The sequence below is a fragment of the Melanotaenia boesemani genome, chromosome 22, assembly GCF_017639745.1.
Source record: "Melanotaenia boesemani isolate fMelBoe1 chromosome 22, fMelBoe1.pri, whole genome shotgun sequence".
Taxonomy (NCBI): Eukaryota; Metazoa; Chordata; class Actinopteri; order Atheriniformes; family Melanotaeniidae; genus Melanotaenia; species Melanotaenia boesemani.
The window spans coordinates 20,314,823-20,386,104 of record NC_055703.1 but is presented as its reverse complement, the minus strand read 5'-3'; the positions used below and the strand labels follow the sequence as shown (position 1 = coordinate 20,386,104).

At 38.0% G+C, this 71,282-nt stretch overlaps 5 protein-coding genes across 13 annotated transcripts in view; 3 read left to right on the top strand and 2 right to left on the bottom strand.

Moving 5' to 3' along the window:
* The window catches only part of srsf5b (serine and arginine rich splicing factor 5b), a 6,603-nt gene extending 5,374 nt beyond the window's left edge, over window positions 1-1,229 (top strand). Inside the window, exon 8 of the mRNA XM_041976098.1 lies at window positions 1-1,229. This exon is cut by the window's left edge and continues 222 nt beyond it. Within this exon, the coding sequence (XP_041832032.1) occupies window positions 1-118 (118 nt within the window). The 3' untranslated portion in view covers window positions 119-1,229.
* Window positions 706-8,546, bottom strand: slc10a1 (solute carrier family 10 member 1). The gene is made up of 8 exons (XM_041976097.1): window positions 8,206-8,546; window positions 7,770-7,991; window positions 7,562-7,648; window positions 6,422-6,534; window positions 3,653-3,857; window positions 2,762-2,940; window positions 2,447-2,646; window positions 706-1,475 (listed from the first exon to the last, which is right to left on the bottom strand). The coding sequence occupies exons 2-8, from the start codon at window positions 7,956-7,958 to the stop codon at window positions 1,423-1,425; spliced, it is 1,026 nt and encodes a 341-aa protein (XP_041832031.1). The 5' UTR covers window positions 7,959-7,991; window positions 8,206-8,546; the 3' UTR covers window positions 706-1,422.
* Window positions 8,547-13,713: 5,167 nt separating this feature from the next.
* max (myc associated factor X) lies at window positions 13,714-24,181 on the top strand. 8 transcript variants are annotated; one of them, XM_041976103.1, is made up of 5 exons: window positions 13,714-13,885; window positions 14,171-14,197; window positions 19,801-19,908; window positions 21,715-21,853; window positions 22,596-24,181. In XM_041976103.1, the coding sequence occupies exons 1-5, from the start codon at window positions 13,850-13,852 to the stop codon at window positions 22,781-22,783; spliced, it is 498 nt and encodes a 165-aa protein (XP_041832037.1). In that variant the 5' UTR covers window positions 13,714-13,849; the 3' UTR covers window positions 22,784-24,181. The 8 variants fall into 8 exon arrangements, with proteins under 8 accessions (XP_041832037.1, XP_041832035.1, XP_041832042.1 ...); XM_041976101.1 differs by having other exon boundaries at window positions 19,801-19,926; XM_041976105.1 differs by having other exon boundaries at window positions 13,715-13,885; window positions 21,730-21,853.
* Window positions 24,182-24,802: 621 nt separating this feature from the next.
* On the bottom strand, window positions 24,803-42,848 carry fntb (farnesyltransferase, CAAX box, beta). The gene is made up of 12 exons (XM_041976096.1): window positions 42,613-42,848; window positions 39,871-39,935; window positions 36,252-36,324; window positions 35,709-35,800; window positions 34,377-34,523; window positions 31,834-31,917; window positions 30,285-30,371; window positions 30,041-30,170; window positions 27,735-27,867; window positions 26,970-27,081; window positions 26,664-26,778; window positions 24,803-25,263 (listed from the first exon to the last, which is right to left on the bottom strand). The coding sequence occupies exons 1-12, from the start codon at window positions 42,709-42,711 to the stop codon at window positions 25,093-25,095; spliced, it is 1,308 nt and encodes a 435-aa protein (XP_041832030.1). The 5' UTR covers window positions 42,712-42,848; the 3' UTR covers window positions 24,803-25,092.
* A 977-nt stretch (window positions 42,849-43,825) lies between these two features.
* On the top strand, window positions 43,826-57,287 carry rab15 (RAB15, member RAS oncogene family). 2 transcript variants are annotated; one of them, XR_006009127.1, is made up of 8 exons: window positions 43,826-44,158; window positions 50,717-50,777; window positions 51,794-51,854; window positions 52,447-52,524; window positions 53,119-53,208; window positions 54,550-54,615; window positions 54,734-54,949; window positions 57,277-57,287. XR_006009127.1 is itself a non-coding variant. In XM_041976100.1 (7 exons), exons 1-7 carry the CDS (start codon window positions 44,035-44,037, stop codon window positions 54,893-54,895), a joined length of 642 nt encoding a protein of 213 aa, XP_041832034.1. In that variant the 5' UTR covers window positions 43,826-44,034; the 3' UTR covers window positions 54,896-56,201. The 2 variants fall into 2 exon arrangements, 1 of the variants encoding a protein (XP_041832034.1); XM_041976100.1 differs by lacking the exon at window positions 57,277-57,287 and having other exon boundaries at window positions 54,734-56,201.
* Window positions 57,288-71,282: the final 13,995 nt, after the last annotated feature.

Sequence of the window (71,282 nt, the reverse complement as noted above, 5' to 3'; positions counted from 1 at the left end):
TCCATCCTCTCCTCCACCTGCTCAGAGAGCCTCTGTATCCCGCTCCCGGTCTCGTTCACGCTCCCGTTCACGCTCCCGTTCCCGCTCTAGATCTCCTTCTACCGACAGCCAGCGCTAAAAAGTTCAATTATTGGGAATCAAAAGCAGAAACAACTCGGAGGAGTTGGCACGCTGGGGCTCTTTCCACCTCCTCTGACAGGAGGAAGCAAAGGGTTCGCTTTTAAGTATAGTTTTGTTTCTTTTCTGGAACTTTCTTGCAACTGTCTCAAAGTTTTTCCTATTCATGCAGATCATCATCACCAATGAACAGTTTAACCAGATATTTGAATAAGAGGGGCATTTGACTTAAACAACTCAAATTAAAAAAGAGAAAACTTGCTACACAGTGATGCTTTGTTATCCATGTGAAGTCTGGACCGATACGCATGCCCATTGAATTCCTGCAACATTTCCTCTCACTGAACACCCCAATTATGGGACATTTACATGACTGTCCACATTAAAAAAAAAACTCCAAACAAGGATTCTGCATCCTCCAGCAGTACATAGATGCTTTTGATGAGTCGTGACGATTTTCCAAAGTTTTTTTTTTTTTTTTTTTTTTTTTTTTTTTTTTTTTTTTTTTTTTTTGGTGATATTTTTGCTCGTCATTGGAACATTTTTGTCTTGGACTTTTTAATGTTCTCCAAGGCCCTTTTTTTTTTATTTTCTAACCCTTTGTACCTAGCACAGCTTTTGTGTGATTGTGTGTGATAGATTTAATTTAGGATCCTTGCATGTGCTTCTGTTTAATATAATTTCATTTTACTGGACACCCTTTTATTTGAGCTTAAAGCTCAAATATAATCCAACACTATAACTGCCATTTGTGTACAATTTCCATGTTGTTCCACCAGTTAAATGGCTGTAAATGAATATCACGTGTCCTATAAAATCTTGAAATTGGATTTGGTTAAAGAGGCAAATCAAGTATAAAGTTAACACTTCTTCGCTCACAGGATGCAAGCTGATTAGCAATGTTCTGTTAAAAGCATTTAAATGTAATTCCAGGAGTATGTGTTGGTGCTGTGATGTTACTGTGCTTCAAATGAACATGTAGGCAAAAGTTTCAAAAACATTGTTTTTTTTTTTTGTACAGGAGGACTTTATTTTCTGTGGGGAAAAAAAGAAATAGATGTTTAAGTTGTATGAAAACAATAGACTTAATCAATAAACCAATTTTAGCTAAATGGATTTTTTGTCTTTATTTGTGCTCAAAATGAAAATGACAACAAATTTACAAAAAAAAAAAAAAACATCTGGTACATGATGACCATCCTTTAGTGAAGTCATCTCCACATCTTTTGTCTCAAGTAGCTCAGGTAGTCTGGTGATCTGCAGGTTTTCTCTTTTCACATGTGTAAAATCCAGGATGTTCATCCATCACACAGTCCCCTCTTTCAGTTTGTCCTCAGTAGTAACCGTCTGGTAAGGCTCTAAAGGTCAAACAAGAGGATTACAATTAAAACCAGTACGCTTACATGTTAAGAGGCTGGATTTGGTGTTAGTCATTCGTCTTACTATGACTTGCAATCCTTAAAATTATGGTTAAAACTCACTTCTTTATCACAGAATATATTTCACCTACAACCAAACAATATGTCATCATCCTTAACCTCCTCTTGACAAGTCCTTTTTTTCTGCTTCCTGTTCTAAATGACATACCAACAATAAATTAGGTTTATTTTCACAACTACAAGAGCTATATGTATAATTATGGTTTCAAAGCTGAATCGTGATATTAATACAGAAGTGTTAAAATTAAGATATTACTATGTCAAAGTTAAGGGGTTTGAATAATGTTTTGTTTGGTAGTCAGTGCTTTGTAGGATCTATTAGCTGAGTTTCTCCCTGTGATTATAGCACGTTACATGTTCGGATTGGTGCTTCCTAGCATGTAGAGATCCCTACTGCACGTATCTCATCCTGCCCCTTGTATATGGGGCTCTAGTCAAGAAGAAGTTAAAGGACTACATCCATCACTATTAAAGTATTTTTTAAAAAGCTTTACCCAACAGTTTTCAAACTGAATTCCCATCTTTCCAAATATTCTTCCTTTCCAGAAAGAGCTGAGTCGTTAAAATAGCACTTCTAATCCCTTCAGTCACTAAAGCAGAAAAGGCCAACAACTCTGATCAGCCACCATGGGTCATGTGTTAGCCAATGACAACTTTTGATTTTTATTAGTTCAGTTTGTAAAACTATTGAATCATTTAGTCTGGAAAGGTGAGTAAAGGCGAGTCAGAGGTGATCATGGTGGGGAAACAATCAGGTCATCCCTTTGAGGTGCTTAAACCAGAGGATGGACACATCTCCACCCAGTTAATCTTTCACTGATGAGTTTAAGATAAAGAAAATGCCATTTTCTCCTGTCATAAAAGCTGTTTAATATCAGCAGCTTTCTCACCTTTCTCTTTCCTGGTGAATCTTTGGTAACACCTGAACAGCACGATGAGCACCGCCGCCTCAGTCAGCTGGAAGGACGCGTAGACCATGGGGAACAGAAACATAGGCCCGATGACTGCTGGAGGAAAGGCTATCTTCAGTATGGTCGCGCACAGCTGGATGTTCTGACAGCCTGTTTCCATAGCAACAGTCCTCCTCTCCCTAAAGAGGATGAGGAGGAGGGGGAAGATTTGTACATAAGTCATAAAATATACAGAAAGGCTTGTTCAACGCCACCTGTCACCATATCAGTCAAATAACTCTCCTCCTCACTTACGACTGGTTTAATCTGAAGAGCGAGGAGATGATGTAACCAAAGGCATAGCCGATGAAGGGCATGAGGGCAGCAATGGCCGTGAGTGGAGGAGACAACACAGCCAAAATGGAACCTCCGATTTCAAAGCTGGCAAGAGCACCGATCACCACAATGGACAGCATCATGATCGTCAGGCCAACCTGAAAAGAGCAGCACAGGAGGACAATCAGGCTCGTTTAACTCATTCATCTGCAACTATACTTTTATATGAACAAATATAGAATAAAACATTCTGATTGTATTAGATATTTTCCTAAAAACTAATCCAAATAAGTGTTAATCTTTGTGAAACAGCTCCAAAAACTATTAAAGAGCCAGGTAAAAAGAAAACAAGCTGTTCATTTAGAGCCGCCACTTCTATCACTCTGCTCCCATAAACACCCGGTTTATATTTAAGTTGAAAGTTTTAAATTAAAAATAGTCCTCCAACAAGGTCACATTTACTTATTTCTGCAAAAAAAAAAAACAATAAATCTGTATGATTGTGAAATATCAGTATGGTCAAGCGGCTTTGGTTCATGAAAGAAGTCAATAAGCTTATTTTTATATTGTAAATGTGTGAAACTGATGGAAAACAGAAACATTGCAGCAAATGATTAATCAGCATACTCCGAGTATTAGTTTTACATCCAATTCTGATCTCAGTTCTTTCAGGGAGAACTCAAATAATATCCAAACATCATTAGAAAACATTTAAAGAAATGGTATTCAAAAAGTATAAATAGCATATGTAAATGTAAAACAATATAATTAACAATGTATGTATGTGGTTATATATGTGTGTGAGTATATATACATTCATATTGTATTTGTACATGCATATGTTTATAAAAAAAAACAATATGCACTGACTTTTGTGATGATCTTGGAGTACTGCGGCCGGTAGTGGTTGAGGATGACGCCAGCACCACAAGGTATGAGGATTGTGACCAGTGAAATAATGATGTCAACATAAGGGATGGCGCCCTGCAGGCTTGAGAAGCCCTGACAGTAGAGGAAAAGCAGGAGAGGCATCATGCCCAGAGCCAACAGCGTGGAGCAGGTCGTCATCACGATGCTGAGGAGACAGGAAAGGGAATGATTGGACTGGACTTTCACATGATTTGATGGTTTTTGTCCAGCTTTGTTCAACTAACATCCTCTGGCTTGGATGCTTTGAAAAGTTTGGGTTTATTTCTGGTTTCCAAGTAGTTCATGATCTCCATACTCTCAACATGTTATGTATAGAAAATATAAAAATCCAACATGCTTTCTTAAAGATTTTTACATATCCAAAAGTTTCATATGTGGGAAGTTTTTACCCAAGTTCCAAATCCCTCATCATCCCCATTTATCAGTCATATTATTGTTTCAACCCTCCTGGACCTCAAAATGTTGTAAGAAGAGACCTTAATGACCAGTTATCTTAAATAGTGCTCTTCCTCATCTGTGTGAACAGGTGTGAGCTAATTACTGTCCCATAGGTGTGTTTTCCAGACACACCTTCACATGTGCACCAACCTAACCTTCAAACTTGAAAATGTCACACAACCAGACAAAAAGAGGATTTTTAGAAAGACATTTTTAAATTTTGCCCCTAAAGAAAAACATGATCTACAAAGCATTTCCAAATTGTTAAGCATTTACAGCAATCCCAGTTTCCCAAAGTGCTGTACAATAAAAAATAAAACAACGCAAAACAAATAACATAATAAAACCTTAACTTTATGCATCACTGTGAACATTATTGTGCATTTGAGCACATTTTTGCTCTTCGTCTGGCAGCATTTTGGCTGTGTTAGTGCTTATGGCACAATGGTTTGTAACAAAGTCTCTCCTGACAAGTTGGAATTTAAATTAAATTTTTTCTAATATTGTAGGTTAGCATAACGCTTAAAAAAAATAACCTCTTGAGTCGTTCAGCACAAAAATGTTCACTGCTTAAGATTTTATCAGGTTGATATACATTTGTTTTTTTCAGCTTTTATCTCTTGAACATTTGCCCTGCTCAAAACTACAAAACATGCAAAGATTTTGGGGATTTTAACTCTTTAAAGTTGGACGATCAGCAAGCACAGGGATGATGCAGTCATGTCGTCGCCTTGCAGTCAGCATGCGAACAGCTGCGTCCTGAGTGGTGATGACTGATCTGAGCCATGATAAAGGAAGCTGCAGTAGTTTAACAAATGTTCAAATTTGAGCAAATTTTAAAAGAAAGAAAGTTTGAACGAGTTATCAATGATTTCTCCATGAGGTCAACAGTAGACCAAGAACAATGTTTTCCTGCTGTAACACACCTGATTCAAATTAAATGGATCCAACAGCTCATCAAGATCTGCTCAGTGAGTCACTCATTTGTTTTAGGTGTGTTGAAACAAGAAAACATCTCAAACTTGCAGAACTTCGGTGTGTTGGTAACATTGCCTTGGATTTTTGAGTGGGGATATAAAGAAAAACAAGACTTTCACAGGCTTGTTAATAAGAGAGATCCTAACTTAATAGCCGTTATAAAGGACATGTTGGTTGAGAATGAGAGGGATTTTCTCTTTAATTGGAAAATTTATATATATATAAAAAAAAAAACAAGAAATCTGGACAATAACTTTCCTTGCTTCACATTTGAGGAAAATACAGAGTGGATTACATAAATACCAGAAAGCTGTGTAAACTTTAAATATGACTTTTTAGGGGATTGTTTTAATGCTCGGCACACTCCTACATAATAAAGCTGTATATCTTATTGATATGGCCTTCAGTGACCAGCTATAGTACTTGTTAACTGTAAGTTTCATAAATGAACTGCCAGCTGGTTTAATGGTTTAAAATGTACAGCTCCCATATCGTCCTATTACTCAACATTTACACAGTTTAATGATAGCAAATACAGAATGTGACATCATTTTAATTGCTTATTTACTTAAGAAATATTCTTTTCGTGACAGCCAAGTTGACTCAAAACTGGTGCTTTTTGATAGCTGTTTTCAATGAATTGTTAAAAATCTCAACACAAACAACTCAGTTATTGCACCTGAAACTGTTTTATGGCCTTAATTAATGCCTCGAGCAGCTTCTCAGACCGTACCAAACATCTGCAGGTCAGATAAGCTTCCCAGACACCAGATAGGACGGCAATGTTCTGAACACAGAGCGACGATGATGTGCACATCAGGACAGACGTAACGGGGTGAAGGACCTGACTGTTGATAGCAAAGGGGTTTTAGTATCACTTCATTATGATAAAATCTCCACTTTATAACCAGCCCGGTGATGTCTTGCAGGTCATTCAACTCTAATGATTGGTGCCACAGGATGTTCTCTGATTGGCACTTTATAAATATGTTAAAGAAAGTGCCGGCACATGTAATAAGGTTAATGAACTCAAGGTCAATGGTCTCAGCTTTGTAAGAAAATATTGTGCTTTTTTCTTAAAAGGAGTTTGTATGAGCGCGTGTAGGTTTATTCCAGAGCTGTTATGCGAAAGCACACAAATAACACACTTTTAATAATGATCTTAAAAAGCAATGTGACTCTGTAAACATTTCCTAATCTGCCACTAATCTCATGAAAAGGCTTAACTCCCTTGTTCATTTGAGTTTTAATCGCCTCAGGTCAGCAGTAGTAAGTCACAACAATTGCTTGTACCTGAGGTTCATGTCCCCCTGCAGTGCCAGAGCCAGGATGTTGGACAGAGCTCCTCCAGGACAGCAGCCACAAATCAGAATAACCACAGCCGTCATTTCAGGCAGCTGGAAGCCCTGCAACACAACATGATGACACAAAGCTGTAACAGTGGTGTTGTGCTGGTCAGATGTCAGCCAAGGCAATGTGGCACGTGGAGGTAAAGGATGCAAACGAGGGATCTTTCAGAGAACTAACTAAACAAGATGTAATTTACACTAAATGTACAGATTGTAGCTATTCATAATTTTGCAAGAAATCTGTTTTATGAGTTAAATTTCTTTTACTAAGTCCAGATTCATAATCTTTTAAATTATCAAGTGTCTTTTTCAGAGTCCATTTGCTTCAGCATTGTTTGCAGCCAATTTTTATTCTTCTTACTGGGAATTTTGTCCTTTTTCCAAATCAATAAATGCATGCAGTTTTAAATTATTATTATTTTTTACCAGTAGACACAAAGTTGAGTCTATAAGGATTCTAAATACACAACAAGAATAGAAAACTTGTATTTAAGTGTCTTTTTTTTTTCCTTCTCATTTATCAGAGGTACTGGCAATCATACTGCTTCAGATTTAAAGCAGACATGATTCATGTCACTGCATGAGCTCAGAAAATTTAGCTTAAAAAAGGAAAAAAAAAGACAAAAAGAAACAGGATCAATAAATAACACTTTCTTATCACAGAAAAAATGGAAATCTGTCCTGTAATCTGTCAAATCAAAATGTGAAATTCTCATTTCAGCCTAAAAGGGAAAGAAACCTTTTCACTAGATTTCACCACGTAGTAAAAAAAAACTTTGTGAAAGTGTGAAAGAACCAGTAATGCCAGAGGATATTTTAACATGTTCTGCAGCAAAACATGCTGCCACCAAGATACTTTTTCTCTTTCAGAGAAAACTTTGCTTATTTCATCAAAACGATGCCAAACCTCTTTCTGCAGGACTCCGAACAGCACGGCTCTGAGTCTGAGTGCACTTCAGAGCTGTGACTCATTCAAAACATTTATAATGATTTCCTCTGCAGCCTCACAGATTTGTTGCTGAATACTGAAACAGCTGCTTTCTTTATTCCTTATTAAACCATTTACAGAGTAAATTTCACCCACCTTGGCCAAGGAAAAAGCAGTGAGAGGCATGATGCCATACTGGGAAAGAACTGCGATGGCCACCCCTTTAGGTTTCACTATATGATTCTGGACAGAAAAAGAGTATAGGAATTTCAATCCAGTCATGAAGACTGTTGTTATCACCATAAATTATAAAGACACAAGTTCTCTAAATTGAGGGATTTTGTATGAACAGTATGCGCCTGACCTTAATCTTGGACACCTCCATGGTGCATCCCAGTGAAACCATTGTGATTAAAAGGATAATGATCATAAGTATGTTGACAACTTTGTCCATTACAGGTGACAGAGTAAATGTGGAAAGGGAGGTGGTGTTGGCAGCCGTCATGTTGATGGAGAAATCTGGTTTAGAAAACTGATCAGCCGTGTGGTCCATGATGGGAGCAGAACTAGAGACTCTGAGCTGTAGCTGGAAACACAAACACAGACAAACTTATAAGGCAAATGCTTGGAAATAGTATGATGAAACTTCACTTTAGCACTTTCACCATCACAGCTATGATTCTCGAAGCTCTAGAGATTTCTTATTTTCTCATCCATCAGTCAGGCACAACACTCACAGCGCTCTTTGTCATCACACGATCAAATAATCAAAGCATGAAAAGAGCAAAACAAAACAAAACCTTTTAGAAGGCTGTGTTGCTCCTTTTCCACAGATAACAGCAGGCGTTGACAACGTCGCAGGCAGCTTGACGGGCAGAGGAGGTGCAGGCAACTTGACGAGAGAAAACACTGTTTACACTGTGGTCATGCAGCCTCTTTGATTTCTTGTTCCCCGTTTCTGCAGCTGGCAGAGGTAAAAGACAGATCACTGTTGTGCTGATAAGCAGAACTTTCCATCGGACAAGATCAGTGATTGAGGTCGATCCTTCAGTTCATAGTACACATTATATGGTCCTGAGAGCCTTTAACCTAATATTACATGAGCTGCAGGGCGCCAAAGTTTGAAGCCCATTCTTTTAGATTGTGAGCTAATAAATATGAAAAAAAAACAAAACAAAAAAAAAAGGATTTAAAGAAAGCCTTGACCTTTTATAATCATTTAAATTGCAAATGGATCTTTTTGTATCTTGTTCTTGTATGCGACAGCATGTTAGAGATGCATCTAAACATGAAACACATCAAGCTAATGTAACACTGAAAGAAGAATAAGTTCAAGAACTCCTGCATGTTTCAGTTAACATAATTTAGGCAGTGATCAAAATTGAATTCAGGACATTTAAGCTGGAAGCAGAGTACCCGACGAAGGCAACAAACTGTAATAACTTTAATCAGTCTATTAATAAAGGTCATGCAAAAAGAACTAATCAGTTAAATCGCTGAGCTTGACTTTGTGTACTTGCTGATATTCATTCACAAACACTTAATTACAAGCTGCTGAACTCTTGCTGCAGTTTGAGTTATGTACTGACATTACTTCTTTCAGCAAGCTGCTCACATGTAGTATTTCTGTGCATCACTGAGGAAAAACATGCAGCATTTTCTGTTTTTCAAACCTCACACTTCTTTATGTTTCACTCTCTCTTGCAAGAACTGACAACCACATCCTCCCTACTGGCATCCACTGCTGTGTGCACACAGATCACTCTCACAGGATTGCACACATCTGTTTTACACCTTAAATAAAGCAGGTGAAACACATGGAAGAACCTCATGGAAATGTCGAGCTGACGGAAGGTGACAATTACACACCTTTTTATAGAGGCGACTTTGTGCAGTGCAGGTGGCAGAAAACAAACTGTTTATTTCCCCAGAAACAAGCTCATGTCACTGTAGTTTACACCTGACAGATATGGTTGCAAATAGATTTTGTGCACAGCTTACCTGCTGAGCCAGAGGGTTCCTCTTCTCTTCTCTATAGAAACAAAACATAGTCCTTAAATTGTCGTCAGTCACACACCACTCCAAGTCTACAGGTTGTGCAGAAGTGCCATCTAGTGCACCTTCAGAGGAGATAAGCCTCTGAAGGTGCACTTTAAGGTTTAAGATAAGGTTACTTTAAGGTTAGACCTGAAAGTAAAGAAACATAAATAACTGTTGTCTAATACATACATCTAATCTCATTTCTCACTCTCTGGCCCGCTTTCCTGTCAAGCTACGGTGAAATAAAGGCCACTAGGGCCCCTTTTAAAAAATAAATGAACAAATAAATTAATAAATCAGTCAATAAATAAAAGTGTGAAGAGTAATTCAGGAAGAATTTCTGTGATGCACATATCAATGCCTGCATAATTTCAGATAAAAGTGTTTCAACTGGTGTAGTAAAAATTACAACAAATTCAACTCGACTTACTTAAATAAATCATTTGGATTTCATGGAAAGAGAATAAATTGATCTGATGTGATTTGATTAAATTTAACCAACAATAATCAAGAATGAGTCCTTGTACTTGATTTAATTGTGTGGAAATGTGTGTTATGATTAAATTACGTTCATCCAAAAGACTTTTTTTGTTTTTAGTGTATGAAGACTCAAATCTGAACAACAAAAGCAAATATATTGCAAAATTTTCAGAAAAGAAAACAGACAAGAAGACAACAATTACCAAAGTAGAACACCTAGATTAGGCCCATGTCTGCTGTGTTTCATGAGTTTGTGTTTTGCTCCTCAGGGCCACTGTGCAAGTTTTGTATAATGGATGCTGTTTATTTTCTGTTTACACATGACTGTAACCCCAGCACCAACATATTGACAGATTTCAGAATCATGATAAAAAAGAATGCACCTCCATTAGTTCAGACTGACTGCATATAATTGGACCAGAAAAGAGAAAGCATTTCCTAAAACGTCATCACCATTTACTGTAAATCTCCCCAACGGATCTGTAGTTGCAATACAGCACCGAGTGCCTTCTGTTTGACTTGGGAAAATAATCACGATGAGTCATAAACAGGTTGCTTAAATGTTTGATATACAAAGAAGATCTGCCATGCAAAGAAATGCAAATTACAAACCCTGGATTTGTTTTAAAGACAGAACAGGCCATTTTATTTCTAACTGTGACAACTGCAAAATGAAGTCCATCAGTGTTATTTCCTTTAAATTAATTCAGACTGATGGCTGATAATTTTAATACATTTGTTCCATTTAACAGCCATCCTGCAATTTTAGAAGAAAACAAACAAAATGCTGCTTTAGGTTTGCAGTTCTCAACCTTTGAGTTACAGCTCTGTCAGAATAAATGGGTTTGCTAGCTGTGGCCAACATCTCTGTAAGAAAATCTCGTACTGAAACTTTCAAGAAAACCCATTCCACCCATCAATGAGACTGAACTGCTGTTGAGGGCAGTTTTATGAAATTGTGAGTTTTAATGGACCACATTGCAACGATCGGAAGCTGATTTGAGTTAGCAGACTTCAGTTTGTGTGCTAACCTTCAGGCTGGTATGACTGGCTTCTAAATACATGCTTCTGTCCATTTCTACACAACGTAGTGAGAATAATTACTGATATATTTTAACTGCAAGTGGAAAAGAAGAGAAAAATGTAGTTATATCAGAGATTTGTAGCATTTTGTCGCTGAAAAAAAGAAAGTGTATTGACTTTACACTCACTGACTTGGCTGTTTTATTTGATAAATAGATAAATTGATGATGGGAAACAGCTTTTTTCACTTAAATAAAATGAAAAATACTTCATTTATTCCAGAGGGAAATCATAATATCGTAGTATTTATATATATATATATATATATATTAGCTTTAACGCTAACCAGGGATGTTCCTCACAAGATGACACTTTTATCCCTCCATACGGTAACTTGACATTCTTTGTTTCTGTTTGGCAAATAACCTTAAATAACCTTATACTTGTATTGCTACAGGACTACTGAAGCTTTATCATGATGTGAGCATGCTCAGATGCAGCAGAGTGAGCTGACTCCTGATGACCCTTTACAAAGTGCGCATGCCAAGGTTTCATCAGCAATGACAGTCCCTCCAGTAGCCGCTTGGACACATCGGTTACAGCTTATCAGCGCAAAAAAAAAATATTGTAGTGGACTTGTTGCTGTTCTTCTTTGGTATTTCACACATACAGTGTTCTGCTGTGCTTCTATTGAAAGGCAAAACTACATATTTTGGTTACTTTCAAGTTGGACCTCATGCATTTTGAAATGTTATGCTGCAGAATGAATTGATTGTGTGATTGTTTAAAACTTAATTTACTGCATGGGAAACTGCATGATACTTCTTCAAAACAATTTACTAGCTTACCCTTCCTGTGGTGGTTTATCTGACTATGCACCCCCTTCCATGTCTCTTATTCACATCAATGGCAAGAACAATGAAAAAAGTCTAACAGTGATTGGATCCTGAAACCCTTCCAGTGTCCTCTTCAGTATGTTTGCAAGAGGACAAAAGGAGGGCATTTTAATGGTTTAGCAGGCCATCCCTGTTAGGACATTGGGGGAGGGGAAGAAAGCTCTGCCAGGACTGATCAGGCCTGTCTAGTTGTAATTAAAGTAATGCTTTCCATGCTTGGATTTTTATAAGCTTTTCCTTCTTCAGTCTCCACCACTGCTCATCTGTGTTGCCCAAGATGAGTTCCCTTCAGCCTAAAACTATGAGGTGACATAAGACAAAGACTACATAACTCAGCTCAGGGTAATGGGAAATAGTACTGAGAGTGATTGTGTTTTTCTGTAACATTACCCATCCTTTGAGGCAATTTGAATGCAATAATTGTGCACTGTAATTGCAAGTTGGGTTTTAGCTCTCCATCCATTAAAGTCTTCTCTGCTCTAGATGCATTATTGAAATATGACCTTACTGTGTTGTTAAATTTTACATAGGCTATTACCATTACATACCATATTTCTGAATGGTCCTTTCTGGTTTATCCGCTGCAGGACATAATGTAATTAAAAAGAATATATATATAGGACAGACCTAGGAGAGAATGATTCAATATAGCCTGAAGATGAAAAAAGAGATGGTAAAAGATAAAAGTCAGCACAGGTCTGAAGCCATGTATCTGTAGGAAAAATCATGGGTGGGAAGGTATCTCCTGTGGCTTTTTTTTTTTTTTTTTTTGGTCTTTTGACCTGCTGGAGGGGAATGCATGAGTCTGCTTTGACTATGAGCTTGTTTATTTATTTATTTTGACACATTCCCTGGTCCACTGTTGCTTTGCAAAAATAATCCACTGTGTAAGCTCCTTATCTGCAGCAGAGTTCTTGTGAAAAAGGAAGCACCAGAGGAGATTATTTGCAATTCATAATAATACCAGCCCCCACAATGTATTTATTCCAGCAGCATTTTATAAACTAGCCTTAAAAGAATTGTTGCAAAAAACTGAGATTTGCTTTATAATGACTTTTTGGCAAGAAAAACTATTCTAGAGAAGTTTTCTTTGATTATTTCTTTGATAATTTCTTTCTAACCTTTAATTTTTTTGTTTTCTCTTGGCTAGGACAACTAAAACATTAAGTAAAAGCCAGTAACACAGAATTGTTTTTCATTTTGCATAAAAACTTGCAAATGAAAATAATAATATTGAAAAATTTGAAGCACTTGTGTTTGTATTTTAATTTTTTCAGCTGTTTTAACTGTACAGATATTACAATAGCAGTCTAGTAAAAAGGTTCAGTGAAAAAAAAATTGAAACAGAATAAAAAAAAGATAGGGGATGATTATTTTTGTTTATCCATACATATCTTTTTTCTTTAAATGTATTGTCTATCAGAAATATATTATTCTAAGACCAGATCAATTCCTTGTTATTATTCGATATTTTTTAAATCCACGTGTCTAAGCCATGACCATATTCAGCTTTGACATACAAATTCGGCTGAAACTACAGTCCCCGAGGTGCATCCTTAAAAAAACAACGCTATGACGTTTCATGAGGGCTAAATGACTCTTGGACACTGTAGTCTATACATAAATGTTGCTTGCCAATTTAACACTTTTAAGTATTTTGATCATGCCTCTATTATTATAGAATAACAAAAGCATATTTCAGTTGCTGTTACTTTGATAAAATACCTGAAATATTTTAGTTTCTTTAATTATAAGACGGTATAAATAAAATATAAAACTACAATTCCCAGATGTCTATTAAATTTAACGCATGCGTGTTGCGGAGCGACAGTTGTGCGTGTGGAGTGTAGTCACGTGGAGACCGTAGAATCCACCTCGGCTCTGTCCAAATAGAACGTGAACTACTGCTGTTAGCTGTCGGTCTGTTGGTGCGTCGCTCGGTGCTAAAACTTCATGTTGTTTTTTTAGCCACTCGTCCATTTAAAGTAGACTATTTTATCGAAGAATGAGTGATAACGATGACATCGAAGTCGATAGTGACGTGAGTATACTCACTTTTCGCATTTTAAGGATGTTATTATGCTAACTGTCGATTTAGCTGAACTAGCTGCCCAGCTAGCGTTAGCTACCAATAAGCAGGCTAGCGTTGCTTTTTCAAGAATTTTTCTCAGGATTCTAGTTAAATGATGAAAAAACACTAGCATATCTTGCATAAACGCAATGCTAAATTGCTAACTTATTTGACTTTTTACTGACTTCAGCGAAACAGTAAGATTTGCTGAACAATTATGGCTACAATTGTACTTTTTGTTCTGTTTCTTTGCAGGAAGAATCACCGAGATATCACTCTGTGGTGCGTAAAGCTGGGGGGATTTGTCCACTGTCGAGAAAATGTTTCACCACTGTTATATAGTTTTATTTATTTATTTATTTATCTATCTCACATTTTACTTCCCCCTTCTTTTTTTATTAGTGGTTTATAATGGTGCACGATGGAGCTTGCTATTATAATATAAATGTTTCAACACACTGCTGCCTTGTGGTGTAACAATTCCAGCTTTCAGATTAGTAATATGTGGACCACATTTCTCCATCATTATCTCCAGCTTTGAGCTAGTCATGCGTCTGTAATGGTGTGGCGATTGTTGCTCGGCATACGCGTTAGCAGTGCATTGCAGGGGTGTCCCCCATCCTGTGTATATACGGCCATAGGGACATGGTGACACGACGTCTATATTTAGACCAAAGCGTTATCCCGCTACAAAAGCTTTTTTGTTGGACTTATGTTATTTTTTCCGGTTGATACAAAGCTGTCTCTGCTTCAAGGCAGCCCCCGCCCCCCCCGGCGGTTGACTTCCCACTACGGGGATCCCGCTCATGATCAGGTTTTCAAACGTGTACATGTAGGTCATCACAGTAAAGAGACTCGGTTTAAATTGTGTTTTGCATCTATGATGAGGATGCAGAGGAAACGTTGAGCGGGTGCTTGTGCAGAGGAGCCGCGCCTGCATCTCGGACTCGGGCTTCGTGTCAGGAATGGGTGCAGCGGGATATTTTCCTGTATTGCAGCCAGTGATTAGAGCCATCTTCTCTTTACAGGCAACTAAAGGGCTGGCAGCTTAAATGAATGACGTATAGCTTTACAGGCATACATGCACCCTGCACGACTTGGTTGCTGCATGAAACGATGGTTTCCTTTCAGACAGATTTAGATAATAAATACGCATTTAAGAAGCCTTGAAGTTATTTTTTTTAGAATATAACACGTAAAGATTTAATAAATATAAAACATGACACCCAGCACACCTCACATCAAGGCATTCTGTTTTAGTCAATGATTTGCACAGAAATGCTTTATATTTTCATTTTATTTAACTTCATGGTGGCTGAATACATTCTTGCAATCTGCAGGCATATAAAGGAATATAAATAATTAAACTTTAACTTTGCAATATTGCTATTTATAACTTGATTACTCAAAGTGAAACTAAAGTGATCTTTAGGCTGATCTACATAAAGTGCTGACAAACCTGTTTCAAATAAGCTGAAGGGAAGTTAATATCAGAGTTTAAAATGTCTAATTTCAAAAGATGTTAAATTTGATGTTAGTATTATTGATATGTTTTTTTTTTAAGTTATGGTATTTAAAATGTCTAAACAGGTGCAGAGTTGCCATCGCTGTTTTAACACATTTAAATAGAGATTTAATGTGTAGATCTTTTTCATTATTCACTTGGAATAATAAATTGTGGTTTCTTCCACAAAACCTTTTTGTTAGGTGTTAACATCCTGATTCTGGTTATGGAAAGGCTGTAAACTGCACAGCGACCAGGATTTCTGTGGTTTTAGCTAGTATCTTAAAGTTAAGACTCACAGCTGCTGATTTTAATGGTTAAGAATATGTTAATGATTTAATTTGTAATTAAATATTTTATTAAATGAATCAGTTGTGTAAACAGGTGTAGAAGGAAATATCGTCTAGCTCTGATATTAAGTAGGGAATCCAGATTTGGCCATAAACAGGGTGTGGTATTTGTATGTATGCCTTAAACACGAGATAAGTGACTGGTAACATGAAGTTATGAAGTGAAATGGGTGTAAAGGGTGTACTTCGCACATTTTTACTGAGCTGTATACATGTAAAAACACAAGAATCCGTATACTTTTTAATTTGTCTTCAGCAAAAGTAGAAGAAAATGTTATGTCATTAAAAGTTTATTTTTAGTGGTATATTGTTGTCAATTTAATATCTAAGTATGATGTTTGGACAATATTTCTTTGTGCTCAGAATGATTTTCAACATATTCTGATATTTCCTGGATTACAATCAAGAAAATGTTCTGTTGGCATCTGTGATGCTTTGCTTCAGTGTGTCTTCCTGTAAGTCAGGAACATGCTCCTCACTTAATAGTGTTAACTGCAGCAGCGTCTGCTTTATTGCTGTTTCCACTGTCATTAGTGCTCTTTTCAGTTTTTTGTGTTGTCTTGTGGCCAGACAGGAGTGTAGGTTTTCATTCACAGAAAGTGAGACAGCCATCTGTATACAGGAAGCAGCTATTAGTCCTTCCACTTGACACCTGGAGCAGTTATGTAATGTTTCATGGTCAGGTATGAATAAAATGGAGCAAACATGCAGCTCTTGTGCAGCCAGCAAAAAGGTTTCAGTGTTTTTATGAACCCATAATGGCCGCACCTGGGTAATCAAACACATGTTTATTTTTGTTTTGTTGTGTGTGTGATGGCTAATGATCTTTGCAAGTTAGATGATGTGCAGCTAAGAATGTGCAGGATGTTAATGCAGATTTGGTTCTATTGAGGAGGATTAATATAAGAGCCTTTACCAAAAATTGTTAAAAAATATTATCATTTGGATTCAAAGTTGCTGTAGAGAATAATGAAGAGTTGTGCTGGTAGTACAGTTCGGGAGGTCAGCACAGGGGAAATTTGCTGTCCAGTAAATTCCCTTCAGGCTTATTTTTGTTGTGGGTAATTAACTTTTTCTTTCATTTTTTGTAATCAAACAGCAGAGTTTAGTGGTGTATTTTAGCCTAACTTTCCAGAAGTATAAACTGTATATGCAACTATCGATTCATATCTGTCAGTTTTAGTTGAGATGGTGAAAATTCTACCAGCGAGATTATTATTATACAGCTTTAGCTTTGTGTAGAAATAAATGTCTCACTTAATAAATAATGTTGGAAAATAATTTTCTCTAGTTGGGTGGTTGGATTTAAGAATTGATTGGTTGATCTTTGTTTAGAAAAGCTTATTTTCCAGGAGGATAAATTGACACTGAGAAAGCTCTTGAATCTCACAGGACACCTGGTATCTGAACTTGCTTGATGGTTCTGGGAACTGCCTCAGATAGGAGTGTTCAAATAATTTGCTACATCACATTTGCCTTTCAGCAGAACATTAGGTCTTTTGTGTCAAGGTGACATTAGCATATTTGTTAAATGATAAATTGGTGTTGCAACTTATTTTAAAGCAAATCTACTGCTAGATTCTACCATTGCAGTCAGACTGGTGTGTACTTTCTGAACCTCGTTTCTCTCCACTGAAACTGGCCATCGTATCAGAAGGGCTGTCAGACTTGTAATTGCACATGCCATCTATAGCAGTCATGTGTTTGTTTATGTCTGTGTTAATGCAGGGAGTGGAGGTTATGATATGAGGCACGAGATGCATGTCTCTCTCTGGGATGGTCTTTGGCTCTTTAGGAGCGGCAGTGGTTCTGCACCGGTCTCTGTAATCACAAGGTATTGGCATTGTGGTTGAATATTTGTGTTTTTTTACAACAGTTTCCCCCTCCTCCTCCATTAACATGTAGTTTGTAACTCCTACACGTCTGCTTTATCTTGTTGATTCTCTTAAATGTCTTGAGTCACGCGTCAGTCACATGCCACACCAAACCTTTGAAACAGGAAACTTGTTTCAACCTGCCTTCTGTCTCACTTGTGGTCACTTTGGTTTTTGTTGTGATCCTTGGACAAAACGAGCCAGATGACACAAGTCACATGACTTACCTTGTTTTTTTTACTTGCCTGAGATGATGATCTGACTACAGCCATCATGTGCATTCCTGATTTTATCCTTGGTTGGAGTGTGGCGTAAGATGATCAGTCGAGCTCTGATTGGGCGTTGTGGTTAATGTTTGTCTGGTGACAACATGGATTAGGCCAGAATCACATTTGATTGGAGGCCATGATGGTTTGGCCTAAAAACAGGTTGAACTATAGGCCTCAAACTGACAGTGGCAGCCATCTTGCCTTTACAGTGTAATTGTTATGCAAACGCGTCTGAAATTAGCATCTTCTTACATGCCTGCTGGTGTTAGTTGAGGATGGAGGAACAGATGATGAAGCCAGTCATTAAACTTGACATTAAAATGGAAAATGAGAAGTATGATTTCACGCTTTAACCTGGATTTAATTGAGTTTGGCAGAATTCAGCGAAGATCATAAGATCCAAGAAAATGCTCCAGCACAGGAAACCGGATTCTGGCTCATCTTATTCAAGTCTTTTGTTTGGAAAACCCCTAAAAATTGAGCCATAAATAGTTGAAACTCCAAAAATGTCTTCAGGCTTTTGCAGCTTTTGGTGCGTCATTGAATCTAATTTAGGGTCTGTTGTCTCTTGTGTCCTGACGCCAGTGTCTTAAATTTGGCTCCGTTCACACTGCAGCTCAGTTCGATTTTTTTTTTTCACTCCTATGTGACTCATGTCAGACTTGTTTTTTAATGCTACTCCAATTTTTTCTCCTTTAATCCAACCCAGACTACTTTTATATGCGGTCTAAATTGGATGCATATCTGGTCTGTGTCAAAGAGACGTCAGTCTGAAAGCTGATGCCACATTTCATCTGATTTTGACCACAGAAGTTAAACAGGCATCACAATTCTGCGCCGGTGGAAGAGGAACGCAGCAATATTGAATCATTTCACACATCAATTTGGCAAAATTTTGTCGGTTCCAACTGCGCAAGTATGTCCAGATTGATACACAAACGTGCATGATGTTGTTTTCCTCTGCACATGCGTGTCACTTCAGGGCCATGTGATCGCTCATAGTCAAAGCAGTGTAATGAAGGTCACATAGAAATGATAATGTGAACAACTGTGCAAAAAACTAGATTATTTTTTTTTTTTTTATAATCTGATTTGAGCATTAAGGCCTGCAGTGTGAATGTAACCTTTGACCTGGTTTTGAGTGTGTGGGCCACTCCTGTGTGCTCCTTTTATAAGGAGGAACAGGAACAGATATGACTTAATTAGCCCTATTCATTCGATTAATTACTTAACCGGTTAAGGATTTTAATGGGTGGCTTCATTTACATTAGGAATATTTTTCTTTGACTTTTTTTTTTTAAATAGAATGAATAAAAAATTCTTGCTTAATTATGTGATTTTATATTTAGATTTATAGCCACATTCAAGAACGTTAAACTCAGAAACTACAGCCCAGAATAATGGATGATGCAAAATGAAACTAAACAGATGGTTAAAAGTAAATATGGATGGTTAAACCGGAATAATCGGTTCACAGAAAATTAATGGCCAGGTATTTTTCAATCAGCGAGGATTAAATTAACTTATCCAACAGTCTGCTGAATATGTACATTTTTGACTGGTTGTCAGCTGTTAGCTGAGGTTGCCGGGATTTCTTTAGCAGTTTGACTACTTTACTGTAATTAAGAGAGAATTATCAGATTAGTAATTCTTAATAATGTTTAATTAATTGTAGCTAGTTGTTTTGTACAGTGTGGATTAAAAGAATGGATACATTTTTGCTTTATGACTACACTGAATGCAAGCATGATGACAGTGGTGGTCAGACTGGTACTTGGCAGCAGAGTGGTTTTGTGTAGGTGTGAGCAGGGACGGCGGGACACCCGCTGTCCTCTACATGCTCTGCTCTGCTGCCAGGCTGAAGGCCATGTGACTCCTCTCATTGCAGGCAGACAAACGGGCACACCACAATGCGCTGGAGCGCAAACGTAGGGACCACATCAAAGACAGCTTTCACAGCCTCCGAGACTCGGTACCCGCCCTGCAGGGAGAAAAGGTTGGTAAAGCTCAGCCAGTAAGTCTCACAAACACACAAATCATATTCATACACTCAAGTTGCAGATTTTTAAACTGTGCTATTTTCCTGAAATGTTGTTGATGATGTGTGAATTTTACTGTAAATGAATGTAGTCATTTGTTGTGAATATACAGAGATGTTGAGTTTGTCAGTGCAGAGAGGGAGAGATGTTTGTACTAGAGAAACTGTAAATGGTGTAAGAATGCAGATTGACAGGAGCAAGGCAGTGATACAGTCTAAATACTTGGATCAGCATCAGGAAGCTATTATGAGGAAATTTTGCTGCACTTTTCCTGTTTTGACATAATTGACATTGAGAGGATCTGGACTGGGTTCAGTAACTGGGCACAGATATATGTTCCCACCCCAAAAAAGGAAAAATCTCAATGAGGATGGAGGGTGGGGCCTAATGAGAGCAGTACCGTTACTGATAGTTTTAAAGATCTGTGAACTGTTCCTCAGTCACATTTTTTTCCCCTGAGGATTTAAATAGCTTTTATGTTGTTGTGTCGGGGCAAAGGGGTGTATTGTTTGTTGTAACTATGGAAACAATATAGCTGGGTATGAAGTGGCAAATTTTAGTCCTTTAGTTCTTCAAAGCAATGTAGTTAATGTACACAGACCCCAATGATGCCTGATGAGGAGGAAAATTAAACACACCATAACGCAACAAATAATGTTTTGTATTTATACATGAAGAGTAAAGAGATCCTGAAGCTACAGTGGAGCTTGGCCATGTAGACTTTTTATATAAGAGTAGAATCTTAAAATTATACTCATTTAACAGGAACTCAGTAAAGAGGAGCTAAAATTATTTTTTTGATTGCCATCTGCTAATCAGATGATCAGTGCTGTTTTCCTGAAAGTGATGGAAGCAGCCAGTTCTGGACAAATCAGGCATCAAAATAAGTCAGATCATTTTATCCTATTAAAACTGGATAAAACATTCATCAGTGTCAGGCATATACAGCCCATAGTGATCACATCTAAACAGCAAACAGGTCACTAATTTCAGATTTTCCATTTAATTTAAATTTAATTAATGATGTGTCATATATTTGTGTAAAAAAAAAAAAAAACATTTTATAAAACTTACCGTCAACTCCACAGTCTCCATATGATGTAGTTGTATTTTTACAGGACAGTAGTTCTGGCTCATTTGATTGGCAGATTTATTAACAGACAAACTCTTTAAGCATAAAGTATGTTAGAGAATAATTAAAGTGTTTGGTTCCATTTTAATAATCATCTGGTAATTTAATAATGGAAAATAATTTCTGAGGGTTGACTCTGCTCTTATTTGGATTTACACATTTATTGGTATAATGGGGTTTATTTGTTTTTCTATCAAAGAAATTATGCCCAGCCATTGTAATTATTAATGAATGATTACACTGAATAACTTGTGGACACTGGAAGTTTAATGACAACGCTGCATCAGCTGGGAGATGAAGGAACTGATTGTCAGTGAAGCGTTTTGTTGTTCCTGTGAGTTGACTGAGCCTTCCAGCAGTCACTCAAGGAGCACGCTCTGACAGTTAAACGTCAGGGTCTTGACCTCCTCTGTCAGACTGAAGCACAAGCAGAATTAGGGGTTAAGAGGAGGCGAGCGGCGCTGACACACAGTGCTGTCTCAGATCCCCTGCAGTGGTTTCAGTCTACAGTTGGCTGGTCAGAGTTGGTTGGTGCAGCAGGAATGACAGCAGAAAGAAATACTGTGCAAGAAGTGTGAGAAGGACTGTATATTTGCTTCATTGCTTCACTTTTTGCATGTGTCACTAACAGCAGTCTACCAAACAGGCGTCTCGAGCTCAAATCCTAGACAAAGCCACAGAATACATCCAGTACATGAGGCGAAAAAACCACACACACCAGCAGGACATCGACGACCTGAAGAGGCAGAACGCACTGCTGGAGCAACAAGGTAATTACTGCTGGATTTCAGGCTTCTCAGGCTGAGGAAGCTCAGCGTGAGGTTTAGATTCATTAGTGTTAGTTGGGGCACATTTCTGGCTGCCTGCTGGTAAGAGTTGGAACTCCAACAGATGTGGTTGACTTATGTAGATGAGCTTTGACCTGCAACAGCAAATAAGTGGGCTACTAGAGGGGGAGTTGGGACAACAAATGCTTCTGTTTTTGATGGCTCCATCTTGTACCTATCTTAAGGATTAAGTATGTTGTTATTTACCGCTTTTCTTTTGCTGTTTGGAGGAAGTAAATAAACCCACATATGTTGACAGGTTGCGTGCCAGTTCCCTGTTTTTAACAACATTTAGCTGGTCTTGTCCCTATAGCTGTAGTTCCCAGGCAGGGCTTGCACTGGTGTTGCATAATCTGCTGTGGAGGAGTTGTGTTCAAGATGACGAACCATGTTAAAAAATACCACTTGCGCCGCATTTACCACTGGAAAATGAAAAGAAACGGCTTGTTCATTTAGACCAATTTCCTCATTAAAGAGGACAATTTCAGTTTAATACATGAGAATTGATGGTTAGCATTTCAGACCCTTCATAGTAAGTGAACACAGGATTTTGAAGGTAAATAAGCCGTATTCTGCAATATTTGAAGGTTTTTAAAGGCCCAACACATCTGGAGCTACTAAAAATCCTGAAACACCACATAAATGCACCTCACCTCGCTTCATGTTTGTTTCTGTGTTCATGCAGTCCGTGCTCTGGAGAAAGTAAAGGGCTCAGTGCAGCTCCAGGCTAGCTACTCGTCATCCGACAGCAGCCTTTACACCAACCCCAAAGGCAGCGCCGTGTCGGCGTTCGACGGCGGGTCTGACTCCAGCTCTGAGTCAGAGACCGAGGAGCCAACCAACAGGAAGAAGCTTCGCGTGGAGGCCAGCTAGAAAGCCGACCGTGGCTAAAACCCGGCCAAGGTGGAGGCGGTGGGGCACAGGGGAGGGTGAGAGGAATCGGCCTTCAATGCTCTTGAAGCTCATCAACCCTTCCTCTCCATGTCAATGACAACAGCAGCCCCTGCTTTCCTCACCGTCCTTGTTCTTCTCTCCTCCATCTCTGGTTGGGCTTGCACTGGAGACTCGTGTCCCCTGAAATGTCCCCACACCACCGCCACAATCGTCTGTCCTTCCAGCTGATCTTTATCGACTGGGGAGAAGAAGCAAGCAGGGGGGGAAGACGACTGTTTCAGTCTATCTAGAGAGCTTCAGGTCCAACCCGCCCCCGACTTTCCCACCCCTCTTTGTTTTTTGTTTTTTTTCTGGTTCTCCATCAGCGTGTCCTTAGCAACAACAATCCAAAACTCAAAAAGAGGCAGCTTGGCTATTTAAGGACTTGATGCTTTTTTTGTACCCTCAATAAGCCCCGCCCCCTCTTCTCCAGGTAAATGTTTGGGGCAGAAGGGGGAACCAGGTGTACTCTTCTAAGCACTGCTTTATAATATATATATATTTCATTTTGTTTATTTTTGTTATTCTTAAGAAAAACCTGTTTAGAATTGACACACACACCTAGATAAATGGTCCTGGAACAGTTCACCTTTTTAAAATAAAAACATTCAAACATTTGTAGATTACTTTTTCCACTAAGGAATGTAAAGATGCTTTAAGCAAATGTTAGTGAAACCCACCTCTGGCCCACTGGATTGCAGATGTTTTCTGCCTGACATGTTTTACCACAAGATAAAAAAAAAAAAGAGAACTCATTTTGTTGGAATTGATGTTTTGAAGGAAAATATTCCTGAATTTGTATCGTATTTTGTCCTTTTGCTTGAAGTAGTGAATGACTTTAGGTGGCTGAATACGTTTGACATCTCGTTATTTTATTATACAAGCATTGATTGGGTGTTTTTCAAGGTTTTCCCTAAGTATTTTATGCATTTTGTAGTTGTCACAAAAGTCCAGGAGAAAAAAAAAGCCACTTTGTCACAGTTTTCTTTAAGGGTATGAGATAGGCATTGAATGTCAAAGGTAGCTCCTGATGTTTGCAGTACAAGGAGTTGAGATGAGTTCCTGTCCATGTGTTGTGCTTTACACAGTTAAAAACAATGTTGCTGAACCCCCCCCCTAAGGAAAAAAGGAAGCATTTTGAGTCTCTAGGAAAAGTGTGTGTATGTATATTGTTTCCATTTTATTTCCAGTTAGGAGGATATAATTAGTGTAGTAGGTCTTTGTCTGATTCCATTCCATGGAAATTACAGGTATGTTGTACATACTGCCAACAATTGTCTTGCAAGTTGAGGCCTACCTTTACAATAAGACTATAAAATAAACTATTTTATCCTTTAACGTGCTCCCTGTGGTTACTGTCATGCCAAGGTGTGAAAAAAATCCTGAAAAGTATAGGTTGCCGGAGTAACTAGTTGAAAAATTGATTTAATGGATTTTCATGTGCTTCCATTGCCTGCAGTCAAAGCATCACCTGAATGTTAAAAGTGCCACCATGCCACACTGAAATGTATTGCACCCAACTCGTGTGAAAACGTTGCATGACCGTGCTGAAGTGCATGAACGAGTTGGTATTTCCTGGGACTACACTCGACTATGCTGCTCGTCTCATATTAGGTAATGTCCCGTTTGGCTAAAGCAACCATGACACATTAAATGTTTCCTAAAATATTTAAGCCAGAAAGGTTTACTAAAATCATCTTTTTTTTGGATGGTTTAATTTTAATGTAAAAAAAAAAAAAGGTTTTCTGAAGTAAAATTTTTGGGCTAAGCCAGTTAATTACAATCATAAATGAACAGCTTCCAACTTGACAGAAAACAACAGCCCAGCAGAGGTCTGGACGCTCTGAGTGCCTCTGGTTATTTTCGTCTTTCAAGCCTCTTTCTTAAATTTGTCCTAAAACGTGTCAGAAACCAAGTTATTTACTACCTTAAAACATTGATAAAAACCATTATGAGAAATGCTGTATAAAGTTTTATTGACTAAGGTCAGAAAACTTAGAAAGTTACACTTTTACGTCAGAGAGGGAAAACTTTAGGCAATACAAGCAAAAATCCAGCTGAAACAAACCATCCAGGCAAATCTGTATCCGCTGATTCAGGCAAACTCTTAAACCCCGGCCCTCATCTCCACTGAGGCTCCGTCATCTAGCCGGGTCTCTTGATAGTCCGCATTAGACCGGACGATAGCCTCTGAATCTCATCCTCAGAATTGGCTGGTTCCTGCACCCAGTGATGCCTCAGAGGACAAACTAGGACTGGGGTCCAGGTGAAGCTGCAGCAGCGGCGGCAGGTTGTGTTGGTTTGGTGTCTGCAGAAGCTCCTGACTGCCTGTTGTCGTCGGGGACAGGCAGCCGCAGGAAGTGCTGCAGGGCTTGAGCCACCTTCTCTGGACAGATGTTGTAAACTGGATGAGTTGGAGCCTAAAAATCAGAACAGGATGATAAAACAATCTTTTTGCCACAGGGGTTTGATCAAATTTTTTCTTGTTCATTTCCTGTTTGTAGCCGATAATGACAGGTTGAACAGGTTTGGGTGTAACTGTAGTTCCCCCAGAATTTCAAATCTATATATTCATGGGGGTTTAAAAAACTAAATAAATAAAACAGTCACTGGGATGGCTTTTCCTTTCCGTCACTATAAAACATGTCTCTGACATCAGCTTTACAAAAAACACACCCTCACTGCTGGATCCTTTGAACATGAGTGTGCAGCTGATGCATGACGCAGACTTACTGTAACCAACTGCGTGTCAGTAATACATGAGGAACAGGAAAATATGATTGGTTTCGCTCGTATCCTCAGGAGAAACTACATGCCATTTCCATCGCTTCTCATCTACAAGCATCTGCCGCAGTTTTTTTTTTTATATTTCTCTGAAATGATGCCTGGCTGCACTGAGAGGAGCTGATGTGTTGCTGATAAACATTAAGTCATTAGCCTCACAGCATAACTGCCCAAGTTAAAGGTTTTCAGAAATAATAGTGAATCAGCAGTGTTGGGAGTGTAGATTTAGGTAGATGACCCAATTTGACTTGCTATGCTATGCTATGAAGTTAAAGCCTAACTGGCAACCAGACTTGTAGCAGCTTAGTGCCATGTTTTTGTCTTTTTTGCTTTTTTTTTTTATGTTGTTTTTTATTTTAAATTGGACATTTTTGGATTTTTGTGGTTGTTTACATCTAGTTTTGTCCAGTTTGCATCTGTTTGTGATCATTGTATGCAACTTTGAGGCTTTTTTTCTTTCTTTCTTTTTTAATATTTCTGGTTGCTTCTTTGTAATTTATTTGCTCTTTTTCAACTCTTTCATTTCCTGTTTTTAAATGGTTTCTGTTTGTTTTACTGTTCTGATACTTCTGATATAAGATGAGGAGCACTGTGTCTGCTTTGGCTTCTTTGCTTACTCAGTAATCTGTCTATGCGAAAGTTTTGTTGTTGAATTGTAAAGCTATAGGTCCACGCCATAGTCTGTTCAGCTGCTCTGGTAATCATGCAGCAAGGTGTGATAAATCAGGGATTTTATCCTTTTAAGTCCGCTCACAAAACTTTTAGACCTTTGATCAAAGCAACAGTAGTTGTTTCCCTGTTTGTCGTATTTGAGTCCAACCTGAAGAAAGATTTGTGGGACTCTTCCATGTCATAAACATGAAGTAGTAAATTAAAACAAATTGTGTCTTAAGCAAATTCCTCTTATACTGCCATAAATATCCTTTTAAATTCTTTGCAGTTCCCAGAATTAATTTTTTTTTTGCCACTTAAACAGTCTCAGTAAATAATCCATTTTAAAATCAATCCTCCGTCCCAGTCGCTGCTGCGTGCTCACCAATCTGTTCTCCTCCTTGCCGAGGACCAGCTCATGATGGAGGTCCATGTTTCCGAAATGCTGTGCTATGGAGAGGCCGCTCAGGCAGTAACATGTGTGGTAAAAGTCTCTGGACCTGGAAACATAAGACATCATCCAGAATGGTGACATATAAATGATATGCATGAATATAAACACATTAATTTAATTGTGTACCAAGTGCATATATGTGCTGCTGGCAGCACTTTATATATATATATATATATATATATATATATGTGTGTGTGTGTGTGTGTGTGTGTGTGAGACCGTGACCAGGGTACTGACTTGCCAGGCTTATCCAGAAGACCCCCTACTGGATTCTGACAGCACAGGAGGATGTACTCCTGCAAAGCCTGCTGCTCAAACATCCACCGCTGCCGACTCAGCTCCAACTCTCCTGCACAAACACAGACACGCATCTCTGTTACATAATGCATTTTACTGGCTTGTGTAAATTACAGGAGGAATCTACTCTGTGATAATTACAACAAGCTCTATTAAGTATGTTTAGTGGGGGAAAAAAAAGAAAGACATCAAAGTAAAGCGAAGAAACCAGGTCTGAAAATTTTCTGAGAATCACCACTTTCAGCTATTTTCATGATAGTAACCACAAAAGGTGGCATCATGCCTCAGAAACAAGATTGTGTTTTAGCTTGTAAAGTTAAACGACGCAGGTTTTCGCACTTTGGCACCCGCTAACGGAGACTAAGGTAGCATCCGTCTTACATCCTGTCTCTTCTCTGAGCTCTCTCCAGCCAGCAAAAGCCAGATGTTCACTCTTGTCCTATCAGTCACTTTTTCTTTCTTTTCTTCTCTCTTCTCTTCCACCAATAATCTCCTCTTGCATTTCTTTGCTGAATTAGCCATAGTTTAGACCAAAAAAAAAAAGAAATCCAGTTTTAAGGTCGGAAACGTATGTAGTGTTGCTTTAAGATCATAATAAACATGTAAGATGTCAAAAGAACTTCATTTTTATTAAGGAATAAATCAAGAATAGCTTTCAGAATTACTGCATTTGTAAAACTATTTCAAGTCTAAATGAAGAAGTACCTTCTTTGAATAAGGCTCTGTGGAGTAGAGGCAAGAGTCCAGCTTGCCAGAAGGAGTAGCACCCGTCCACCAGTTTGTTACAGCGGCCTTGGAAACCTCCTTCAAATCGCATCTGTCTGCTGACCACCCAGCGCTAAAGAGAGGAGGAAACAAAAACCACGTTAAACACAGAAAAACACCTCAGCTTGTTTTAACACCCGGGATTCCCTCAAAGAGTAATTACACATTAGAGGAATTCCTCTTTACACCAGAGATGAAATCCCACAGGGTCCCATAGGACCAGGAAGTCAAGCCAAAGCAGAGCAATGCTTTAATATTTCATAAATGGGAAGGAATGTGCACTGTAGTTGCCACGGCAACTGCTAATCAACACACATTCAGTCCACTAAGCTTTGATTTAGTAATTATAGGATATTAGGTTTAATAAGAGATGGAGTCTAGTCTGCCTGTGGAAGAGGGAGGAAGGAAGTTTAACTCGGGGGTTAAGGCAAAAAATTATCCAGAACCTAAACTTTTTTTTTTTAAAGCAGGCACTGCGATTCAATGAATCTACCAGGTCCGTAGAATAATTCTGAATAATTCATATAAGATATGAACATCCCAAGCCTTGCAGTTTTTAAGTAAGACATAACAAAAACAGATATATCACAGATCAGAAGCTAACTTCATCATCTGAACATTTCTTCCATCCACGCTCAGATCCACGCTTATTTACCCTATTTAAATGGCAGCATGTCATTTCAGACTGTACATGGTCGCGGGCTCAGACAGACAGCATGTGTCCAAAAATATGTGGCATAAATATGAGGTAATAACCAGGCTTCACAAGCTTACCCACCAACAAAACTGAGGTACCGACATTTACAGCTACAGCATCGTATCTAAAGAGCCGAAAGCGTCGATCTAAACTGCAGCTGGATCCACTACAGCTAAGTCACAGCATCATGTTGCTCCTTCATACCTTCATACAAACGCCTCTTTCAGCTTTTACATACTTTATATAGTCACAACAGGATCCAAAAGCTCCTGTTAAATTTTAGTTTTTGATGAGAAAAGACAAAGCCTGCTTTATGGGAATCATTCCCCTTCCTCTTTGCCTGCCAGCTAATAAACAATAGTCAAATGAGGCAAGTAGCAGTAATAAACTGCAGTTGGATAATCAGCAAAGTCTCACAAGTTGGCCTTTTGAGTTTTTATTTTCTAAGCTTTTTAGTTTTACACACATTTCAAAGCAAACAAATCTGTGAGCTGCTATCAGTGAAATTTCTGAAAGACTCTAAGGCTGTTTATTTAGTAACCTTAGTGAAAAAAATGCCAAATATCTATATTAACTGACAATCCAGGGACTTGAAAAGTTTTTTTTCTGGTTTCCTGAAGCTTCCATATTAGCTTCAAGTTCAGAGAAAGTAAAATGTGGATGTGATCGTTAATAAGTCTTTATGACGGCTTCAATGAAAAGTTGAACACAAACCACGACTTCTCGACCTGAGATAAACTTCTAACCTTTGCTGAACCATCAAAGACAAACATCTGCTCCAGCCTGAGCAAAACTCTTGGTGTTTGTGTGTATATGTGTGTGTGTGTGTGGGCGGGGGTTACAGCTTAGAAAATTTTCTTTTCTGTGAGAGAATTACTGCAGCTCTAACTCCATGTGGCCAGTTAATAACTCCGTTTTTGACCTGCAAGGTCACATGTAAACTAAGTTTTAACTGAATAGGTGCTACAAAGTGCTTCGGAAACCTGATACTCCAACATACTTACTGCACACTAGCTGTGTTCAAAAAGACGTAAAAGAAAAAAAATGCAGCAGACTGCTGGTGACAGACTTATCTCTCTTTTTTCTCTAGATAAGCCGAGAGTCACGCTATTCCCCTGCAGCAGAATCTCTGAGCATAACTAGAAAGCTTTACCCATGATAAAGCTCTGTGGCTGCCGTTCTTATCCCCGGCTTCTAAAGAAGAGAGAAAATGACTTAAGCATTTCAATGCAAACATCAATAAACTGCCCCTGCACTGATAGCTTGAGCCACTGTTGGAGAAGCAATGGAAAGTTTGTTGTCCGAGCTGAGCTGCAAAGTACCTCAGTTATTCTACGACATTTTCCATCACTGACAACAATGAGACAAAACAAGGAAAGGCCACTCTTCAATGAAAAAAAAAAAGAATGAAATCTCTTTTCTGCTTTAATTTACAAGAAAATAGATAATACTCAAGTACAAAGGCTGTGCCCGATAATGATGGCATCTTTAGAAAAACCTTGACTCGGGTCAAAGATAAGTTAGAGAACGAAGGAGGAAGGTCACTCACTAGCAAGGCTTTGAGATCCAGCATATGCTCATTGCCGAGGATGACGAGGGCGGCCGTGCCACAGAAAGTGTAACCGCCGTGTGCCTCCAAACCTGGAACCCCACTCAGACCGCCCTCCCAGTTCTGACACCTGGAGCCCAAAGAAACAATCACTTATACAGGAGGAAAACCTCATCCTGGATTATAGAGAAACAGTAAGAAAGGAGACTTTTATACTGAGCTGCTGTGGTTGGTTTTTACTCACCTGAGGATCCAGTTGGTCGTGTCCTCGAACAGTTTGGTTGTGATGATGTTTGTGAGTGATGCTACAGAAGCTGCACAATAAGCACTCCTGTTTAAAGAAATAAATAAAAAGCAGAGATTGATAAAGACAAAGAGAGATGTAGGTGAGCAGGAACTCGACTTGACTACATTCATCTTGTATTTTTAGATGCCAGCAGGCCAAACACAAACATCCATTTCTTAGATAGCAGTCTGCACTATAAAGTCATCTTGGGTAACATTTTGTTTTTCTGAACCATGAACTGTAAAAAATCCATTATGTTTCAGTTTTATTTTAAATAATTAAAAGATAAATATCCATATGCGTATAGAGAATGAAAACTGCAGCTTTTTAAATGAGTCTAACAGCAGATCTATCAGAAATGGACTCACTTTAATTAGTTTTATGTTCTTATTACCAACCAATTCTATACAGAATATATAAAGAAACTGAGTCATTTTGCCTCACAGAACTTTGTCAGTGATGCACCTAAGAAATTCAGCCCTGACCCCCACCACTTCAAACGATAAATTCCACATCTTATGTGTGAAAAAAAAGTTTGTTGTCCAGCTGAATTCACACAAAATCTCACAACGTGCTACCTTCCTTCAGCTGTGTGGACAATTTTAAACTTTATGTAAATGCTATGAAATGTTGAGACTTATTAAGAAGAAGAATTATTAAAAAATCTATTCTGAAAAAATATTTATAAAATAATATATACGTATGCATGCAAGTGTGATCTGGGGTGAGCATAATGAATGTAAAGATAAACTACAGCAGTCACGTTCTTGTATTTGAAAGAGTGTATTTAGGGAAATTTAAGATCTATATACTGTATGATATAAGTTACACTTAGATAACAGCCATGCGATGAATAAATTGTCTTTTTTTTTATACGTTTAAATTAGATTAAATGGCCAAAAACAACAAATATTACCAAATCAAACGAGTGATTAATATTAGCTTGGAGTAAACCCTGATATTTCTTATTACAAGGCTTTTTCATGACTTATTAGAAGCTGACATTTATAAAAAACATTAGTTACCACAGAAACTGAAAAGCAAACCTGTCCGAGTACAGCGAAGCCTGAATAATACATAATAAAAACTCAATAGAGTTCAGTTATAATTAGTTAGCTATAAATAACAAGTACCTCTGAGAGTTAAAGTAAATTTTACTCTGCAAAGTAAAAGATTCAAAGAGAGAAACAAACACATGCTCACAGCAACTCAAACAGAATAAACCCAAGTGTTTTATTTTCTATCAACACAAAAAAAGCAATAAAAAAAAAACACAACAAAGCAAAGACTACATTAAACAACAAAGTTCTACTTATTTAGTGGAAACACCAAGTATGCAAATTAGGCTTAAACATAATAAATAAACAGAAAGGCTGGAAAAATCTTATTTGGCCTTGTATGGACATTTCTGTGTATCTCATTAAATAAAATCTAATCCTGGAGGGAAGGAAAAAATAAAAGCGGAAAGAATACAAGCAGTAGACGAATTTATATTCTGGGCTCTCACCTGACATCCACCTCCCCTCCAACGTGCATCACAAAGGAGCCATCTGGCTGCTTCACTGACCATAGGAAATCTAACAGCTTCTCCCTGGAGAAGGTTGGCAAAACGGGGGAAGGAAACAGGAGATCCAAAGCATGGTGGGAAAAAAAAAAGAAAGATTATGTGGAACTGTGTTAACTACTTGAAATTCATTCGAGCATCAACGCAAAATCAAAAAATTTCCCTTTAAATTCGCTTTCAAGTAATGAAATATGAATGGAAATAAGTACTTTCATCCTGTTAGTCATGCAGAGAAAATGTGGAGTAATAAATAAGGAAGCATGTAATCACCATCTTCTGGTACTCTCATTAGATTAAATAACATTAACACTACATGCCTGCAGCGTTCCTTCATGACTGTAAAAATGTTGCAGTTATTATATAAACCTCTGCAAAAAACTCAAGAGTGAAAAGGATTTAAAGACATAAATTATGACTGTTACTGTATTTAAGCTTTGAAATGTGACAGTGTGTCGATCAGCCACAACATTAAGACCACTGACAGTGGGCAAATTTCAGCACTAATATATATATATATATATATATATATATATATTTACCAACATCGTTTTTCCTATTTTATTGTTTTTACAGATATTTTTAGTCATATTTATTGTTATTTCTTACTAATTTCCTTTTTAACTGCCACAGATTCTGGTTGCTGATGGTGTTTTTCTGTTTTTATCTATGATCCGTTACAATGCAGTTTCGTACGGCACTACGTATCTGGAAGGTTGTTTGAATGACAGAGAAAGAATCTTGAGTCTTGAAAGTGTACAGATCTGAGAAACTATGAAATGTGTAATATTGTGTCATCTCTAAAAAAAAAATAAAAGCTTCTGGATAGCTCAGTTGGCAGAGCAGCCTTCTCCCATGCGGGACACCAGTTTGAATCCTCCAGGGGACGAACATCAACACCTTCCAGATGGGTCCATAGGCATGACCCTTAACGCTACTGCCTATCCACTTATTTAAGTGGGAGTAAGGGAAAAGTGTCTACTAAATGCCTGTAATATAAAAGGTGATTATGATTAATATCTAAGGAAGTACAACTGTTTCCAGCCTTAAGCGGAGGGAGGGCTGGTTGTGTTTATCTGAGCTGAAAACTGGCGTCAGAACAAATACCGCATCATTTGTGTGACCAGGTGTCCCAAATAGGCCATCATCTGCAATGCTCTGCATTTTGATTGACTTCATTTTCCAAAAGTCAACACTGCATTATGCATGCTTCGAAGATTAGGCTCATTTCCAAAAGCTCCCACCATAAGGACTGAAATTGGTGAAAAACTGCAAACATGTGTGTCAAATGCTGGGAAATTTGTCACCATTTTTTATGCCTAGTGAGAGAAATTTAGAACAAACTATGTATATTTTGGCTGCATATCCTGGAAACAACACAAAAAAAAAGGGAAAATGAGTTCAAACTGGGGAATGACTTGAAGTTTTTTAGGACAATCATTTCTAATGTTCAATGATGCATCTATGAAGTGACTCAGCACAGTCTCACAGGAAACATGTGGCTAAAAAAACAAATATGTGCAGATCTATGGATGCATTCCAGCTGAAACTCAATGATTACCAGACAGATAACACAACAATACATACAACAAGCTGGTTGTGGCACGCAGTCAGTGCAAGTCGCTCTGTAGACAAACGCAGCAGCTGTAGTTACAGATAAGCTGACTCCTGCCTATATGGAGATTTGTTTATTTCATCTATTTTTCTCATAAATGATATAAAAGCTTTAAACCATTGTTTGATGTCTCACACAATAATAGTTTATTCCTACATTAGTTTGGGATCTGGTCACCCTGAGCATCATAACCCCAGCATATGGAGTGTCCACCATGAAAGGATCCACTCTTTGCAAGTGATCTAGTCTGATGAGTCATGTTTTACTTCACATAATGTTGACAGCTGTGTGTGTGTGTGTGTGTGTGAGGGAAGATCTGGTAGCAGGGTGACTTGGAAAGTTGGCAAGCCAGAGTCCTGGCATTCATCTGGATCTTTCTTTTTTCCACATATAACCACCCAATAATTGCTGCAGCCCACATAGACCCAATTTAGAGTATCAATATTCTCTGATAACGCTTGATAACTCTTGAAGGGAGATTATGCTCACTGCCACGCTGAAATAATTATGTAGGAATGTTCTGAGAAATATGATAAAGAATTCAAGCTGGAAAAACATGTCCCATCCATTACGGAGCTGTTCGCAGCACCATGGGGAACCTGCTGACCATCAGGCAGGAGGTTTTAATATTGTGGCTGATAAGCTAATACATCAACCGGAGACATTTCACACTCACTACATAAGACCTAAATATGACAACACTTCAGATTTAATGTGATCTGATGTGATTTGTGAGATTTCAAAGGAAATTCATCTCTAGATGTGCAAGTTTGACAACTCATATATGATGACGTAAATCTGTAAGTCTGCAGAACTAATGTCATTTTTTTCCACCATTTGGTAAAGTAATGTGCTTGTGTGGTGATGACAGTACCTGTCTATAACACTGTAGGCCTCCTCTGTGCCGATGATGCAGAGGGCATTGACAGCAGCATAGGTGGGTGCAAGGTGGGCGTGCTGCCCCGGCCCTCCGGCAAACCCCCCTGTTGGGCTTTGACATCGAGCTAAAAACTGACACACACTGGACAGAGGAGAATCAGAGGTCAAATTTTATTTATTTATTTTACTACAGATATTTAACTACTCGTTGCAAGAGTAGCGGCAAGGGGTTAAAACATAAGTACGCTTTTCTTTTTCCTTAATTTATGCTCCAATCCAAAGTGATGTGGGTTTATAAATCCTGCAGCTTTGCTCACATGTTGTTGCTGTTTTGTTTGGTTTATTATAAGATGGGGGCATAAAAAAGTCAGCTGGTGCTCATAACATTTGGTTTTGGACAAACAAGAGAGGTAGTTGTGAGGAAGTGAGTTGAATATGTAAATTGGCTGGTTTCCAGCAGGAGACGACAAATCTACATACTGCATCTCATAGCATTACTTTGCATAAATGAAGTCAGATGGGCTCACTCCTCTTCTCAGAAGCACAGCAGAGTATTTTACGTTAGCTGACGTGTCACACAGGACAGTTTCAGTTTTATTTCTGTCCAGCCTCTGAGCACCAACATCCTGTTATCCACCGCCATGAAGAGGAATCACAAAACTGTAACTCTGCCCGCAGCCAACTGAGTTGGAAGGGAAACCTACATTAACTTTGCCCAACCAGTCGGGTGCCAGTACTGACCTGAGAGCAGTCATGGGACAGAGCGAGCAATCTGTTATAGGGATGCATTGTTAGAAATCCTTGAACAGACCCTGTGTGTTTGTGTGCGCGAGCACGAGGGCGTCACGCTGGCGCAGTGCCGTGCCAGCCGGTGGTGCTGGCACACCTCACAGTAATAATGAGAGCGTGGGCCGGCAGCCTGGCATCGCTTCTCCAGACGTGCTTTGCAAAGTGTTACTTTAGAAAGGCAGTAATTTCATCTGATGACTTTTTTTTGGTGGGGATAACTGAATTATTTGACATGCATGAATATTTCTAAAAAATAAAAATAAAAATAAAACAGCAGTATGTGATCATTATCAATTACCAGGCATAATAATTCAATACAGCCCCTCATCTGGCTGATTTTAACAGCATAACAAACTGTGAGAGGTTCATTACAGAGATAAATTAAAAGTAACTCAGGTCAAGAACTGATCAATAACAAAAGCATCATTAGTGCTGGAAAAACAAGCAGTACTCATAGAAATGTAGACTGGATAAAAAAATGTAGGCTTTCCTGAAGACGCTCAGCTCCTGGTAGGAAGTATATTTGTGGGCTACTCACTCTGAAGCAACAGCTGCAGGAATTTGCTCCTCTAGTAACTCCAAACTGTGAAGAATCCAGAAGCAAAGCCACGGTCTGCTAGCATCCAGACACTAAACACACACACACACACAGCAGCAACACACACAAACAGGATGAAATGGGCATCAGGTGTACAATTAGAGCAATAGATGAGGTAGTGAGATCAGTCAGTCAGAAGCAGAGATGAGTGAAAACAAGTCTGTCAATCAGAGGAGAGGCAACACAGAAACACATCCCACCAAGTTACATTCTGTCTTCAGGTGTTAGGTGTAATATTGTCAGTAATGCACACAAAAAAAGAGGCGATTTTTTTTTTTGCCACAGCAGATCAGAAATTCTTCTTCATCTTGTTTCTGGCCAGAACTGGTTCTGATCTAGTCTCTAAATAAATCCAAGCAGGAACTTGGCTTGCAGGAAAACACCTGGTTGCTTTTGTGTCAACATTACATGTACATTAACCACATACACATCCTTTTAGATGGATAATTCATGTGTCCCTTACAAACTTGAGAGGTACTGTACCTCGTAAGCATCTGATAAGTGGCGTAAGCCCTTCTTGAGAAAATGATAGTGTTGTTCCCGCAGCAGCGTTGGCCTGAGGAACAAACACAAGTTGAAAAGGTTATTAAAAAAAACAACAGAAAACAAGACTCAGTAGTTTTACCAATTTAAATGCGAGCAACTTCAAGCTATGAAACCAAATTAAATAGTAATCAGCTGCCTTAACTTGGGAAAAATTAAAATACAACCTGATGAAATTGGGATTTTCTTTTAATCAATAAAGGTGCTATGAGCACTTTCATGTGTTTATTATGCGCTTTAGGTACTTCAGAATCTAATTAGTGACTCTTTGATTAACAATATAACAACAGCCACACTATTAACGGCTTTAATTAACTAGAAGTAGGGATGTGTTTGATCCTGGAGCTGAAACAACTGAGAGAAACACCATTTTTCTGCAGTAGTAGCCACTCCCAGCGGGATAATGCCCCCTAGATAAATCCCCCCACCACTCACAATTCAGCTAAAACCACCCAGGAAAGACTTGAGAGCCTGAAATGAAGCGCTACAAATCCTCTAAATCCCACAGATTCTGATCCTATCAAGTATCTACATGATGAAGCAGAATAAGCCTGATAAACTAAGGCTATAAATTACCCAAAAACACAAAATGTCAGACAACAGAAGAGACCCCCCCATCCCTCCTGAGGTCATATAAAATGTGCAGTTGTTTTGGCTGCATTATGCGGTTTTGTTGCACTTTATATCGCATGTACCTTTTGATGCAATGTGGATGTAGAATATGTGCAAAAATGTAGAATATGTACAAGAATATGAAATAGAAATGCAATATTTTCTGCATTTTCCTGAGCAAATTAAAAGTTTAGTAGCTCTGAATACTCCAAATGACAGAATATGGAACATAAAAAAACTAAGAACTTGATTTCAAAGCAGTAGGTGGACGCGTGCACCACAGGAAGGACTGTGCAACTTTCATTTGCATCTCTAGTTCATTGCACACACAAGCGAGCGACAGCAAATGAATTAGTGATTCAAAAATCTACTGACACTCCCATCCTCCTCTGCACCCACCCAATCCTTTTCTCTGCTTGCCCTTTTCATGCAGCGTTTGCTACCCCCATGTTCTATCTTCCTACACAGGGTTAGTCAGAGATCATTATCAGAGTTTTCGTTTCAGCAAATATGCTCCACAACAATAATCTGAGGGAAGCGAGAAAGCAGCGCTCAGCTGCTAAACAGCCAATCTGCCCACCACATCGGAGGGGGATCCACAGCAGCCTCTGAAATGTTAAGGGCAGACGAGGCCTCAGTGCAAAATTAAACTGATCATTTCAGCATCAAGTTGATTTTAGCTGCCCGCCCACCAAAACGGCGAATTTCAGGATTTTATCTGGCATGGTTTCCAACTCTGTAAAGGCCTTCAAACGATTTAAAAGGCACATGTTAAGGAGAAATCCCTTTTCTGTACTAATTAGCATGTATTTGGGTGTCTGAGGTCACTCCCAACTCAAATATTTAAAAGTTAGAAATGTCAATTCCCCAGCTGCTCTGTAAAAAAAACATACTGCAGGTAAAGTTCTATTAGCTGCTTGAACAGAGATATGAAATCCTAGCAAAGTCCAGAGTTTATGGAGACAGTAAGTGATGGACATGAGTTCTTAGTGGAGTTATTAACAGGCCAGCAAGAGTTAAGTTCTGCAGAGCATGTTTTAGCAACTTAGGCCAGCTGGACACATGAGCCTTGAAGAGGGATCCGTATCCAACCAGCTGCTTGTTCAAACTGCAGACAAGGAAAATGTGAGTATTTAAGAATAAAAAAAATGCATTAAAGTATGTTTCTCGGTTTAGAGTGTAGTCTAAGCTCTCAAAGATTATTTAGTTGGTTGGTTAGTGAGTACCACAGTTTTTAAAACAGCAAAACCTGAGGAAGGGAGCAGTGGAGTGAAGCTATAACCCACTGGGATGGAGGTGTGAATACATGGAAGAAAAAGGAAATGGTGCAGTGTGTGTGCATTAATTTATCTAAAGCATATCACTGACATTTCATTAAGAACTCAGCTAATTGTGTCGGCTTGTGAATAAAGGGCATAATAAATCTCCTTTTATTCTAACTAATTTAAACTAATGTGCAGCATAAAAGCAAACAAACAAGTTCTCAAATGGATTTGTAACATTATCTGTACGACTAAAATGTGAACAAATGCAGGCTGTAGAGCACAAATTGATGCACTCCAGTTTCCACTAAATGCACAACCAATTCTAATTAACACCATTAATTTTCTAATATCACAAAATGCATTTCCACGCTGGCTGAGCTAGCATTCTGCATAAAAATGAGATGAGTCACCCCACTGAGAAGTGATGACAGCTGATAGCAACAGCAGCAAACATGGGTTGATCAACACAGCATTCGGATACCAGCACAGCTATCTCTATTAGCAAACAGCCAGTAACTAACGTCCTTGCAAATGTCTCATAATGAAACATATTTTTCTGAACTCTTCTATAAATGCTTTAGCGGTGCTTTTACGACACACTGAATTTAGGCCAGGCCAATTTAGTGTCCTGATTTCACAGAATTACTGTAATCATGTAGAAAGAGTCACATGTTTAAATCAAAAGCAAAGCAGCTTTATTTTCTGTCCCACCTCTTTTAAAGAGCCCATTAAAACTTTAGTGACAAGTAAAAAACAAAAAAGTTAGAATATGTTCAAACTGCAGGTCTGATTGCTCAATTTTGTCTTTTTTGTAGCCAAGATCTGATTTTTTGTCACATGGTTTAATATAATTTAATGCGACTACCATCATACTCCAGCAGAGGACGAAGTAACGTCATACGCGGCCTGTTTTGTTTACGGAGGTAAATATGAATGCTACAACTGTTCGTGTGTGTACCACTTTAGAACTCGCTGTGCAACCAGGGTCAAAATAATATGAGATAATGTTGTTCTGTCCATTGTTTACATTTAATCTTATCGTGTCCCGCCTCCTCTGGTGCAGAATTATGTCTGTCTCACTTTAGTGATGTAAAAGTCAGATCAGACTCGGTTCAGACTGACTTTGAAAAAGATTAGATGTGCATCCGATTAAGCACCACATGTGAAAGTGGCCTGGGTCGGATTCAGAAAAATCTGATATGTGCAGTTCAGGCTATAATAAAAAGATCTGATATGGGTCACATACAGGCAAAAAAGTCAGATTTGAGTCACTTTTGCTTGCACTGTGAATGGAGTTAATTAGGAGTCTTCTAAAGGTTTGCATGTTTTGATGTTCAGATAAACACATCTTTCTCATACCATGGTGCTCTTATCACCTTGTTTTGAAATGTTCCATTTTTAGTTCCTATCTCTTTAAAAGGCGCATTTAAAGTACGACTTTAGGTAAAACTACTTGGAGAAATCCAAAGCAAACGCACCAAAACTGATTTCTGAAGTGCAGCCTTTCAAACAGCTCAAAAATCTTTCAACCTTGAAAAATAAAGAAGATCATTTAGACTGGGATCATATTTCATTTTCTGAGTCTTTAAAAAAATTTTTAAAAATGAAGATGCCTTACTTAAACTTTACTTGCTTCTAAAATGTATTGCTTTTTTATGAAAACAATGACTAAAGGTACTTACTGAGGTAAGCTGTGAATTTGCTTGTAAACATCGATGACTTCTTTAATGGAGGACTCCACTTTTTTCTAAATAAAAAAAAAAGAAAATGGAGAGAATCATCAGCAACAGTCTGAAGCAGAGCAGGGCCTAAAAGATCATTCATTCATACGGCAAAAAAAACAAAAGACAACTATCTTTGCTTGATTTTACATGTTGTTTATTCATTGTGTAAATTTTTATTCAAATTTATCATGATTCTGACGTTTCCCTGTAACAGCTTTCTGACCAGCCCAGTTCAGGTGATTGTCTGGTTTTCAGATGTTTAAGATCATCAGCTGTCTTTTGTCTTTAATCCCTGAAAGGTTTTATTGCATTAATAGTAATACAAAAACTTTTCTGTCAACTTAATATAATTTTCACTTCACTGGTCTCTATTCTGGTGTGTTACACAAACAACTTAGCTTTCTATCAAAATATATAAAATAACTTTTATAAAAGAAAAGGAAACATTTAGCTAATTTATGGAGGCTACAGCCCAGGTTCAAACCTCAGTGCCCTTCCCTTTGTTCTCTGTCTGACCCTTTAGGCTCAAATAAATAAGTAAATAAATGAAATAGAATAAAATAAAAAAGCAAACTTAAAATTAAAGTTTTTAACTAATATGAACAGCAGGTGGCACTATTTTTCCAGTCAGCGTTACAAAAGAAGAAGGTGCAATGTGTTAACTTTTAAAAAAATCTCTTACTCATACCTCAAATGAAGAAAATCTTAACTTTCAGTAAATAAAGATGATGACAACGTCAGGGACACAGTGGACAAGAAGACTTATGTGAGATATGATTTTTCTAATTCATCACTTATAATTTCAGCTTGTTTCCAGTTGCATTTACCTTCAACTGATACAAGTTTTCCACCTCAAAACTTTTTTTTTTTTTTACATTTTTACCCACATTGTTACAGTTGCCAATTGATGGAAATGGAACAGCAGAATAAATGCACCAAAAGATTCAGTAGAGGCTCTCGCACTGAGCTGAAATGACAATAATCCACATTAATTAAGGGAATTATATCAAATTTATTTAGTTTTTTTGGGCTTCTGGTTTCTGTTTAAAGTTGTCTGTTTATAGACTGGTATGTAATGGTAGGAAAAGATCTGGATCCTGATTCTTGCCATCATTGCTGGAATTATGGAAGTGTGAAGTTGTGCCATGTTGAATTAAAGAGCTGTCTTTAGTGAACAGGGCGTCTCCATGCTAACTTCAGGGTCATGTTTTTATGCACATTGTTAGATTAACCTCTAAAAATGTGTTTCAGTCCATTTCAACATAATTACAACATTATAACAAATCTTTTTAACACTGTAATAATTTATAACCCTTGTACCTGTTTTTTTACTTGTTTTTGCCAGTCTGTCCCAGGACAGCTGTGGCTACACATGTAGCTTATCATCACTAAGTATGAATGAGGAGTGAATGAATTATAGATCCAAAGTAAGTGCTTTGAGTGCCTTGAAAGGCGCTATATAAATCTAATCAATTATTATCACACAAATGTGCTATAATTGAACTTTATGAAATTGTACACAATAAAGGAGGGTTGCATTTGGCAGGGAAGCTGATTTGGGCTTGTTAATGAAATATTCATGAGTCTCTCCAGATTTGTAATTTGGGCAAAGTGCATTCCAATTAGCAAAAAGACAATGTTTGCAATACATCTGAATCCGTGCATGAGATTTAGTATGGAGGGAGTGTATAGATCTATGTTCTTTTTCTTGTTCCATGGTAGCGTGATTAAATTTCTTTCAGTAAGACTCATTTCCTCTCTCTTCCCCCATCTTGACCAAATTTGGCCATATAGTGACAATCTTTTTAGCCAAACTAATGCAAAGTCAACAAGATGGCAGGAGCATTTATCAGGAGTGCTTTCTGCAAAAGATAGCAGTCCCTTTCCAACATGCTACCTGGCATCCGGTGCCTTCACATTCTCCTTGTTCTATATTCACATCAGATGGCACAAACTAAAATTATGACCCTCTAGTAGTTAAACAATGCCATTCTTTCCCCTCTTATTTATTCCAAGTTGGACATGTAGAAAGATCTCACTCCTCAAATATCTAAAAAAAAAAAAAAAAAAAAAAAAAAAAACACCAAATAATTTTTATTTACAAACTGAAAAAATACAAATGTAATGGCAGGAAATCTATCACCACTGACAGATCAAAGTGAAATTCATTATTACATACTGTACATCTAAATTTTCTTTTGATTTATGCACCTGCCTAACACTAAACACAAGGAGTTACTTTGGATTTATGTATCATTTACCACTACAATGTGAGCACGTTAAGTTATGCCCATGGCCCTGGGTGACCTGAATCACACCATCTCCAGGAGAAAATTGTAAGATATCTGAAAGAAACAAATGTATATTTCTTTCTAAAGCCTTATTAACAGTATTCTGTTAAAACAGAGCAGTTTTATTACTTGGGGAGGAGCTACCTCAAATTCACAAAACTTAATCTTATTATGGCTTAATGCTTGCTAAGTAGAGGCTAGAGTTTGCTAACTGAAGCTGGATAAATGCGAGCTAACAGCGGCGAAGCAGGTTTTGCTCTTTTAATCAACTGGGTGGATAAATAAAATGTAGTGTGCGACAACAGAACAGTTTAACACAGTTTTTAAGGCGCACATTCGCCTCATGTTTACAGCAACACAATAGCATTAGCCACATTTCCCAACTAAGCTAATCTGTGATTGCGCTCACCTGCTCCACAGAAGTAACCGTTTCCACCCCGTCATCCACGAACATTTCTGCTGAGTGGTGCTCACGGAAGCACCGCAAAGGGGTCTGCAAACCATCCATAGTGGCAAGAGTACGTGCAGAAATTATGGCAATAAAACGATAATGATATTGGCGTTACTTTGTTTTGGTAGTTCTCTCACTTTCACCTGTCTCTGTTCGCTTCCTGCTCAGGTTGGACTGAACGGAAGCTGCGTGCACACCAGCTACGGCATCTTCAAAGGAACAAACTTCTTTCATTCCGCTTTCATTCATGTTGCGCGAAGATGCTTTGCATGGGCCGCATCCGGGAAAATGTATTTTGTATTTTGTAAATGTTATAAAAAATGTATACACACGAGGATTCAGTTATGTCAACAAATGCAATGTGAGCAAGTATTTTACTGTGCAATACCCCCCATTATCAATGTCATCATATTCTTCATATCCCACCATCACCATGTAAATATGTATATAGTCTGTGAGGTTGTTGTTATATTTTATTTTATTTTATGTATGGATGTAGTGTGTGTGTGTGTATGTATATATATATATATGTATATATATATATATATATATATATATATATATATATATATATATATATATATATATATATAATGTATGTGTGTATGTATGTATGAATGTATGTGTGTATGTGTTGATATATATGTATGTATATATATATATATATATATATATCTTTATATTATAACGGTACATATTTTTGCTTTTCTTAGACTTGTAAATAATTTCTATTGCACTTTCTTGCTGTGATGCATGTTCACCTTATTTTGCCTCTCTGTACTTTATTCTATAACAAGAGCTGCTGTAACAAGTGAATTTCTCCACTGTGAGATAATAAAGTCTAATCTAATCTAATCTAATCTAAGGTAATCATATCTTTCTAACTTTCATATTAGTTTAGTCAGCAAATTAATAAAATGATCGGAAATAGTACAATCTTATCTTTTAACTAAAACTTGAAAACGCTTCAACCATGATCGATAGTGACAATGTGTGATTTTTTTTTTACCGTTTCATGGCTTTATTGTATAATGAAAAAAATAATAAATATGTTAGAATTTGATTTTTACACCGTGTCAGCCTAAGTACAAAATTAGAAGTGGAATCTTATATTGAAAGGCATTACCGGAAGTGTCATTTTCTTATTGGTTCTGACTTGACAGTGGTCCGCCGCACCCACTGGAAGCTGGAGGTTGCCTGGGAAGCTGAAGCATCCCTGTTTTGTTACCGACCCAGCACCGGTGAACAAAAACAAGCTCAGCCACAGCCTTATGTGGCTCTTCTGAGCAGACATGGCATGCAGGTGGGGAGGCATTGTCCATTCATCACTGAGTTAGCTGACTCTAGCTTTTTTAATTCATTACTACGTGCAACAACATTATGGCTAAGCAGTACGATGTGCTCTTCCGACTCCTGCTCCTCGGAGATTCTGGGGTTGGGAAAACATGTTTATTATGCAGATTCACGGACAACGAATTTCACCCGTCTCACATCTCAACCATCGGTAAGACACTGCACTGCCAGCATGACTTATTCCTTTTCTTCTTTCTTTCTTTTTCCCTTTTTTTAAAATTCAAATTGGGTTTTATTGTCTCCCTTATTTATCTGAATGAGCTTATATTTTTTTATTTTTAATGGCACATGTTCATTATATTTCAATGCAAATCCTACAAATTTGACTGGTATGAGCAAATGCTTTTGATCTGTGTTATGATAGGGAATTAATATGGAATCAAGAGTTAACTATAAAATCACTGTGACTGAATTGGCTGTATAGCCTTGAGGGGAAGGAGCCAAGACTTCACGCTATGCAGATGAGTTTGCAAAGTACCAGCACTTTGCACTGACTCTGCAACAAATACAAAATAATGACATATGTGAGAACTGAATGTCTTAATTTAAAATTTAGAAGAGGAGAATAAGTGGATTAATATTGCATGGTCAATTTCTCTTCCTTCTATATTGGCAAAACAAACTATTTCTACACCCTGATTAACTCATTTGACAAGTGCTGGTTTAATTTAGCTGTACATTTGCCTTCATATTTGCATCCAGAGTGCAGACCATGACAGGTGCATTGCCATGCTTCATTTTGAGGTGTTGGAAAAAGGATGCACAGATTTTTTCCTTTTTTTGCCCCATGCCGCAGCAGAGTCTCTTATGTTTTTTCTGCAGCTGTCTTTACAGTAATTTTTCTCCCCACTAAGCTCCTTTTGTGAAGCATTGTAGCAGCTGCTTTCTGATACTGTTTGCAGTAATTTGATACAATATGGGCATGGCAGAGAGCAGACATTGCTGTAGATGGACAGTGCGAAGTCTGCATGTCTTTCTGCTTGTTTTGATAGATTTTTTTAGAGCAAAGACAATTGTGTTTTCAAATATGGTCAAGATAGTGTATTATTAAAAGTGCAGCATTATTTATTCATGCTAATTTCTGTGGAACTTTTTGGTGGAAAATGCCATATATCAAACCCTTTAGTCCTCCTGCAAACCACACAATGCTCAAAGTAAATCTTGAGACCTTTCTTCTCATCACACAAACATTATTACTGTAAACTTTACACTGCAATAATGAGGTCAACTGTATTCTTGAGGATTGATTTAGTGATTGAACAAATGCAAAATTCTCAGTCAATGCAAAATGTTATACACCTCTAAACTGGCTGTGTAACAAAAGAAAACAGTTATTTTCTTTTTCATTGGAAACATATAAATGTGCAGAATTATGAAGCAACTTAATTATAACACATTTTTCCCAGTTTGGGGACAAAAGGGCACAAATAAGAAACAAAGAATGACATTTAAATAATGTTTTTGTCCTTTCACAGCTCTAAAACATCTAATACGGTCTTTATTACATATAACAATGATAACCTTTTTTTTTTTGGAACCTGTCAGTTCGTTGATGTGTTTACAATCAATCCTAGATGAAACAGCAACCACAGCCTCTCAAAGAGGTGTGTCATCTTCCCACTTGGTAAATCTCATGTTATGGATGGAGGTAAGAACAAGTTTTCAACGGGATATAAGTCAGTTAAAGAAGGGAGGCGCTCAGTTATCAGGTCTCATTTATCAGGATGAGCAGCGCAATGCTTGGATGCATACGTCGCTGACAGCATCCCTGAATGCAGCAGACTTCTTCCTGTACCACTGCTTGAAGAAAGAAAATGTGCATAGACATACGGATTAGACCAAAATATTAATTTGTTTAATAAAATACTCCCTTGTTTTCATGTGCTCCAGCCAGTTCTAATATATACTCACCTGTATTATGCTCTTGTAGATCATAGAACTATAGTTCTCTACAGGAAGCATCCACCCTGTAGAGTGATGCTTACAAGAAGTTAGCTTGTTGCATGCATGTGTTGTGATACCTTTTGAGTTTTTCTTGCATTCACCATCACAGCAGGAGGAATCAGACTCCAGATATTCAGTGGATAGAATAGTTGCATGCAGCAGGAGGTGTCTACAAGCTGTGCTGAGGTGGTTTTCATCCGTCTCCAATTATTAAAATTCCTCTTCTGTGATAAATAAGCAGAGATGTGGACTGCAAAGAGGGACCACCATCAGTGTTGTCCTGCAGAGGATCAGTGAATAATCCCTCAACCTTCACAGAGATAGAGGGATATGAATTCTCCCCCATATCTCCCTCATGGCTTGCTCCATTATTTATTAGTTCCCCTGACAGTCTAGTTACTCACTTTTTGCTTTTAATCATCTTAAAATCTGTCAGGATGTCTCGCCGATTGCATGCAAGTTTTATCCATTAAATATTCTTGGCTGAAAAGCTGATGAGTGCCTTCTCAGTGGATGGTCTGTCCAGAGTGCAAAAATCCCAAAAGGCTTGGAATTATCTTCTTTTTTCAGACAGGGAAAGCTTTAAACTAACAATATCTGGCAATATGTGCAGTCTCTGTTTTTTTTTTTTTGTTTGTTTTTTGTTTTAGTTTTTAAACATGAGTAGCTGAAAGATCTGTTTTCAGATCCTCTTTTTATATCATCCAATCTGAAATTGCTCTGACAGCACCAAGTGGCAGCGATTTAAAATTAGATTTAATTAGTTCAGATAATTTAAAGTTCTTTTTAAATCCTTCATCAGACTTATATGCACTTACAATCCCTTTTTTTGCCATATCGCCTGAGAAAGCTCTTTAGATCTCAGAACAATGACTATACGTTGCAGTGGCAATGTAAACAGCAGATCTTTGATGTGACAGGTTTAAATAAGACAGGTCAATAAAAAGTGATAAAGCGCAGTATTAATGAGATGCACTCATTTCTTTACATATCTGTACATTTCCTCTTGGGGAGCTTTCTGCAGGGTTTTGGGCCTTCGTTGCTGGGATTTATCTCCATTCAGTCACACGCTGATGTTTAAGAACTGACAGCTCAGAGTTGCTGCCAGAGGTTGAGGTTAGATTCATACAGACCACTTATGTTCTTTTACACCTAACTCAGAAGCAGTAAATGGAAAAAGTTAGTTTCTTTTTTACCCGTTTTTTCTAATATATAAGACTCAGAAATTAGTTCTGACATATGATCTGAATGAGTAATCTATCGTCACTTGTTGAGGTATCCCATTTTATTTTCACAAGTCATGGTGCTCTGAGCTTCAGAGCACATATTTCTCGGGCAAAGATGATTTAGTATTGGTGTTCAGTCACACTGCTGAGTTTAATCTTTCTTCCTGTTACCTTGGTGGTCTCGTCACTGGGCTCCTTTAGAGCCTTTGGCTGACAAGTCAGCTATAAAATATCAGCCTGGCCTGGCTCTATTACATATCTCAATAAGCCCCTGTTCTCATGGTAGTGATCCAAGTGGTGTTTAGGTCAAGGCCATGTCATATACACTCAGCTCGCCCCTGCTCGTTAGACTGGAGGGAGGGGCATGGATCAAAGCTGCCACAGATGGTTGTAAAGAAGGTCTCAACAAGAATTTTGTCCAAGTCACGGACTTAAATAATTTGACTATGATGCCTGACCAAATATTTGTTTTTTATACAAAAAAACATATAATACAAAATGAACTATAAATAAAATAATACGATTCAGCATAATTTCTTGTAAATTTATAATATATAACTCCATTTTTTACATCCTTCTTGTGCACGTACATCATCCTTAATGTGACTCAGCTCCACAGAGTTCAGCCGGAGCTTCTGGAGCTGAGCTGCTACCATCAAGCAGAGAAAAACAAGGAAATATTTTAAAACTTCTAGTCAGCCTCAGGCAACCCTGACTCACCTGATATCGCAGGAGAACATTCATCATGTTTCACACAACTGCCTTCTGGAGGCCTCACACAACTTTATTTACAGATGCAGCCTCCTCAACACCTGCAAACACACTTCAGTTCTTCAAATCTTTGTATGTGTATTCAAAGAAACGTAGGGGGCTTGACATTTACTGCTGATAAATACTCTGCTCACCTCATGTTCAGCACAGATTAATGACATGTTTTTAACTGTGTGAGAAAGGTTTGCCCCTTGTTCTTTTGTGCCACCTCCCTTGCAAAAAACACAGCTGTTGTCCGCCCTCTGCTATAAATGGTGGATGACAGATCCATCCCCCAGTGAATTAGTGTCAATGCAGAAGCATTCATCCGTCTATCCATCCATTTGAGAGCTGTCACTATTACCTACAGAACACTGACATGCATTACTGTCTAATCCGTCTTGCATTGTCAAACATAGTCAATTAGTCCAGTCAATTCGGGGTGTGTACCCATTAGTTTTTACATGGCTTTCACACTGTTGATTGTGAAATGCTGCCATGTTAAATTAGCAGCTATTTTGCATATTGTCATCTATTGTTACAGTTTCCTCTGCAGGGCAGAAGGGAAGCTCAAGTAGAAATTTTTCTTATTTTGCCAATATCATAGAATGTATTAACACTTACTTTCGGGAAGTTGAATTGCTATTTGTTACCTTGCAGACTTGATGAAAGAAGTCATGGTTTCTGGGATTTTTCCTTTCATTCAGTTTGTTAAATGGTTTATTTGTTTTTGTGCAGTTGTAAGCAAAGTTACAAAACCCACACAAAGGGGACTTGTTTTCTTCTGAATGCCTGACATGTCTTGTTTATTGCCTAGGTTTTTCACTGATTTACATCACCCCCAAAATACAGCTACATAATGCCTGTCTGGTGGCTGGTTTTGCACACCACAAACAACACATGGTATATGTGGTTGCAGATGTTTGAACCTGTAATCTAACTTCAGTGGTTCCCTAAAAGAACTACAGATGAAATTTCTTTTGCAGTTTTAGCAGTTTTGCAACAAGTTAGATAGAAAACCCAGAATTATATGGACATACGACATCTAAATGAGACAATTTGTTTAGTTTTATACTGTGCACATGTAGTTTTGACTTTTTTTTTAACTTTGACCCTTCAGTTTCTTGCAGGAGCAATGACATCATTTCATCTCTGCAATTTATACCTAAATTGGCCACTTTTCTTTATTGAATTCTGTCGCTCTCTGCAGATATTTATAGACTATAATGCATGAAGATAATCTTTAAATAGTCATAGCAAGTCCAGCCCCATGCTGACCTTTCACTTGGTCTGAATAATTTGTAATAGGAAGGCAGAGGCTGAATTAAAACTTCATAGAGGGTTCATAGGGTCAGTGCACTGCAGCCTCCACGGAGCTCTTGCTTGATTCCAACTTGTTTTGGACACATACTGTAAAATAAAGTCTAGATTTATAGCAGTTACATTGCATCTGCCAGCTGTGTCCTTGTGTTAGTCTCTTGGAAATGTACAAAACCTTGCAGATATTCACATATGAAAACCATGAACAGAAGATTATCCAGTCATGCCAATTGATTGGACTCAGTAGCTCTTTCTCGGAGCAGGATGCCAGCTGTGATGCAGGGGTGCTGACGATCAGGTTAATTGGTGTGAACTGCTAATTGATTTCTTAGGGATTAGAGCTGTCTATAGAAGCCTAAGGATGTGTTCTAATTGGCTTAAATTCATTTGTCTGGGAAAATAGATAAAGATAAGAAAAAAAAATCCAATAGTAAATATGAAATATTGAGACCCTGCTGTAGGTATTGTTTTTTTTATATTTTCTGATGGTGTAAGAAAGTCAGTTTCCCTTTCTACTACTGGATAACATATTGGGTTGAAGTAAACGGAGCACAAAACGTAAAGAAATTATATTTGGTGGATTATTTCTTTGTTGTAAAAATGCTTCTTGGCAACAAATCTTATACCTTAGGCCTGTTAAGAGTTTGGTTCCAGTCTGTGGAAATATGCGATTACCACTGATTACAAAATCTCATCTCAATTTAACTGCATTGAGATAATGTTTCCAACAATGATGAGTCTTATTTGTCCAGTAAGCTGTTTGGCACTGGTAAATAAGATTGAGTAAGTTTTTATTTATGGATGCAACCCACATATTTAACTCTGCTGCTAACCAAACAAATACATTTTCCTTACAAGGGACTTAAAAATAAGACATAAAAATGATTGTCAAGAAGCATTATTACAACAAAGATATAATCAACCAAACGCAAATGTTCTTACCTGTTGTTTATATTAAGTTTATATTAAAAAAATGTATTACAATATTGTATCCTGAGTACTATTACTTCAGTGGAAGTAATATTTTTTTATTATATAAATGTATATCAGATGGATGTAAAAACAAACTCAGTATCCTGAAATAGATTGGGGCATCTTATTAAACCCCCTCTCTGATCTCTTCACCCTTCTTCTGATTCCTTTCTGCTCTCATTTTCCTCATTTTACCTCCAGATCGATACAGAGAATTGAACTAAACGGTTCAGTGGATCATTAGCTTAATCTTTTAAAGGCCTGATTATCCAGAGATGGTGCAGCTCTCATCACAGACTATGATGTTTACAAAGCGGCTCCAGATAATGGGGAGTCTTCTGCCTGTAAAAGACAAGCCCCGTTAATTGACATCAATTGCATATTCTCAGTCTCAGAACTTTCATAAAATGTTCTGTTCTGCTTTGCAGCAATATCAAATCCAAAGGTCATCTATAAATGTATTATTACATCTCCTGACCCGATCTTCTCTCTTACAGGGGTCGACTTCAAAATGAAGACACTAGTAATAGATGGTATCAAAGTACGGATACAGATATGGTAAGACTCAGTGTTAGAAGCCCAGTGTTGTGATGAGATACTGAAGATACTTATTCTGCTTTACAGGATATTATTTTTTCAGCCTTCATTACTTATGTTTGTGCAGCTCGTCATGTTCAGATCAATATCTCTTATCGAGAACAGTGAGGTCATGTTTACTGTTTCATTTCCTATGAATTCTGGGAATTTGAGTTTTAGGTGGGATTAAGAAAATTTGTAAAAAATTTAAATTCTACCAAAAATAAATAACAAACATATCCCAAAGCAATTTATGAAGGTAGTGGCAGACATAAAGAGTAACTACAAGATGAGGTTTCTAAGTACTCTGAAAACAGGTAGTGTACCGATGCAGATTGCATGATGGGAGAAGCAGTTCAATGGAGATAATATGCTGTAGTTAATTCAGCACATTGGAAAAAATTGTCTCTTTTTTTAGGTATAGATTAATATCCAGTACCCTGAAAGATGTTTGGATCCAGTTTGGGAGGGATTTGGAGGAAAGTGGAGTGAGAGTCTCTTCATTTATATTATGATGGTCAGACAGAAGAATGAATCCACCGCAGTTATTTATCAACAGTGGCAGTTTCACCATATGCAAGAGAAAGAAAAGAGTAGTTTAAAAATGTGGCATTATGATGATGGATGAGCAAAAGATAGAGAAGGTAGATTTTATCCTTCAGGGACATCTTAAATAGCACATTTCCCAGCAGCTCACTCAGTTTTTGTTGAGCTGTTTTTATCAGCCTGAAATTATGAACCATGACATCCTGCAAAGCAAGTATCAGCATAAAAATATATACACACACATATATATATATATATTTATATATATATATATATATATATATATATATATATATATATATATATGGACACTGGACTAACAAGGCTGTTTTTCTTTCTTCATGACACAGATGTTACAAATTCTCTGAGGGGTCATGTTGTTGGGACATGCAATCGTAGCCTCAGCATTTTCTCAGCAAAAAATACTGCATGTGTTTTTCTTACATGTGCAGGGATACAGCCGGACAGGAGAGGTACCAGACCATCACCAAGCAGTACTACAGACGAGCACAGGTGACAAGCTGCTGCAGCTTATGATTCACCACATTTTATTTCTACAAAGGATCATGAAGCATGAACAATAATCTGGTTCTAACATAATTTTTTCAGCTTTTAAGATATCTCATACCTTACCTGTGTAACATTTTACCATAATGCTATAAAAAGATTTCATTTTACTTTTGTGGTAATGAAAACGTTTCTTCCCACTGAGTGACCTTCAGAGCTACATACAAGCAGCACCAGCAGCCTAACATTGGTTTCTATGGATTTTGCCTTTGCTTTGGGCTACTAAAGAGATTAAAGGGGCTGAAACTGAATTGTCCATTTACCAGAAATTGGTAATGAAATCGGGGGAAAGCGTCTTGTTCCTGTTTTGTGCGATAAAACAATATAGTGGATTTTTCATTTAGCCTGCAGCTTAAAATGAAAAAATGTTACTGGTGGAAAGAGTGCCAAGTTTCCAAGCAGTCTGGGTTGCTTCCAGGGACCATTTTTTATATTTAATTTAATTTTATTTCTGTTTACTCCTATTGGATAGTTTTAATAAATTAAGTGGAAAAATATTTCTCAGCCTTATCTAATTTTTTTGTGCTTGTCTCTTCAGGGAATTTTCCTGGTATATGACATCACGAGTGAGCGATCTTTCCAGCACATCATGAAATGGGCCAGTGATGTGGACGAGGTGAGTCACTTAGTCTGTGGATTTAGGAGCCAGATAAATCAGACACATGGGGAAATCAGAAAGTATTTTTTCCTCTTTGTAGACAGGACCAAACCAACAGATCTGCTGTGCACAGAAAGCCTGGATTGATAAAAAAAACATATGTCTGACATAGTGTGATAAAACCCACTGACCTGACAACTGTGCTGTATTAGGTTTCATCTTCATTTTCCATTATCTGCCGTATTTTAAAAGTCTAGTCATAAATATTGGAAAAACAATATTTTTCCTCTCAGGTTTGAGTCTTCATGAAGCTCTCTCTCTCTGCCCTGCTTCCCCCTGTCATTTCCCTGATGATTTTGCTCTATTAATTTAGTCATTATGGACCTAATTTCCTCTACGGCTCTGTCTGAATATACTTTCTATTGATCTTGGCATGTTTCCCACTTACTTTTAATCATGGTCTCATTTCCTGAACACTGTCGCTCCTGTGTTTTCTTCCAGCTACATTCTCTTGACATTTGAAGTTGCTCCTCCTATCGTTTCAGTTTTGCTTTCTCCTCTCTGTCTTTATCTGTGAATATCCCTTCATAACAACATGACATCCCCTTCCAGTACGCTCCCGACAAAGTCCAGAAGATTCTCGTAGGAAACAAGTCAGATGAAGTGGACAAGAGGCAGGTGGCCACAGAGCAAGGTGTCAAGGTCAGTCAGTCACTGACTTATTCTATATTTACTTTACTTTTAGACAAAAATCCATAATTATTTTCACATTAGGTTTAGTTTGGGTTATAAGGATGCAATGATGCTCACATCAGCAGAGCTTTATTTGAAAGAAGATTACAGTTTCAGATGCCTAATAAGCAAAGTTGAATTTTAGGAAAACTTGTACTCTGCATATTCAGTTTCACAAATGGTCTGTTTTTATTTACATGAGATTGTAATCTTAACTCTTAAAGACCTAAAAGGATTTTACAATAGTAGCCATTTTGACCTTGGGGCTGCTGCACAGGCCTTTGAGAGACTTCAAACTGATTAAAACCTTACTTAACATTTTATCAGCAGTGTTGAAGCGTTTCATTCATCAGCATTTAGTTTGTCTACAATACATTGCAAAGGTGTGGATAATAGCTCTGATCAGCATCCTCCTGCAGAGTCGCTCCTCAAAACAAAAAGCTGACCCTCATGAAATGTTGTAAATTAGGCCATTTTGTGTCACACAAACTATTTGCATGAGAGGGAAACTGTGCGCTGCCTTCAAGGGCTCCTTATGCATCAGTTTGGCCTAACAGGAAAGCACAAGGAAAGACTGAAAGCTGCTGCATCTCCTGCTGCTTTATGATTTCTTTTAAAGATACAGTGTGTACATTTCTTAAACATTTATTCTCTAGGGAAGTTAGTGTGCTAACCAGCGTGCACTAGCTTTTATCTCTTTGAAATACCACATCACATCTCAAGATGGGATAATGACTCAATTATTCTGTTCACACAGCTGGATTCACACAGTAGTCTCTGTAACAAGCAAACCTGGTTGTGAAGAAATGGACTGAACAAGGCACTGATGCTGTTTTCAGCCTTTTTATTTAGCCTCCTCAGCATAAATTTTGAAAGCATGCACTGGGATGATGCTGCACTGGCTCTGTTTGGGTTAGTGTGAATGAGTTAATAGAGATACAATAAGGAGGTTCCCTTAGATTGCATGTATATATAGTTTTCCTGTTTATGATTTTAACTTCCTACCCATGAAGTTGAAGAAGAATTAGCAAGTCAATGAAACTGTAAATGCAAGCATTTCTGAATAAAAGGCAGAGAGCAGGATTATAGAAAGAGCCAGTCAGTTATGCTGAGATTTTGCAGGTTATCCAAGCAGATCATCTGGTCTGGCTTTGGGATGTTTTTTATGCTGCAGCAGTGCAGAAAATGTGTAACAGAAATAAAAAAGAAAGTCAAGAAAGTCCTGAAAATAAATAACAAGGTAATCTTTTTTTTTTCTTTTTGGCTTCCTTGTTTTTTAATAAACTAAAATGCTGTTTTCTGCACCTCAAGCTGGCCAAGGCTTATGGAATGGACTTCTTTGAGACAAGTGCCTTCACCAACCATAACATAACAGAGGTGAGGTGATGTCTCATGACTATGAATAGTAACAAGATCAAATATTCATAACTGAATGAAAAGAGAAAATGACTCAATCTCTCATCTTTTTCCTCTCCTGTGATGGTTTCCCTTCCAGACTTTTACACGACTGGCTGAACAGGTGCTGGCAGCCAATAAAAAGGACCTGGATCTTCTCCGGATGTCCCTTAATGACGAGCTTAATCTCGCTGCCCTGGAGGAAGCAGAGGGACTCTGTGACGGTGCAGCTGGCGACGAACGCAAAGCCTGCTGGTGTTGAAGGCATGGCATGAATTCATCTCCACACACTTTGTGCACTTTTGGAAAAATGTTAGTTTTTAGCCTGAAATAAAGACGAACACTTAACTACAATTTTGAAAGCAGATTTTGTCACATGGTTTTTAGAAGCATTGTCAGATGATTTAAATGCAGTTTAAGGACAAAATTAAGAACATTTTGCCACTAAATGCCAAGTGTATGGTGAGAATTGAATTGAATTTGATTTAATTTAATTTAAATAGTAGCACCAATCTGCCCATAGCCTCAAATTTTAAATGCTTTTGATGTAGTGTAAGAATTTACCACAAGAGGGTGCTACATGCATTGGAAATATAGCACATATTGAAGCCGTCACCAGTTTAAGGTTGTGTTCTATAGGCTTTTTTTTTCTTTCTTTCTTTTTCTTTTTCTGCCTGTGTTTTTTGGTTTTAATTGCACTTGCGATGGCTACCTGTGACGGAGTGCAATTGTTATAAATATATGTAGCCATTTGATTATTTTGCTTTGTTTACATAAAGTTTTACAACTTGTAAATGGTTAGATAACCCAACTATGGTGTTAACATGAGGGGAGCATTGGAAGGAGAATTATTTTAGTTTTTCTGTAGCAAAACACAAGGTATTTTCTATGTTCTGTGCTTGTTTTATTAGCAGAAAATATCTTATACCAATGTTTATTTGACAACTGCCTGTTGCATTGTATATACTGGATTTTCCAAAGCATAATAGGCTGATAAAGTCATGAAGATTACTGTATCACCATTAGAGGGCTGTATAAAAACTCTACATGGATATTCTACATAGTCTGAAATACTTACTTTGTGAAAATAATGTTTTGGTCCCTTCTGTCCTTTTTCTCACTGTTTTGTACAGATTTAGGAAAGGGGCGAGTGAGAGTTTTGCATGCAATTTACTCTTTTCTTTCTGTTGTTCTTATTGCAACTTCAGTGAAGTTAATAATTGCCTGATCATAATACAAGTGTACCATTTGACCAGAGTTGCCTCTTGGAGGGTTACACAGTATGACCATCATTAACGGGAGAACATTTTTTGCAACGTAGTATTACTAACTGCTCTGAAAAAAAATCAAATCAAATGTTAATGTGTGTGAAAAGGCAGTATGTTGTACTGAATGATGTAAGCTATAGATACGCAATGTATCTGTGTTGATTTTCAGGATATATTTTTCCTTCTTGTCAATTACTTTCATTGTATGTGTGAAAATATATTAACATGCAACATGTAAAATGCAACGTTTTATTCTTGGAGAAAAGATGTCAAATGTTTGAGAGTAAATACTTGCAGATATAACAGTCCCACTGTGTCTTCTTTGGTAAATATGAACTTCAGGTATCCCTTGAGTGTATTAACATGAATATTTTCTCATTGCATTTAGGTAATAAGAACTAAATATCACTGACAGAACAACAAGATATTGATGTAATGTGAACAGAAAAGTTTTGCATCAATTTAAATATTATTTAATCACATTTGTGTTAAAACAAATGTGAGCATCATGGATCATGATGCTGCAGAGTTTAGCTTCTCCACAAAGACAGGGGTTCTGGTTTCAAGCCTGATGACCAGCTGGAGCCTTTATGTGTTCAGATGCATGACTTTCCTCCACTTTCCAGTGTAACAACACGGTATGGGTTAACTGTTGGTTCTAAATTTGTGATAGTGCATGCACTGGATGCAGATGACGATAGGATAAGATAAACTTTATTAATGTGCCTTTCTATTGAGACTGGTTTGATATTATGTGGTGAGTCACTACTCATTTCTTTTTCTTTACATTTATATTTGCAAAGTCAGAAAAAAGACAGGAAAATGGTAAATAGATACAGAAATTAACTAACTTTTGCAAAAGCAGAGTTTGTACCATTCTAACAAGCTTGAAAAACAATAATTAGTATGAACACCTATATTTTTAACACAGTCTGAACTGAGTTAGGCCAGCTTTCCTGCTGTTTCTTCATATAATCTTCATGAATAGTTCTCCAGACTTCTTTATTGGATGTTTTTTCCCTGCATTTGATCCATTCCCTGTTGGTATGATCCCACACTGTTTTAATAATGTCGAGGTCCAGGCTCTGTGCAGGATTCATCACTCCATATGACCTGTTGCCACTGATGTTCACTGCAGTTCTTGTGTTATTTGGCATACCTCATCCTTTTCTCCCTATTTTTGTTCCTTGAGACCACTTCTGATGAGGCTTTATTGAACACTAGATGGAGCAATTGAAGGTCCAAATGAATTTCTGAGGTCCTTTGTCAGGACTTTCTTTCATATTTATTAAGGACATCACTTTCAGCTACTGACCACCTGCTGTAGATGGCCTTTAATATCTTCTTCACTCCCCTTGTCCATCCTTTAGGTGAGGATGTTTGTTTAAAGTCTGGCTCTATGGAAGCAAAATTTTACAAAATGAGGGGCAGCTCTAGTCTTTTGCAGTAGTATATCAGGTTTCTGCGCTCTCTGATTCTTCTGACAGAACAAGTTTTTGTGCCATCTTTTAATGTTACCACTAGGTGACAGATTTCCACCATTAGCTTGCTCTGCTTCTTAGTCTGTCAGTGTCCATCTTTATTGTTGGCACTCAAAATGTAACATAATGACCATTTCATCAGTCATTTATAGTTTGAAATAACTTACAACATATAAATTTAATTACAATTTAGCACTTATTTTCCTAGATTACACCAGGATTCTTTAAAATGAAGAAGTATTTTGCAAAGCTTTTCTTCATCCGTTGATCTGATCTGTTGTGATGGCGTTCCAGCATTTTGGATGAATTGTACCATAATGATGAATATGCATGTGAAACTGTTGTCTGGTTGATAGATGTGACAGCTCAGAATCTATCACAAGACACGTACAGAATAACAAGTCGCCTTGCACACTGACACTCAGCGCCCACGCACACACATACGCTACACTCATACACACACATATACATGTACATGAGGAGGAATCTTCATTGTTGCTGTTGTGAGCGATTATCATTATCATCATCACCCTCATTTTCTGCAATACAATCTGTACAACATTCCTTCAGGTCTTGCAGCTGTCTGACATTCAGCCATATGGTGTCTGTGTGTGTGTGTGTGTGTCGGCATATGTGAGAGGAAATGAGAGAAGTTTTAGGAATGCTGGTGTTATAAGTGAATCTGTGTGTGTGGGAAATTGGTAAGGAAAGAGAAAACCAAACAAGCTCCCTGATCCAGACAAGTGCTGAATGCAGAGAGCAGAGTTCAATCACACAAGAAATTGAGCTTAATACCCTTGATGATACAACACATTGACTTTGACTGGCAGCCTGAAAGATAAGAGTACCTGTGTAGAGCAGCGCTGCCTAGCTTCTCGATCATACACGTTCCACACTTCAGTCTGGAGGTGTCCTAAATGCATATTAACCAGATCTGAACCACCTTAACAGAGTCTTATGCATGCAGAGGAGCAGCAGCTCTACTTGTTCCTACTTCCTGAAGATTTTGTTTCTGGTTTGCAACCTCCTCCGTATGCCTCCTACTGAGTTTATGTGTAACTTTAGACTATATATTCAAAAATGGAAGTAGTTCAAAGTGGTCAAATGTGAAACCATTGCATAAGTACCTTTCAGTGAACTAAAACCAATGGTCACTAGGCAATGCTTCTTTATGCAAAAAGTGGCCTTTTACATGAAATCCCCAGACACAGCAGCTTCCCACAGGATTGTGTGGTTTGCTGATCTATTCGATAAGTTTATTGAGCTTAGTCTCAGTTATATTTTATTATGCAGTCATTTGTATGATGCAAACATGCTTCATACAAATAACATAATATCAGACAAACCTTCCCCTTTAAGTGGAAGGAGTCATAAAATATGCTGATAGGGGCTGAAATATTAGTCCTAATCAGTATGTAGGTGGACCCAGGGTCTGGAAAACTACACAATGTTGTTTACAGTGATAAGTCTCTCAGAAATGGAAATAAAAATCTGATTGAGGCAAAGTTATGTCTGTGCCCAAACCGTAAAAGCAAATTAGGAGCTATGGTAGGGACCACGCTTAGAATAGGACAAATGGCTAGTCCCGCTGCCGGCGGCAACCAGGTTGCATCACTCGTTGTACGGTAATTGCTGGACAATGCTAGTAGCAATATACTTGTTATCCATTCATATAGCCTGATATTTTTAAGCCAAAAGCTAAACAAACTAAATTTAGGAAAACAAACAATAATTCCAACTACAAGCACTCAAACAGACACAGGTCCAAAGCAAGCAAACAGGGCTTAAGGGGTTAATAACAATGAATATATGGAATAATATAGTCAATATGTTAGAGGTTGACAAATTCTTTTTACCCAGTTGTGCTGGGCATAGTCTATCTCATGTCATTAGGAATAAGACTTTTGGTAGATGTGGTACTGAACTGGTAATATGTAAGCACACTGTTCAAAGACGAAGAGCTATTTTTCTTAGTCCTGCTTTGCTTGCAAACAAAGTTGTGGTTAAACTTCGATCATCAGCCGTATAAATATATGCATATGTTCATGTTTAGTTCTATGATTAGTTGTGTCAATGGCAATCTTTTTTTCATGGTAATTAATTGATACTGCATAACACATCTTTAAACTATAACAGCTCTTCTTTAAGAATACAACTGCCGTGAAACAATTACTAAATTACGTTGTGTTTGTATGACTTAATGCTTTGTTTGAAATGAGACTATGTGGATGTTCTTGTCAGTAACTCGGGTAAATTTAGAAAGTGGCAACTAGTTGTTTCATGAAATAAACATCTGAAATGTTTATATTTGGCATATTCTTTTCACTAGTCTGAAAGAAGACTAGGATGAATGGCTGTGCTTTGTGTGACTGTGTTATGGGTGAAGAAACCACAACCCTTACTTGTCCATTATTTAAGATTGTATTGGTGAGCTAAATAAGCAACTGACCTATTATCCAGCAAATGACATCTTAACATAATATTAATGAGATGTCTCATTGGTCAAAATGCTCTGTGCCAAAAACAGGTGCCAGTCATAACAAAGAAATGAACCAGATCAAGAGGATTCCACAGAAACGGCCACATTTGGAGACCCACTCAGCACAATCAAGTGTTCGCAGCCAGGATTACTCATGAGATGACGACTTCATGCAAAAGCCACCAGAGGCCCTTTCAACACACCCACTCCTAATCCTGAAATACCTGCCCAGCAGCTTTAATTAACCACTGTAGAATCCTACCGGGCCAGAACCAGATCCCCCCCTCACCCGCTATCCCCCCTCTCTCCACCAGCTATGTATGTCCCTGCACACTCGCCAATGCCTTCGTTCTAAACAGAGCTGCAGCTTTGTGCAAGCCAGAAAATCTGGGAAGAAAATAGACTCTATATCACACATTCAGATGAAGCTGAGTAGGTGGAAGGTTTCTTGTACAGCCTGATCTTACATTCCATCCCTTTGTCCCCCATTTTATTATGCCACCTGTAGTTGCATGATGCTTTTAAAAGCTACCCGTTTTCTTAGGAACCACCTCCATTTAGAAAGGAGGAGGTGAGGTGAATTAGTCCTCTGCAGAAACAAAGAAAATAAATGTGATCTTATTGTTGTCATCCTTTTCATTTATTGAATTATTAAGTATAATTTAATTAAATTGTCCTGAACTGGATTAAATTTGTGTTGAACCTGTTTGTCTACCTTTAAACTACCCTGAGTTTTTCAAGTTTTAAAGGTAAAGATTGGCCATTTTTTCTAGTTATACTTAACCAAAGCTTTTTCTTCTTTGCAGGCTGTGTCACATGACCTTCCCCACCAGTGTTCTCACCTGTCTACTTTCCCATTCAGTCTGCTCTTCTTCTGCTGCATTCAGTGTTACATCAGAAGATAGAAGTCAGACCTCACTGTGATTTTTGACTTCTGTATTTGATGCAGACGTTGGCAAAAGAAATGTGGGTGCCTTCAAGTTTGCTGTGCTTCTTTTCTGCAAAACAAACTTTCATACTCCACTGAAGAGACAAAGGCTCAGAATAACTTCCTGTTATTTTGAGAAATATTTTGATTTTTATTCATTTTTTATAGGCCTGGTTTAAAATCAATATTGGACTTACAGATAGAAAAAAAACATACTTAAATGTCAGGGAACCAAAAAGAAAAAAGTCAGACTGTATGACTCTTAATCATAGATGGAGATGATATCTAAAATCAATTTTAGCAACTCCTGTGATCCTGTTGACCTTTGTCTGTGTTGAGACAGTAAACAACCAGCTGCAATAAAACTTCCAGTAACTAAATAAAGATTAGACTGATATTTTTTTTCCTGTGAAAAGGAAAGGCTGACAGTGAGAGCTTACCTTGAGTCTAAGGCTCTTTAAAAGAAATCCCCCCTACTAAATACTAACCAACACCAAGCGAATACATCAATCATGCTGACATACTTGCTCTACTTTCCACCTGGATATAAAATTGAATTTGAGGCCCTACAAGAGCTGCTTGATATTAGCAAAATATGCAATAACCATTATAATTGACTACTGTGATAATATGTTCTCTAACATACAAAGACTTCAGCATATGATGTTGAGCTTAGGTGTATTAGGGCTTCTGCACCTGACTGTGTGAGCTGCTTTCTCATTATAAAGCCTTCATTCATGTACCTGTACTTGTTCACTATTTCAGCTCAATATTTTATGTTAGACAAGCTCTGTAGCCTTCAAAGTTGGTTTTATTTCAATATTAATGTTGTTCTTCCATGTTGACATACTATACATTTTCAATATGTTGTGCAGCCTTACGCCCTATTTATTTCCCATAAATCACTCAATAGTTTGTGCTTAACACAGACTTGTTAATTAAAAGCATGTGAGATGATATTCCAATTTCATTTAATCTTTAAATTATGATTTAAATTTGTCTGTGCTTAAATGTACAGTGTGTAAGATTTACTGACATCTAGTGGTAAAAATGGGCATAGAAATTACTTAAAATGCCAAACAAAGTTGTGAATATGGTGGCCATCAGTGCCTAAAATTCTGTCAGACATAAGCACGTTTTCATTTGTGATTGATTCCAGTGGCCTCAGATCCAGGGATGACTGCACTACAGGCAAGACTTCCTCATAGTGTACATGTGTACTGTGTTCCTCTATGTGCCTTTAAAAGCATTACTTATCCCAAATGGTGCTCCAGCACCTAGCAAATGAAGGGTAAAGCAGGGTTAAAAACTAAAAGGGTTCCCACTTTTACACACATGATTGTTAGTCTACCGTAATATATATTATATGGTGGCACAAATATAGCAGCTGCCATGTAAGGGGATTCATGGCAAGCAGATATAAATGGTTCATTCTAACGGAATAAAAATATGTCAGTTATTGCAGTAAAGTGATTAGATAACAACAGAAACATGGTTTTTAATTATATATTACATTTTTTAGTCACTGACCTTTGATTTTCACACTGCACCTTTAATCATACAGACTTTCATTACATAAATTTACTGGAGTAAATTTACTGGAGTAAATTTACTGGAGTAAATTTACTTTACGTCTTCGTGCCCCAACAAGCAACTGGATATCAACTGTGGCTAATTCAGCTGTTAATTTAGCAAAGAAAAGCAAAAGGACATTATCTAAGGAAAAGAAAGGGAAAGTAAGCGAGCAAGAGGGTTTCTAGTACATAACAGCTAAATATAAAGCTGCAGATCCCAGTGGTCTTGGGTTGATTAGAACTTTTACCGAATTCTTCCACGTCTGACCACGAGCTGTTTCTCCCCTCAAAAGTTTTGGTTGTGTTTATCCCCAATGCTGTGTGCTGAACCCACAATGCACTTTGCTTTGGAGTCCGCTGTATTTGGTCAGCTTGAAATGGACCAAGACCTGTGTATGTAGGCCGGACGGGTTCACTTTTTTTTATTCGAATCAGACTTTGTTTGGTGTTTACAATACCCCAAATGAAGTGGACTTTCCAAGCAAACATCAAAAAGTCAAATTTTTCTTTTTACCCCCATTTTGATTATTAAGCATACAGGACATTAAGTTTACAAAGCTCTTTGACTTCCTTTATGTATGAAATTTGTTAAACCCTACTTTTACTTTCAAAACTAACAATCTAGCCTACATATGTTTGTGTGTATGTGTTTGCACCTGCATGGCTATCAAGTGAGCAGTGAAAGCAAATGAGCAGAAGTACAATGGCTTAAATTAGCCTTCATGATAAAATTGTGTGTCTTGAAGTGAGAGGAGTTTGTTATGTAAGAGATGCATCGAACCATACAAACTTCATTTAATTTAATGCAGGTTTAACTTTATCATGGAAATTAAACATTTGAACTACAACTTAATGATTTAACTACAGCTAAGGAACAAATATGTGCTCACAAAGACTACCATTGCAACAAAAAGCTCCAAAAAACCTAATAAGGAGATTTGAAGAACCAGGTAACATTGCATGACTCAAGCACGCATTTTTCTGCCTGGGTAACTATTTTTAAATCACCACCAAGTAAGATGCAGCGCTTGTTTGAAGTGTGCTGAAATATGAGGTTGTTTGTGAATCACTGCATCAGCAACTTGTCACAGATGAAGCTTTAATCCAGAATTCTTCCTTTTAATCGTATTAGAGGCCCCCAGAATGGGAGTGTTCCTGCATTTAAATGCAGAATGTATGACGGTTAAACACGTTTACTGTCTGCAAGTACTAACCTGATAAAATGAGAGGTGGCCCATGCAAGACTAGGTAAACACTAAACCGCAGGTGCATACACCGGTGCAAGAGACTGGTGGTGCCTTACAATATCTGAGCTGAATGGTACCTTCTCCTTTCTAATATCTATTTTTTCCAACATCAGCCCCCAAATCCTATCAGAGCGCATCCACATCCTGGCCAACCACCAGCCTGCCTCTGCCCACGTCGCCCCCACGTTAAACTGGAAATCAAAAATGTCTCCTCAGGACAATCGGCGTTATTTCTGGTGAGGAAATGTGCGTGTATTTGTGTGCACGTGTGGCGGGGGCGGTTGGCTTGATTGAGAGGCAGCAGAGGAGGACTCTGTGTACTTATATATGTATAGGGGTGCGCGTGTGTATGCGTGCCCTTGTGTGCATGCTTGAAAAGGGTCCAACTCCGAGGCACTTGTTCTTCTGCAGCATTTTGTGATGTCATCCTCCCACCTATCCTCTATGTTTTCACACCAGTGTGAGTCAACCCACTCCAGCTCTCTTTGTTAGATGTATGTGTGCATACAGTACCAAGAGGGAGGTATTTTCAACTTGAATTCTGTCTCTGTTTTTGCTTTTTCAAACATATCTTGAAAGAGTTTTCTGTAGGTTCCTGCACTTTACAAAGAGAAGCTGGGATTGCGCAGATCACAGCGCTCCTCGGCTTTTGACAGGCAGCTCAGCTGTTAATCCTCTGCCTCTTTACAACACGCAGACAATATATGGAGTATATTTTAGTCTCTTCTTCATAAGTAACAATTTTATCAGGCTGGTAATGGAATTAGCAAAGAATGTGCACAATAATAACCAAAATCCTCATGGGAGGAGACTGCCTAGGTTCTTTCAGGTGAGGAAAAAAGTTGACGTGAAGAACTTGTGTGGGTACATATTCTGCATTGTTAAGTGAACAAGAAATAAATTAATAAAACTGTTACCTCAGCTGCCCAGCTGAGATTTGATCCAGGAATCTTCTTGCTAACCACCACACTATGCATCCCCCAGTGGAAACCAACAATATGTATAAGGTGGGCAAGGCTGCAAAGTAAACAATTAGTTACATCCATACTTAAGTCTAAACATTGTTCTGCGTTACCAAAGAGGCAAGTCCAGTGTCCGAAGTACACATGGCTGATGCTATATTTGGTCCATAGAACAGAGAAGCATAATGAACTATTACCCTGCTGCAAAACGGAGCATAATATGGACTCCATGTTTTATCTGCCCGTCAAAGTTGTCACCCATACTGTCAAATACTAGTATAAAACTTGCCCAATTAGAAATGCTTTGGTTTAATAAAAAAAAATAGTTTGGAATTTAGCTCGGACATTTATGTTTCCCTCAGGAAGAATTGTAATACAGATACTCTCAGTTGTTTATACTGTTAAAGATGCATTAACAATGCAACATCACCATGTTATTGTAATTAGGAATCTTGTATAACCCTGACATTAGTCTTTATTTCAAAGCTGAACAAACAGATAGAGTCCCAGTGTGTTTTGCTGACTGGTCTCAGTGTCAAGGTTAATATTTGGGTATTTTTGCTAAAAAGGGAATAATCTGTAGTATTTGAAAAGATGTTATGGATTTGAAAAAAAATAAATAAATAAAAGCTCTACATTTTGTTATATTTGCTTTTGTAGAGCAGCAGCAGTGGACAGAACTTCAACTGAACAAACATCTGTCACTCCGCCAGGCAAATGACCCCGCCAGTTTACTCACAACGACATTTTCAACAAAGCACTAATTGCTCACACACTCCAATCAAGACACAGTGGTCTCCACTTATGAAAAACAAGCGCATCAAATTCTGTCTATTTTCCAAGCACACTGTCTGCATTACGCCCCTTAGAAACGAGAACAAAAGAGCCAATGTGCATGAAAACAACTTGTCGTCTTTCCTCGTGTCAATCTCTATTAGTGTAGGAGCGCTGTTTGAGTGGAACTTTGTGAATGGGGCCCATTCTTTTCATTCCTCTGCTTCCAGGGGTAACAGAGCCAGGAATTCCACCCTGCGCCCTTTCTAGGTTCCCACAGTCATGCATGCAATAGGTTCTCAGCCCATACCAAACTTGTCCACTTGACATCTTTAATATAACTCAGATGTATAATGGCTGGCTGCTGCAGAGTCACAGTCAGTTATGGTAACATCATGCAGTGATGTAAAGGACAAGATGTAACAGATTAGGGTTTAAAGGCAGCCCCCCAAAACAGCCCTCCTCATGTAGTTTCCTCTTTCTCCACGGAGCTGTGGTGGTCCTGTGATACCAGAGAAAATACAACACAAAGCACAATGTACACACAGAAATAATTTAAACACAACTAGACAAAAACACAGTAAACAAACAAACAAAAAGAAAAAACAAAACATGAATAAAAAAGGAATGAAAGAAATTTTACAGCATAAGAAGTAAATATAGCACAAAACTATGGAAATATGTGTTTGATTGATTATTTTACTCTATTGATAATATCAATTGTTGTTGTATTATACATTGTTGGAAAGTCTGATTAGTTACCTTTACACTGAGGAACACTGTGTAAGGATTGTACATCTGTGGAATGAGCAATACAGCTAAATATGTGGGTAGTGCCCTCCAAAATCGTTCCTAAATCCCCTGCGAAATTCTCTGGTTGGTATTCGCTTTTGTTTTTAGTTGCTTGGTGGATTGGATAATAACAATTTCCCAGAGTAATAAAGAAAAAAAAAACATATATAGGCTATTTTTATCCTTTATTTTACACTGTCAGGGTCCTCAGTAGTGTGTGGAAGTGTGCACCTCCTCCTGGTCAACAGCCTGGTTACATTTAGCTGTGGGATGGGATCCCAATCCTCAACCAGGAGTTGTTGAAGGTCAACCAGGGTGGTTGCGTTGGTCACCCTAGTACATACAACACGTCCAAGCTGATCACACAAGCGTTGAATTGGGTTGAGGTCTGAACACATCCATAACCAAACTCTGGAGGTACTCTGTGATGATCCATGCTCTGTGGTGGAAAATGTTGTCATCCCGGAGGATGACATTACATCACAGATTCTGGACATATGGGATCGCCACTGGTTCCACAATCTGATTCTGATTTACCTGTCTATTAATCAGGTACTAGTCATACATCTATGACTCACACACTCCTGGTGGCTCTTCAGTATCAGGACAAGACAAAAGGAGAATATTGCAGGAGATTTTGACACATTTTTGGGTGAGCACTACTCACATGTTTCGCTGTGTTGCTTATTCCACAGAAGGCCAGTGCTTACAAGTTATATCAATGTAAAAGCGACTAATTAAGCTTTCCAATGAAATCGGTATTATTATTAAATGGAAAAAATAATGAACAAAATGCTAATTTTTTTGTACTATTTGTGCTAAGTTTAGATTTTATGCCTAAACCTAGTCAGAAAACTTTGTTGTCAAACCTTGTTTAGGCAATAATGTCTAAACAGTAACAAAAAATGAAAAGAAAATAGCAAATTAATGAAAATAAGGAACTAGAAACACAACTGCTGTATTGTGGTCATGAGCTGAAGTCCAAGATTTGAAGGTTAGGGGCATCATCCACCCTGGCCTCCTTCCTCCTTACCTGATAGTTGCCATAAGAACTTTTCCTAGGTTAGATATCCCACCCCTCTGGCAGAAGACACAGCATAGTACAAGACTAACAACTGAACTATATTTCTTTGAAACTCATACTGAGCAAAATAAAATAAAATAAAATAAAATAAAATAAAATAAAATAAAATAAAATAAATGATTATTAGGTTGAAATGTAGCATTTACCATACCGAACTGCCACATTCCATTAACATGCAATTGGAAAAGTTTTTGGCAAGACCAGTTCTGTGTCCCAGTTTCATGGTCAAATGAAAGCCATACTTTGTTTACGCAGAACTTCAGATTACATTTTGCAGAGTGGATATGGTGATGTAGATAGATATAAAATGATGCATCTATCATGTTACATGATTCATGTAGAAAGATTAGTAATTCCACCTCCAGATGCATTCAGAGTTCTTCAGTGTCATCATTTTACTCAAGATGTGATCCATTACTATTTACTGGCATTGCAAAGAGTGAAATCTCACTGTCACTGGCTGTCAGTGATGTGTCTACATTTCTTTAATCTAAACTGAATTACATTCTGCGGGTAACCCAATTAGACTACTTGAGTTAATCCTGGGTGGGTGGGGGTTCACCAGAGAACAATACAAACCACCCACACAAATATCTGCCACATGACAGAATGGGGTAGTATGAAGATTCATATAGCTACAGGACTGGTTTTAATGATGATAATCTCTTTTCCTTTGTCTTTATTAGATTGTTATGTAATCCTGGATGACATTTTAGAATAAAGGATGCCTGGATGGCAAGTGGAAATGAAAGGAAAGTAGTGTGAATGTGGAAAATATGAACTACTGTCAATGGAAAAAAAATTAAAAGAAAGAAAAGAAAGAATAGAGAGACGAGTGTAGGTGACAATGTAGAATTCCTTTGACTTCCATCTTACTCACACTCTTCACCTAAGTATACCTGCTGAGCTGCTTTAATTAGGCAATGTTCCTTCTCCTATCTCATTAAAATTTTATGATGAAATAATTAATGTATGTGTGGAAAGCCAGCAGGTGGAATTTGCAAAGGGCGTGTGTAGGATGAAGCAATAATCAGTCCCTTTGCACGCATTAATTATATGCACCTCTGAAACATTTTATTGCCAGCTGATGTTGATGTTCCTGAAATTTAATGGCAGAAAGAATTAAATGGCTTACAGATTACTTTGTTTAGGAGTAGGAGAGCACTCTTGGTGAGATGCTCAGACATATATCATGTATCTATTTGCTTTAGGCTATCAATCCTAAAAATAATTACCTTTAACCAGATTCTATAATGCAGTACAGACATTAATATATTAGAATAATTAAATGAGAGTTCCACCATCCTTGTACTTCACAGTGTGTTTATAGGTCTAACCATTTTCTCCTCCTAATGTTTGCTTATAGCTGGAGGCTATAGATGTTGCCTGTAGCATTACACATTGGAGTGGTATTGTGGGTAATTTAAGTTGTTTCCACAGAGTCATGCTATGCAAAATAAAATAAAATAATAATAGTAAATAATAGATAAATGAAACAATAAATAAATAAAAATAAATAAATAAATAAATATTTTTTTTGTCATACTTTGGAGTCATAGTAAAGGGAACACCTGTTAGATTTGTTAAGATGTGTCAATATCAGTTTATGTGCTGCTGGTGAAGAATAAATTAAGTTGGCACACAGCACAAATGAAAAAAAAGTTTCAGGCTTGTTTAAAAACACTTTCAGGATGAATATGAATATCCCTTTGGAGTGATGCAGCTGTAGCTTTAAACCTCTATCAAATCATAATACAATATGTGAACATTATCTCTACAAAGGCCAACTCTGATATATTGAATCAGAACAAAATTAGAGAGGTTTTACTACAGATACTTCAGGCGAGGTCTACAAAATGACACAATCTATTCTCTAAGTCCCCATATAATTGAACCTCCATCCATCCATCCATCCATGCATCCATCCATCCATGCATCCATGCATCCATGCATCCATTCATTTTCTGCCGCTTATCCGGAGTCGGGTCGTGGGGGCAGCAGCCTAAGCAGGGAAACCCAGAATTCCCTCTCCCCGGCCACATTCACCTGCTCATCCGGAGGGATCCCGAGGAGTTCCCAGGCCAGCCGAGAGATATAGTCCGTCCAGCGTGTCCTGGGTCTCCTCCGGGGCCTCTGTTCGGTGGGACGTGCCCGGAACACCTCACCAGGGAGGCGTCCAGGAGGCATCCTGACCAGATGCCCGAGCCACGTCATCTGGCTCCTCTCGATGTGGAGGGGCAGCGGTTCTACTCTGAGCCCCTCCTGGATCACCGAGCTTCTCACCTTATCTCTAAGGGAGAGCCCGGCCACCCTGCGGAGAAAACTCATTTTGGCTGCTTGTATTTGAAATCTCGTTCTTTCGGTCACTACCCACAGCTCATGACCATAGGTGAGGGAAGGAACGTAGATCCACCGGTAAATAGAGAGCTTTGCCAAGCTCTGACACCGGTTGTACAGGGACCGGACAGCTTGTGCAAGCAAGTCCGGCACTCCATACTCCCGGAGTACCCCCTACAGCATTCCCCGGGGGACACAGTCAAATGCCTTCTCCAAGTCCACAAAGCACATGTAGATTGGTTGGGTAAACTCCCATGCCCCCTCAAAGACCCTGAAAAGGGTGTAGAGCTGGTCCACTGTTCCACGACCGGGACGAAAACCACACTGCTCCTCCTCAATCCGAGATTCGACTACCCAACGGACCCTCCTCTCCAGCACCCCTGAATAGACCTTACTGAGGAGGCTGAGGAGTGTGATCCCCCTGTAGTTGGAGCACACCCTCCGGTCCCCCTTTTTAAAGAGGGGGACCAACACCCCAGTCTGCCAAAGCTAGCTTTTGCAGCCGAGGATCAGACTGCCAGGGTCCCTGCCTCTAGCAGCCGCCCAGCTCACAATGCACCCGACCCCTATTGCCCCATGGTGAAAGGCCCGGCCACCAAGCGTGCCCGTGCCCCACCTCCAGGCCTGGCTCCAGAGGGGGGCCCCGGTGACCCACATCCGAGCAAGGGAAACCTTGGTCCTTGCTTTCTCATCATCATAGGGGTGATTTGAGCCTCTGGACCTTAGGTTTTAAAAAGTTAACCAAGAGTTGTCAGTTTACTTACATAGCATGGAATAACTGGGCACCCCCCCCCCCCCCCAAAAAAAAATAAATAAAAAAAAATTCACAAGTAGTTTTTTTTTTAAATAAATAGTTATTGTTGTTATTGTAAAAGCCGATTGTGTGATATAAGAATGAGGTTCTGTGAATCAGGTCAGCAAAATAAGTTTAAGTACCGTTTTTGTCATTCAGTGAAGTACAATTTCTCTGTTGCTGCATGTGGAATCCATTATCTGTAAAGACTACAATTTCTGTGAAATGTTCAGTTTACAATTTTTAATCGTGACTGTTTCGTTTGTTAAGAGTACCGTGTTTGTGTATGCACGTATTTGTGTGTGAGCAGGCCTGTTATTACTCTACATTTTCATTCCACTATTCATCCTGAAGGCATTTTTATCTCTTTTGTTCGAGTGTTGCTGTTTTAGAAAGATGTTCTTTGTAAAAACAACATTATCAAAAACTAAGGCAAAGATTCAAATGAATACTAAAAGCAATCCATTTATAGGAACAACTAAAACAATGCATTCTAGCCTTTTCTGTCAAAGTGATTTATTTATGTAAAGGTATATGTAACAACAACCTGACTCATTAAATTTGACTTCATTACAAACAATGTTTTGATGAAAAATAGGTTAATTCTAGCAGATGAAATTATGTCTGCAAAGTATTTCAACTTTAAATGACAATTTTTGGTATATGAGGGAAGCACAACCATCCTCTTTATATCAGTTAATTGTTATTGCTCTTAACATGCCTTATAAAACTTATTAAGTATACAACTAATGTAACACTAAGTGATATATCAGTGGGTGTCTTCTGTGATTTGTGTTAAAATATGTAATGGTGATGATTATTTGCTCTGAAAATAATATTTAAACAGGTTACAACAAAATGAAATAGTTTAAATGTTTAAGCAAACATGCAGATTTGTTTTTCCTTTTACACTATTTAAACTTTGACCCA

Excerpts from the sequence above, each read along its gene's own strand:
- fntb (XM_041976096.1), bottom strand. The coding sequence starts at position 42,711 with ATGGATGGTTTGCAGACCCCTTTGCGGTGCTTCCGTGAGCACCACTCA. Across the intron at positions 36,325-39,870 it reads CAAATTCACAGCTTACCTCA|GCCAACGCTGCTGCGGGAAC; the intron begins GTAAGTACCTTT and ends TTTGTTCCTCAG. Across the intron at positions 26,779-26,969 it reads CTTCTGGATAAGCCTGGCAA|GTCCAGAGACTTTTACCACA; the intron begins GTCAGTACCCTG and ends TTATGTTTCCAG.
- slc10a1 (XM_041976097.1), bottom strand. The coding sequence starts at position 7,958 with ATGGACCACACGGCTGATCAGTTTTCTAAACCAGATTTCTCCATCAAC. Across the intron at positions 6,535-7,561 it reads CTGCTTTTTCCTTGGCCAAG|GGCTTCCAGCTGCCTGAAAT; the intron begins GTGGGTGAAATT and ends GTTGTGTTGCAG. Across the intron at positions 3,858-6,421 it reads CAGGGGGACATGAACCTCAG|CATCGTGATGACGACCTGCT; the intron begins GTACAAGCAATT and ends CTGTCTCCTCAG.
- rab15 (XM_041976100.1), top strand. The coding sequence starts at position 44,035 with ATGGCTAAGCAGTACGATGTGCTCTTCCGACTCCTGCTCCTCGGAGAT. Across the intron at positions 44,159-50,716 it reads GTCTCACATCTCAACCATCG|GGGTCGACTTCAAAATGAAG; the intron begins GTAAGACACTGC and ends TCTCTCTTACAG. Across the intron at positions 51,855-52,446 it reads AGTACTACAGACGAGCACAG|GGAATTTTCCTGGTATATGA; the intron begins GTGACAAGCTGC and ends TTGTCTCTTCAG.
- max (XM_041976101.1), top strand. The coding sequence starts at position 13,850 with ATGAGTGATAACGATGACATCGAAGTCGATAGTGAC. Across the intron at positions 14,198-19,800 it reads CACCGAGATATCACTCTGTG|GCAGACAAACGGGCACACCA; the intron begins GTGCGTAAAGCT and ends CTCTCATTGCAG. Across the intron at positions 21,854-22,595 it reads CGCACTGCTGGAGCAACAAG|TCCGTGCTCTGGAGAAAGTA; the intron begins GTAATTACTGCT and ends GTGTTCATGCAG.